This window comes from Erythrolamprus reginae, chromosome 3 (genome assembly GCF_031021105.1).
Source record: "Erythrolamprus reginae isolate rEryReg1 chromosome 3, rEryReg1.hap1, whole genome shotgun sequence".
Classification (NCBI taxonomy): Eukaryota; Metazoa; Chordata; class Lepidosauria; order Squamata; family Dipsadidae; genus Erythrolamprus; species Erythrolamprus reginae.
In genome coordinates, this window is record NC_091952.1 from 182,284,941 (window position 1) to 182,357,029 (window position 72,089).

Here is a 72,089-nt window from a genome sequence, read left to right on the forward strand (position 1 = left end):
ATTCTTTGTAATTCTCATCACTTTGTAACAGTGATGGCAAACCTTTTTATTTCCTATTGTCTAATTCACATTGAAATGACTCCAGGCAGATAACAGATCAAGATATCTTATTCTGGTGATCAGACTAGAGTCACATTTTGTACCAATTGCAGGCATCATCATCATCACAACAACAACAATAACGACAGATGGAAGGGACTTTGGAGGTCTTCTAGTCCAACCCCCTGCTTAGGCAGGAAACCCTACATTACTTCAGACAAATGGTTATCCAACATCTTAAAAACCTCCAGCGTTGGGACATTCACAACTTCTGGAGGCAAGTTGTTCCTCTGATTGATTAATTGATTAATTAATTTATTGTTAGAGTTGAAAGGGACCATGAAGGCCATCGAGTTCAACCCCCTGCCCAAGCAGGAACCCTATAGTACACCAGTCAAGTGGCAGTTCAATCTTCTCTTAAAAATGTCCAGAGTGTTGGAGTTCACAACGTCCGCTGGTAGGTTGTTCCATTGGTTGATTGCTCTGACCATCAGGAAGTTCCTCCTTATCTCCATGTTGAATCTCTCCTTGGTCAGCTTCCAGCCATTGTTCCTCGTCCGGCCCTCTGGTGCCCTGAAGAATAAAGTGATCCCCTCCTCTCTGTGACATCCCCTCGTATACTTGTAGACTGCTATCATGTCCACTCTGGCCCTCCTTTTCTCTAGGCTATCCATGCCCAGTTCCCTCAGTATCTCTTCGTAAGTCTTGGTTTCCAATCCCTTAATCATCTTGGTTGCTCTTTTTTGCACCTTCTCCAGAGTTTCAATGTCTATTTTGTGAAGTGTGGTGACCAGAACCGAATACAGTACTCCAGGTGTGGTTGGACCAGGGCGTAGTAGATTGCGTAATTGTTCTAAATGTCAGGAAATTTCTCCTTACTTCTAAGTTGCTTCTCTCCTTGATTAGTTTCCACCCATTGCTTCTTGTTGTACCTTCAGGTGCTTTGGAGAATAGTTTGACTCCCTCTTCTTTATGGAAGCCTCTAAGATATTGGAACACTGCTATCATGTCTCCCCTAGTCCTTCTTTTCATTCAACTAGATATATCCAGTTCCTGCAACTGTTCTTCATATGGCCTGGACTTAAAATAAATGGAGTCAACAGATAGAGAGACTTTTTGTCAAATGCTAGATTGCTTCCTGGTTCTGGTTGTCCATGAGGCATTTAGTGGTGTTGTGGTTAGCTCTGGCCCGGCTCCTGCCCCAAGGACTGTGGATGTGGGGGAGACATCCACATGCTGCAGGCCTGTTTTGCCCCTGGTGGAATCTGCTGATGAAGGCTCCTCTGATCAAGAAGACATGAGTGACAGGGAGGAGAAGAGTGTGGCAGACAACTCAGAAGGAGATCAATTATCTAGCTCCTCCTGTGGGTTTGGCCATTGAGGAGGATTATCTGATCGTTGTGTTTCGTGACTGCTTTACTGACTTTGATCTTTTGTGTGCTGATTTTTCCCCGCTTTGAAACTAAACCAGAGCAAAGTGTGTTTCACTTTGTGAAAGAAAAAGGACTGTGAATTGTCTCACAGCTGCAAGCTAAGTATCACAGAACTGATAAGGGACTTGTACAAATTACCAAGTGCTCTTTGCTATACCAAAAGAGGGCTTAGTTTAAGTGAATTTTCATTATAAAGAACATTGTGTGTGTCTGATATTTGTACCTGTGAATTTTTGGGAGAAGTCTACCAGAGAGCCCGACAGAACAAGTGGACTTCCTGCCAGTTACCTAGGAATCCATCAGACATGTGGATTGGACTATCTCTCCATCCATTTTGCCATGGTTATAGGCAGCCACAAGTCTCATCTCACATAGTTAGCCCTTTTCTATTTTATCACTTGTGTTCAGGAAAGAGAAATACAGATTGTAAAGGAAGAAAAGAAACTTACGACAAGTTCTTTATTTTCCTTTTGCTGACTAAAACTATAGGTCAGCTTTTAATTTATTTTTTCCTTTCCAATTTGATTGATTTTATAGCAAGATTACTCCCCCCCCCAAAAAAGTTAAGAATGCAAAGATATAGAAAAATAAATGAAGAAATAATGAAGTCAATGAATAAATCTCACATGCCAAAACAAATAAAAATAAAATAAAAGTTCTGCAAAAAAGTCAGGTGGAACAATGGCTGATAACCTCAGGGCAAAGGGCAGGAAAAGTGTTTGGTAGGTGATCTTGCTTAAGTCTTCAATTTTTAGAGTTTTATTTCCCTCCCCAAAATTCAGATGAACATCAGACACTAGAATATTATTTTTTGTAACCCACTTGTAAGTTATCTCAGAAAACCATAACATCTGGCTGCTTTCTCTCTCACACCCACCCACCCAATGAACCCATATACATAATACACAGTATATCTCTGTGACCAACATACTTTTTGCTTTCTGCAGATACATCAAGATGTTCTGAATGTGACATTCCTCCTCTCCAAGAGTTAAATCGTGACAGCAGATTAATGGGATTTAAATTCCAAATGACTACAAAAGCAGAGAGATGAGTCAGTAATCTTCCCTAATGGGATGGTTTATTAAGGAGGTTTCTCTGACTGATATATAGACCAGGGTTATACATATTTAGATTTAATTAATTGAGTGTTGCCCTTTCTCTGTAATGCTGCTCTGAAACATTAAGGTATTGATAAATAAAAGTAGAAAAAGGTAGGACAGAAGGAAAAGGGGGGACATGATCGAAACATTTAAATATGTTAAAGGGTTAAATAAGGTCCAGGAGGGAAGTATTTTTAATAGGAAAGTGAACACAAGAACAAGGGGACACAATCTGAAGTTAGTTGGGGGAAAGATCAAAAGCAACATGAGGAAATATTATTTTACTGAAAGAGTAGTAGATCCTTGGAACAAACTTCCAGCAGGCGTGGTTGGTAAATCCACAGTAACTGAATTTAAACATGCCTGGGATAAACATATATCCATCCTAAGATAAAATACAGAAAATAGTATAAGGGCAGACTAGATGGACCATGAGGTCTTTTTCTGCCGTCAAACTTCTATGTTTATCATTCATTAGATACAGGGTAACTTGGGCCATCCTAGAGACTGCACAAACTGCCCATAAAGCTGCATTCTGCACCAGCTGAACCTTCAAAATACTCAAGGATAGCCCCCAATAGGGCACATTGCAGTAGTCCAATCATGAGATGATCAGGGCTTAAGTGATTGAATTCAAGGATTCCTAATCCAAGAAAGTGTGCAATTGGCACACATGTGCAAAGGTTCTCATAGCCATGACCCTGCCACCTGTTCATTGAGCAGGAGTCACAAGTCCAGGAGGACACCCAGATTGTGACTATCTGGGGTAGTCTCTAGTCCAGAAGTGAATAGGCTAAAGTCCCAGAACCAGAAGCTCCATCTACTCAAAGCCACTCAATCTTCCCAGGATTCAGCTAAAGGTTGGTGACCACCACCCCCATTGATACCCCCACAGCCTCCAGGCACCATGAAAGAAAAGTGACAGTATCACTTAGATGGCTCGGGTTGAAGATGTAAACTTGAGTATCATCCGAATACTTACTTACTTTTTTAAATTTATTTATCCAATTAATTAATTAATTAATTAATTAATTAATTCAACTTTTATGCCGTCCAATCCTGAAAGACTCAGGGCGGCTTACAACAATATGAAAGATACAAATACAATAAAAAAGAAGTCAAATATGAAAATCTAAAACTAGTTAAAAACCCATAACTCAATCAATCCAGGCACACACATGCATACCATTCAATGTAATTTGGCCATGATAGATGTCAGTTTCATGGCCCCCAGGCCTGTCGGCAAAGCCAGGCCTTCGTAGCCTTTTGGAAGGCCAGGAGGGTGGGAGCATACAGACATTGAGGAGGGGGAGTTGGTTCCATAGAGCCGGGGCAGCCACATAGGTCCTCTCCCGCGGCCCCGCCAACCTGCATTAATGGTACCTCATTCCATGTTGATGAATGCAGCGGCTTCATGTAGGTCACGGGTGTCAAAGTTGCAACATCACATTGTCACTGCAAGACATATCGAGAACTTTTTCCCCCTTCACTATACGGGAGGTGGGCCTGGCCAGTGCGTGACCCATCTGGCCCCTGGGCCATTATTTTAACACTTGTCATGTGTTAAAAGAATTTTTGTGCCTACCGTTCCTGTCCTAATGTCCAAGCGGATGAGCTGTATTCGAGGATGGGTCTGGCAAAAGTTTTGTAAGCTCTGGTAAGTAGTGTGAGATTGCCAGAGCAGAAGCTACGTAGGATTAGGTTTACAACTCTTGAAGCCTTCTTGGCTATGTTGTTGCAGTGGGCTTTGGCACTTAAATCTTTTGTTGTTAGTATACCGAGGTCTTTAACCGAGTGGGGATTATCTGTGATAATTTGATTATTCAGTTCGTATTTGGAGTTCAGATTCTTTTTCCCAATGTGTAGGACAGAGCATTTGCTAGTTGAGATTTGGAGTTGCCATTTGTGTCTATTTATACTTATTCTACCACTTGAAAACTGAAACCAAAGTACCATGTTTGTAGTCACATTACACCAAGTGGTTTTCAGCAGGTTCTGACCAGTTCTGGAGAACCACTAGTGAAAAATTTAAGTAGCTCGGAGAACCAGTAGCAGAAATTTTGAATAGTTCAGAGAACTCATAAATACCACATCTGACTGGCCCCGCTCCTATTTATTTATTACTTTATTTATTTATTACTTAGATTTGTATGCCGCCCCTCTCCGAAGACTCGGGGCGGCTATCTGTTCTTTGCTTCCAGAATCTAAACTGATCGGGAGGAAATGTTGATTTTGCAGTAACCTTCCCCTGGAGTGGGGAGGGAATGGAAATTTTATAGTATCTTTCCCCTGCCATGCCCACCAATCCACACCAAACCCACAGAACCTGTAGCAAAATTTTTGAATCCCATCACTGCGATTACACCCTAAAAGCTTGGTTCTGAAATTATTATAGGAAAGAGAGAAAAAGAAAGAAAGATGACCAACTGTATACCAATGAACTCCTTTACAGGTTGTACTCATATGTTTTTGCACGATATGGCCATTTCTAGTACAAAGCTAAAATAAAAGAACAAGATGTGGCAAAAAAAAGGTTTAGGTTCCTCCATTGCTTTTCAAACTTTTTTTTTTAAAAAAACTGAACGGTTAATACAGTATATGTTTATGACCACTAGATGGCACGACTGCTATGTCTCATTTAAAAGCAGATACCTTTAAAAATACAGTGGTACCTCTACTTAAGAACTTAATTCATTCCGTGACCAGGTTCTTAAGTAGAAGTATTCTTTAGTAGAAGCAATTTTTCCCACAGAAATCAATGTAAAAGCAAATAATGCATGCAAACCCATTAGGAAAGAAATAAAAACTTGGAATTTGGGTGGGAGGAGGAGGAGGACAGTCGCTGCCGAAGGAAGAAGGTGAGATGAGGGGTATCAAAAAAATCCAAAACTTTAAGGCTTAAAAAAAAAAAGAGGGACTCTGAGGCGGCGAGGAGGAGCATGCACCTCCCATAACTGCGCCAGAGAGAAACCCAGGCAGGCGAGAGGGGGGAACCTCCCATTCCTTTGACCGAAAGGTGGCTGCTACTGCTGCTACCTGCTTCCTCTTCCTTCCCATGCTGAAGGGCTCCCCTCCCCTCTCGCTCATTTGTTCACTTTAAAGCCAGCGCCTTTCTTTCACTGTGGTGACTCCTCGGTTTGGCTGAAGCCGAGTTCATCTGGCTGGGACAAAGTGTCCCCTTTTGCTTTTCCACACCCAGACACTCCAGGAGGCAACCTCGCGCTGGGTGTATGAGAGGCAGCATGAGGGAGACACCACAGCGAAGTGGTTTATTCCCTCTCGAAGCGCCCAGAGAAAGGAAAATGCTCCAGTCGCTCTGGACTGCCAAAGCCTCCTTAAGTGCCACCGAAAGGTTCCTCTGGCAGCCTGAATAGCCAGAGATGGTCAGGATTAAAGGGGGAATGTCAGGAAACTGGCCGGGCCTTCGTGCCACTCTCAAATTTCCTGGGAAATTTTTCCGGGCTCGGGTTCTTAAATAGAAAATGGTTCTTAAGTAGAGGCAAAAAAATCTTGAATACCCGGTTCTTATCTAGAAAAGTTCTTAAGATAAAATACAGAAAATAGTATAAGGGCAGACTAGATGGATCATGAGGTCTTTTTCTGCCGTCAGTCTTTTGTTTCTTCTATGTTAAGTAGAGGTACCACTCTATTGTCAAAATAGTTCTAGCAGGAGTGGTGAAACTTTACCATTCCATAGATGTTATTGAGTTGCAACTCCCAGAAACCCTCACCGTGAACTCTCTGGCTGAGTCATGTCATTTTTCTGTTCATATTGGTCACTCAAGGCAGCTTATTCCAAAAAACAAAGTAAGCATTCAAAAGATTAGATTTTGTATTTAAAGGCCAAGTGAAGGAAACATATTATTTACTAAACTTTTAGAGGTGAAGGGCATGGGAGTCAAAACGACGCCCAGGGCAATTGCCTTGGACAGAGGTAAGGAAAATTTCCCTTTCCATGTGGTTGATAAACTGGTTTTCCAGGTGAAAAGAATATTAGAGATACTCCTTGAGTTGACTGGAGATTCCTTCCTTCTGATTCATTGTAACTTGTGTCAATATGAAAAGACTGAAAATTTGCAATGTATATTCTTTTAAAATAATTATGCTATGGGGAAACTTAAGATGGACTGAATAAAGATGAAACAACATTCATTTTTATTTAGGGACAGAGCATCTGAAGAAAGAAAAAAACAAGATTTATACTTTTTAAATGTTAATATTTTTGTTTTCTTGTGCTGTTGAATGAGTCCTTTTCAGATCCAGCTTATTTTCTGTTTCATACATTAAAGTCATATACAGATTTTAAAACAATTAATTCAAATTTCATAAAACTCAGGAACTTCTGGCAAACCTGAAATTATAAAGACTTATGCTGCTAGTTCTTAAATGATTTGCAGGTCTAAATTATGACAAATAGATTCTAGGATACTAAATAACAAGGGGTTCTGTGTTTCTTGTTTCTAATATGAGCCCACTGACACGTTAAAATTGGTAATCTTTTTAAAATTGCTTAATCAATTATATTTTTACCAATGATTTTATTACTGCATTTCAATATTTTTATTGACATTTCTTGCATTTTTAAATCTAACTAATTAAAAATTTGGAATATCACTCAGAGAAATTGTTTAGAATGTATAACAGAGATAATGGCACAGTTCATAAAAACTTAGTAATATACATTGATAACATTAATTCCCAATAAATTGTTCTGGGAAGTGCATTACATAGAAGTCATATTAACCAAGTTTACATTAATTGCTCATGCTGATTTTGAGCATATCAGCTCATTAATCTTTTTTTTTTAAGCTGCTGATTTTATAAAAGGAAATTTGAACTTATTTTATTCTCTGATGTTGGTTTCCACTCTTAATTTGAATTTTTCCCCAACAATGCAACTCTGCAACAAGCAGCCAACAAACACCCAGACAAGCTGAAAGTTATTCAATAACCTAGCTGCTTAATTCTTCTTCATTTATTGTGTTTCCTCAAAGCATTTCTTTCTTTTAAAAATTGCAAAAATACTTCCTAAATTCTACTGTTTAAAAGACATTTTTAAAATCCAACAATTTGAAAGATGCATATTCTATACAGTTCAAGTCAAATCACTAATATAAATTGTCCCTGAGATATTTCCAAGAAAACTTTGCTTCTGTGTAACAAATGCTATAATGGAATGATAGTTCCGTGATATCCTTCACTATTCAATAAAGACGAATCTGTACATAGTTCAGATCACACAGAATAGAGGTATCTAATTTATAAGGAAAACCAGAACCACAATATTTCACAGTTCTTTATCATTATTTTCCATTCAAACAGGTCAATCTAGGTGAATAAATCTTGAATGTGTTAAGTTCTGAATATTCCATTTTGCCAAAGATGAGAAAAACTAAGACCTTTTGATATGTTATGAGCAGCTGTTTATAAAATTTTACAGTCTATTCCCTGGGAACACCGCTGCCAGCATTTTTTAAAAAAAAAATATTTTACCCAATTTGATAGGTTAACAGGAGAAAGGAAAACCTTAGAAGTTAGGTGAAGCAACATGCCTGAACAATAGATAATGTATATTTTCAACAAATGAAACACAAGAATAAATATTTAAATGCAGTAGAAACCTTCATTAAAATAGCTTCTTTAATTTATAAAAATGTATAAATCTTGTCCTTGAAATATGTAAACATTACCAAGTAAGAGTTGTATTTGGATAAAAAGTCCAGTTCTGTTTACATCCTTTAAAAAGTGTTTTAAAGGAAGCCACGGCATGCCATCTCTGTAACTTTTATTCGATGTTCTTGCAGAGGATTTCCAGTCTCACTTTTCTTTCTTGATTTTATTATAGCTGTGTGCCTCTATTTCAATGGCCTGGTTCCCTCCGCTGAGTTTTTGAGAATTGTTTGGTAGCACCAGTAATACCAGTATACATATAATATGCATATGGAAATACAGTGATCTGTAAGTGATGAGAGACAATATAAACCAGTTACCAACTGCAATACAAAAAACGTGGCTTTATTAAACCACTTTAATCAGTTCCACTTCTCAGCCAAAGGCCATCATGACAACTGAAGTGATATTCTAATTTAAGGGGCTTTACACGGGACATTTCCTGTTCATCTGCTCACACACCTGTCCAGTCACTCTAATGCACAATCTGAAACTAATATAAATAACTTACTTGTATAATTTAATTGTCGGCTCAACAGCAAGAAGAACGAATGGCGCCACAGTGTAGCAAACCGACAGTTGAGTTGCCAACCAGGTAACCATGTCATAGCCCACCTTGAGCAGCTTGGATGAGATGAAGATGGGTCGACAATTGTTCCTAACCTTATTTTAAAAAAGCAAAATGTTTAAAAAGAATTTTCATAGTGCATCTCTCACAAATTTTTAGTCTATGCATATGCGGCCTGGTTTTGATAAAGTTTGGCTATAACGTATGAAAATATTTGCCTTTTTCTTCCTACTACTAATTTAAAAAAATGTTCAAAAGGAAACATTGAGGAATGTTTGTGAGGAAACATGAGGAAAAGTTAGTGAGGTCACCTAACATAAAAAACATCATCAAAAAAGCACAACAAAGAATGTTCTTTCTGCGCCAGCTCAGGAAGCTCAAACTGCCCAAGGAGCTGCTGATACAGTTCTACAGAGGAATCATTGAGTCTGTCATCTGCACCTCTATAACTGTCTGGTTTGGTGCTGCAACCCAACAGGACCAACACAGACTTCAGAGGATAATCAGAACTGCAGAAAAAACAATTGCTGCCAACCTGCCTTCCATTGAGGACCTGTATACTGCGCGAGTCAAAAAGAGGATGGGGAAAATATTTACTGACCCCTCACATCCTGGACACAAATTGTTTCAACTCCTACTCTCAAAACGTCGCTACAGAGCACTGCACACCAAGACAACTAGACACAAGAACAGTTTTTTTCCGAACGCCATCACTCTACTAAACAAATAATTCCCTCAACACTGTCAGACTTTCTACTAAATCTGCACTTCTATTCTACTAGTTTTTCTCATCATTCCTATCACCCATTTCCTCCCATGTTGACTGTATGACTGTAACTTGTTGCTTATATCCTAAGATTTTTATTAATATTGCTTCTTCATTGCTTATTTGACCCCTATGACAATCATTAAGTGTTGTACCACATGATTCTTGACAAATGTATATTTTATTTTATGTACGCTGAGAGCATATGCACCAAGACAAATTCCTTGTGTGTCCAATCACACTTGGCCAATAAAAATTCTATTCTATTCTATTCTATTCTTCTATAAGACCCTCCATTTCAGTTGAGTAAACATGTTACAAATTGAATCAGAATTTTTCTCCAAGCGCCCAATCTGGTATAATAATTAGTACGTAAAGACTTTTCTGAAATGGCACGTGTGCATCTACACAAATAATACTTATTTAAAAAGTTTTACCTCTAAATTTCATCAAACAACAATCTAACTTACAAAATCATCTTTAAACAGGTGACACAATTAACTAAGTACAGGAATGTAATATATATTCATAACTATGCTCATATATGGTCTGAATGAGCAGTGAATTGACCTGACCTGAATTGAATTGAGCTGAGCTGAACTTTATTTTGGCCAAGTGTGATTCAACACACAAGGAAATTCTCTTCACTACAGAAGTAATCAGTGTACATGCAAAGCAATAATAATAATAATACCAATAAAAGGGGAGGAGTAAAGAAGATAATAAGGATAAATAATAAAACTTCAGCGACACTCTATAGCGGTAATGGTGAACCTTTCTTTCCTCAGGTGCTGAAAGCATGGGTGTGTGTGCTATTGTGCATGTGTGCCCTCACCCATAATTCAATGCCTCCACATGCACCCCCCTGAGCACGCATGCATGACCCTCCCATGCTGCTCTGCCCTTCCCCACGGTCCCATTTCCGACTTTGGGTAGGCCCGTTTTTATTTTATTTTATTATTTTGTTGGTGTATTTATTTAATGTTTTTTGATGAATTTGAAAATTAAGGGAGACTAGGATAGATCTATTTCGGCCTTATTTTGGCCTCATCAGTTAGACATACCCTCTGGGATTTGAACCTGCAACCTTTGCCTTGCAAGGCAGAGAATTATCCTCTAGGCTACAGTATCCAATCCCTCCGCAGCTAACAACAATAGTGAAACAACATATAATAAATCTAATATTTAAAATGATTTTAAAAATCCTAATTTTTTTTTAAAACCAAACATACACACAAACATACCATGCATAAATTGTATAGGCCTAGGGGAAGGGCATATCTCAGTTCCCCCATGCCTGACGACAAAGGTGGGTTTTAAGGAGCTTGTGAAAGGCGAGGATGGTGGGGGCAATTCTGATCTCTGGGGGGAGTTGGTTCCAGGGGGTTGGGGCCGCCAGAGAGAAGGCTCTTCCCCTGGGTCCCGTCAAATGACATTGTTTAGTCGACGGGACCCGGAGAAGGCCAACTCTGTGGGACCTAACTGGTCACTGGGATTTGTGCGGCAGAAGGCGGTCCCGGACATATTCTGGTCCGATGCCATGAAAGGCTTTATAGGTCATAACCAACACTTTGAATTGTGACCGGAAACTGATCGACAACCAATGCAGACTGCGGAGTGTTGGTGTAACATGGGCATACTTAGGGAAGCCAATGATTGCTCTCGCAATTTTGGCCCTCCCGACTCCAGAGGCTCTCTTGGAGCCTAGGGAAGCTGAAAACGCCCTCCCAGAGCCTCTGTGGGAGAAGAAAATCAGCTGGGCGGTGCACACATGCGCACTGGAGCTGAGTTATGGCAACGGTTTGCATGCTGCAGATATGGATCTACGTGGCACCTGTGGCAAGTGTGCCATAGGTTCGCCATCACGGCTCTATAAGTTGATATATATACAAATTAGACAGAACTATGAGAATTAGATGTTCAGGAGAGGGATGGCACGGTGGGGAAATGTCTCTGTATCTAGTTGTTTTGGCATACAATGGCCTATAGCACTGTCCTGAGAGGAGGAATTGAAACCATTTACGTCCAGGAAGTGAGGGGTCTGTAGATATCTGCTCAGCCCTCTTTCTGACCCATGCAATATGTAGGTTTCCTATGAAAGACAGATTGCAATTGTTCTTTCTGCAGTATTAACTATCCATTGGAGTCTGTATCTGTGCTGTTTGGACAATTACAATTACAACAACAATAATAACACATATTCTTTTTATGTAACTATTTTCCAAGCTGCTCAAAAACCTTAAATTCTACAACCAAAAAAAATGAACAAAAGAGCACTAATTTCTAAATTTAAACTTTTTTTTTTTAAAAAAAAGAAAAACAAGGGCACATTAGAGTTTTCAAAGAGCTCAGGATGCACTGTCAAGGATTAGCTATACAGATACAAAATATCAGAGAGTTGGCCTTCTCCTGGTCCCGTCGACCAAACAATGTTGTTTGGCGGGCCCCAGGGGAAGAGCCTTCTCTGTGGTGGCCCCGGCCCTCTGGAATCAACTCCCCCCGGAGATTAGAACGGCCCCCACCCTCCTTGTCTTTCACAAGTTACTCAAGACCCACCTGTATCGCCAGGCATGGGGGAACTAAGACATCTCCCCCAGGCTTTTTATATGTCATGTTTGGTATGTATGTGTTGTATGGTTTTTAATTGTTGGGGTCTTTATATATTTTTATTATTAGATTTGTCCCATTGTTACACTGTTTCTTATTATTGTTGTGAGCCGCCCCGAGTCTTCGGAGAGGGGCGGCATACAAATCTAATAAATAATAATAATAATAATAATAATAATAATAATAATAATAATATGATCATTACATGACAGATAGACAAGAAAAATATTTCTTTCTCTGGCACAATGAGATTATCTGCTGAACAAAACTCTGCATTGGTGACAGGAAGGGCATCCGGCCAGAAAATACACAGTTCCATTCAGTTGCCCAGAATTCACCCCGCAAGAGATTATGGGGCCATTAAAAGAAGAAGATGAGGTAGACAAGAAAAACAAACAATTCTGACTTTTGTATATCTTTACAGAATTCAATAGCAGAGACCGTTCTATGCACTAATTATTATAATATGTGATGCTACTCCATGAAATATCTAGGAAACGTGTACTACTTTCAAACAAACACGATATTTAAGATAGATATAATTTAATACAATGAAGTGAAAATCTGTTCTTCTTTGGAAATCAGTAGCACTTGTGGAATTTATTATTGATTTTGCCTGGGTTTGTACCCACAGAAGGGGAAAAAAGGATTAACAGGGATACATACTCTTCTGGCTGCTAGTGTCATAAAGATGCCAGTGGTAAATGTAAAATAATATCCAGGATAAACACCGTGCCAAAGAGCTGAGAGAAGAAATGTTGCAGCTGTAGGATACCAAGAAGTCCGATCATAACATACACTGAGAAGAAAATTAGAAAAAGAAAACGTATAAAAATGCAGGTTACATGCAATTATATCTGAGTTTATTACTATACCATAGAATCAGAACTGTTCTTATAAGAGTTATTAAGGACTAGTATCTATAGTATCTGTTTACTGACAATTCCCCTATTTCATGGCACATAAATTCTGATTTTAAATACCATCATTAATTGAACTTGGATTTCATACCTACCGGTAAGAAAAATCTTAAATTTTAAAAGAATAAGTATCTAGAGCACACAGTATTTGTGTGGCTCTTACAATACACAACTTTGATTTTTTAAATTTAAATTTTATTGTTTTATCATAAAAAATAAAATACAAAACAGTAAAACCAACAAACAAAATGAAACAAAACAAAACATTCAACCCTAACAACAAAAAACGGGGGGGGGGGGGGGGGGGGGGATAGTGTACAAAAAAACAGAGGAAAAATTGATCAACTAAATTTAACATTTAATAGATAGGATCTACCCTAGCTGGAGGCCGAAATAAAAGAAAAAGCAATAAATTCTCCTCCCCTTTTACATGTATGTATGTATGTATGTATATATGTCGCACTACCGGTAATTTTCAAATCCTTCTGTTAACCAACTGTTATTATATTTAGCACATAGTAAGTCCACTACTTTTGATCAGAAACTTGTATAATTTCTATTCATATTTCATACTAACAGTTATGGTTACGATTGTGTGTAGAACTGCTGCTAAGGTGAGAAGTGCAAAGCATTTTATGTTTGAAGAAATTCTTTTATTGCATTTGTTAGTGTTTAGAAAGATCATTGTTGTAATTCCTAAATACAGTGGTACCTCATGATATGAACTTAATTGGTTCCAGGAGGAGGTTCATAAGGTGAAAAGTTCGTAAGACGAAACAATGTTTCCCATAGGAATCAATGTAAAAGCAAATAATGCCTGCAAATCCTTCAGGAAAATCCCAAACTTTAGAAGGGAGGCGAACAGAGGGCAGGGAGGAGCAGCTAAAGGGGGCGGGTGGAAGAAGCAAGGCTAGGCTAAAGGGTGAGTGGGAAGGAAGAAAGGCAAGGGGGGCACCCCTCCCTTTTCTTTCTTCAAAAGACACCCTTTCAGTGCCTCTGCAAGCACGCTGTTCTCTGCAAACTCTTTCCCCCTCCAAGCCGCCCCTCCCTTTTCTTTCTTCAAAAGATACCCTTTCAGTGCCTCTGCAAGCATGCTGTTCTCCTACTTTTGTTAATGCAAAGTCTTTCTCCCTCCAAGCTGCCCCTCCCTTTTCTTTCTTCAAAAGACACCCTTTCAGTACCTCTGCAAGCACGCTGTTCTCTGCAAACTCTTTCCCCCTCCAAGCCGCCCCTCCCTTCTCTTTCTTCAAAAGACACCCTTTCAGTGCCTCTGCAAGCACGCTGTTCTCCTACTTTTGTTAATGCAAAGTCTTTCCCCCTCCAAGCCGCCCCTCCCTTTTCTTTCTTCAAAAAAGGGGGAAAAAAGAAACCCCTTCATCCCAGCAGCAGCGGCTTGGGTTCGTAAGATGAAAATAGTTCAGAAGAAGAGGCAAAAAAATCTTAAACTCCGGGTTCGTATCTCGAAAAGTTCATTAGAAGAGGTGTTCGTAAGATGAGGTACCACTGTATGTCTGGCAATGATCTATGTAATAGCTAAATTATTGTTTTTTATGGAAAGGGATTCTCATCCTCGTCCATCAACACGTGAAGTTAAATCAATGGTGTAAATTAAAAAAGCATCACTGTTCTTTTGCACCAAATGAGGAAAAAGACTGTTTTTCACAAATAAAAGCTCAAGTCACAAACATTACCATAAAAAGAAATCTGTCTATTAGTGACAATAACAGAATACATGCACACACACATGCACACATTTAGGATACATAGCTGAATAATACAAAATTAAAAGGAAATTATTTTAGTCTAAGGTTGTGGCCCAACTTACAGAGATGGATACACAGAATGCCATTATTAGTAGGCAGTATCATTTGAAGTTTTATCTTAGGGTCAGGAGCGCACTGTGAAAATCTTTTTTTTCCCTTTATCATTATAAAATGATGAGAATTCCAGAGAAAAAAATATTTTTCATTTTCACTAAATGCAACACTGTAAATAGAGATTGAACCACTATTGAGGAAAACCACAAAACACTTAAGGTTTTTTTTTTTACCGTTTAAGCCAGGCAGTTGTTTGAATATTCCAGTTTTCTAAGTACATTTTAAAACTTGTTGCCATCTAAGAGTGAAACAAGCATGCATTATTAGGTTTCCTAATACTAAGAACGTCAGTTTCCACTCATATTTAAAGTTACATTACTTCTGTATGTTTCATTACAGCTATACTACACCATTTAATACACTTTTTAATTGGCAAAAGTCAAGTTTAAATATTGGGGGTTTTGCAATTAAAAAAACATTTCTGGGAAAAGTATCAGGAATATTTGGATATGAATAAGGATTCTCCTTTGGCAGGGGAGAGGGAAGGGAGGAAGAAAAGGAAAAATAAGAGGAAGGAAAAGATTTAAAAGCCAGAATAATGACTTTTGCCCTCGCCTGCATATTGTACCAGTGCAGCAAATGAATTATCTTCCTGCAAAAAGTTATTTGCATGAAATTTAGACTTTCTCCACTTTATTCAAACAAGTTCTAAATATAGGGTTTGGAACAATTTCCAGCACCAATGTTATCCCTAAAGAAGATTCTGACCATACTTCAACTTACCTCAATATTCTTGATATTCAAATTAGACAATAGATCCCAGCGATAATTGCCTTTCTCATCCACACCATTGAATCCAAAACCGGCTGCATTATTAATTGCATCAGCTACAAAAAAAAACCCAAAACAAAACCACACCTTAGGATGAAATATAAAAACTTACATGACAAATGTTTTACAATTCTTAGAATGTTACATCCTAATAGAACTGTTTTTCAATTCCCACTTTATAAAGGAATTTATTACTAGGGAAGATTATTATTATTATTATTATTATTATTATTATTATTATTATTATTATTATTATTATTAATTAGATTTGTATGCCGCCCCTCTCCGTAGACTCGGGACAGCTCACAACAGTGATGAAAACAATATATAATGACAAATCTAATAATTAGAATCTAAAATAACAATAGTACATTTAAAAAGTCTAAAAAGCAAGAAACCCCAGTATAAAAAACATACATAGTCATATCATGCATAAAACTACATAGGCAGGGGGAGATGTCTCAGTTCCCCCACGCTTGACAACAAAGGTGGGTTTTAAGGAGTTTACGAAAGGCAAGGAGGGTGGGGGCAGTTCTAATCTCTGGAGGGAGCTGATTTCAGAGGGTCGGAGCCACCACAGAGAAGGCTCTTCCCCTGGGTTCTGCCAGACGACATTGTTTAGTCGACGGGACCTGGAGAAGGCCAACTCCGTGGGACCTAACCGGCCGCTGGGATTCGTGTGGCAGAAGGCAGTCTCATAGATACCCTGGTCCGGTGCCATGAAGGGCTTTATAGGTGATGACCAACACTTTGAATTGTGACTGGAAACTGATCGGCAACCAATGCAGACTGCGGAGTGTTGGAGTAACATGGGCATATTTGGGAAAGCCCATGATTGCTCTCACAGCTGCATTCTGCACGATCTGAAGTTTCCAAACACTCTTCCCGTGTAGGATTTGGAAATTTCTGGCGACGTTTCGATGAGGTCCCACTCATCATCTTCAGGCTGGTGTTTCTTCAGGTCCTTGTTCTAAGGCGAACATTGCGAGACCTAAGCTGCCTTCCTGTTCGCCTTAGAACAAGGACAGAAACAGCAGCCTGAAGTGTTCGCCTTAGAACAGTGATGGGCAACCTTTTGAGCTTGGTGTGTCAAAATTCGCCAAAAAACTGAGCATAACTCGGGTGGTGTGTCACCTTGAGAAAAAAACTGGGCGGCATAGAAGTATATATATATATATATATATATAGGTAGGTAGGTAGGTAGATATATAGGTAGATAGGTAGGTAGGTAGGTAGATAGACAAATAAACAAACAAAAAATAAATATAAATATAAATAAATAATAAATCCCTTCTTTTTTATTAAAAGAAATTAATAATAAAACCAAACCAAACTCTATTACTATTAAAACTAAAACAACCAGCAAATTCAAAAACATAACTATTAATAAAAACAGGTGAGGGTTGGGGGTTTTCTTTCTCTGTTATTATTTAAGTGCTTTTACCATATGCTTTAAATCAGTGATTTTCAACCTTTTTTGAGCCGCGGCACATTTTTTACATTTACAAAATCCTGGGGCACACCACCAACCAAAATGACACAAATCTAATAAATAAATAAATAAATAAATAAATAAATACATACATACATACATACATACATACATAAATAACCCCCTCATATATACAATCCCATGTAACATCCCCTTATAAATACAGTGGTACCTCGAGATACGAGTTTAATTCGTTCCGGACCTGGGCTCTTAAGTCGAGCAGCTCTTATCTCGAACGACTTTTCCCCATAGGAATTAATGTAAATAATTTTAATTGGTTCCAGCCCTCAAAAAACTCACAAAGTTAGTCTAAATTATGCAGAAAGACATGTTTTTAATGAAGAAATGTACATGTACATATAAATGAATAATGAAGTTTCTTTCATTTAACTTGTAAACTTTCTTAAACTTTTAAATTTACATATGTTCAACTTCTCTGCCACCCAATCCTGTAGGAAAGAGGTCCCCAACCCTTTTTGCACCAGGGACCGGCTTTAAGCGATCAAGAGAGGAATGGGTGAATGAATGGACGGAGGGTGGGAAGGAAGGAAGGAAAGAGGGAAGGGACAGGAACAGAGGAAGGAAGCAAGGAAACTTATGAAAGGGGAGAGTAAGAGAGGAATGAGTGAAGGGAGGGAGGGAGGGAAGAAGGTGGGAAGGAGAAAGAAAAGAAGAAATAGAGGAAGGGAAGGTAAAAGAGAGAAAGAAAAAGAGCAAGAAAGAAAGCAAGAAAGAAAGAAAGAAAGAAAGAAAGAAAGAAAGGGGGAAGGGACAGGAACAGAGGAAGGAAGCAAGGAAACTTATGAAAGGGGAGAGTAAGAGAGGAATGAGTGAAGGGAGGGAGGGAGGGAAGAAGGTGGGAAGGAGAAAGAAAAGAAGAAATAGAGGAAGGGAAGGTAAAAGAGAGAAAGAAAAAGAGCAAGAAAGAAAGCTGCAAGCACCCCCCCGAGCCCCCCAGGCCGGCTGCAACCTTTTAAAACACGCGCGCCGCTTCGCAGCTGTCTCTTGAAGCCGAACGCGGAAGTTAGCGTTTGGCTTCAGGAGACAGCTCCTTGGCGCTTGTATCTCGAATTTGGGCTTGTAAGTAGAACAAAAATATCTCTCCCCTCCCAGCTCTTATCTCGAGTTGCTCTTAAGTAGAGCAGCTCTTATGTCGGGGTTCCACTGTACAGTCAATCATCAATCATCCCTCCTCAAATTTATACCACTGTCTCATTTCTGGGTATTTCTCCTGTCTTTCCCCCTTTTCTCTCATGTTTCTCATTTCTCTCTCTTCCTCCCTTTTCCCCTCATTCCTTCTCCCTCTCACTTCTCCTCTTTTTCCATCCCTGTCTCTTTCCCCCCCTTATGTGTGTGTGTGTATACACTCGAACCATTTCCAAAACCAGTTGAGGGCTGGGGTTTTTTTATCATTAAATTCTTTTCAAAAACAGGTGTGGGCTGGGGGTGGGTTCTTATTATTTGGATGCTTTTTACCATATGCTTCAAAAATCACCTCTCTCTCTCTTTTGTTTCTCTCTCCTCTCATTCTCTGCCTCAATCATTTTCTCATTTCTCCTTTTTTCTCCCCTTTTTGTTCTCATTTCTGTCGCTCTCCTTTCCTCTCCCTATCTGTCTTGCTTTCTCTTGCTATCTTTTTTCTCTCTTGCTTTCCTTCTCTCTCTCTCTTGTTCTCTTATTTTCTTTCTCTCTCTCTCTTGTTCTTTCTCTCTCATGCTTTCTCTTGTTCTTTTAAAATTTTTTAAAAAGTGTGGGCGCACGCTACTACGCATGCGTGAGTTCTGACATCCATAATTCGCTACCCCTCCTCTCTCTCTTTCTCTCTCCTCCTTCCTCTCTCATCTCTCTTCCCTTTCTCTCATTCCCTTTTTCTCTATCCTTTCTATCTCTCACTCTTTCCTTCTCTCCCTCCCTTTCTCTCTTTCTTTTCTCTCATTCCCTCTTTCTCTCTCTCCTTTCTATCTCTCACTCTTTCCTTCTCTCCCTCCCTTTCTCTCTCTTTCCTTTCCCTCATTCCCTCTTTCTCTCTATCCTTTCTATCTCTCTTTCCTTCTCTCCCTCCCTTTCTCTCTCTTTCCTTTCTCTCATTCCCTTTCTCTCTATCCTTTCTATCTCTCACTCTTTCCTTCTCTCCCTCCCTTTCTCTCTTTCCTTTCTCTCATTCCCTCATTCTCTCTATCCTTTCTATCTCTTTCCTTCTCTCCCTCCCTTTCTCTCTCTTTCCTTTCTCTCATTCCCTTTCTCTCTATCCTTTCTATCTCTCATTCTTTCCTTCTCTCCCCCCCTTTCTCTCTTTCCTTTCTCTCATTCCCTCTGTCTCCTGGGGCTGACTGCGCCTGCCCTGCACCCCCAACCGCGGAGGGAAAGCATTTGCCTTTCGGCACCGCCAACCCCCCCCTCCACCAGCAGCAAAAGCCTTTCGGCTCCGTCGTTCAGGCTTTTGCTGCTGGTGGAGGGGAAGGCGCCAAAGGCAAACGGTGCATCCGTCCAGAAGCAGCAAAAGCCTAAGCGGCGGGGCGCGCCGTTTGCCTTTGGTGCCTTCCCCACCACCAGCAGCAAAAGCCTGAACGACGGAGCGCCCCGCCGCTTAGGCTTTTGCTGCTTCTGGGGGGGTGCACCGTTTGCCTTTCGACTCCGTCGTTCAGGCTTTTGCTGCTGGTGGAGGGGAAGGCGCCAAAGGCAAACGGTGCACCCCCCCCCCAGAAGCAGCAAAAGCCTAAGCGGCGGGGCACGCCGTTTACCTTTGGCGCCTTCCCCTCCACCAGCAGCAAAAGCCTGAACGACGGAGCTGAAAGGCACCAGAAGCAGCAAAAGCCTAAGCGGCGGGGCGCGCCGTTTGCCTTTGGCGCCTTCCCCTCCACCAGCAGCAAAAGCCTGAACTACGGAGCGCCCCGCCGCTTAGGCTGTTGCTGCTTCTGGGGAGGTGCACCGTTTGCCTTTCGGCTCCGTCGTTCAGGCTTTTGCTGCTGGTGGAGGGGGGGGGTTGGCGGTGCCGATGCCAAATGCTTTCCCTCCGCGGTGGGGGGTGCAAATGGCGCGACGTCTACGCAGGTTTTTTTTTTCAGACTCTTTTTTGCGAGCCCGGCATGATTTTTTTTAAATTACAGATTAATAATAACCCCTCATCCTTCCCCTCTTCCCCTCCCTCTCTCCCTTTATATTTAACCCTTCCTTCCTCTCTCCCTCTCTCCCTCTTTTCTCTTTGGTGAACCCCCCAAACTGTTCAGACTCAAGAAAAAGCTTATCAAGGGGGGGGGGGGTTTGTGAAAATCTAGTTATGAGCCGCCAAAGACGTCCACGCAGGGTTTTTTTTTTCCCACTCTTTTTTGCGAGCCCGGCATGATTATTTTTAATTACAAATGAATAACCCGGTAAGGGTTTACCTGTAACAGCTATAAGAGAAACGGCAATTAAATTATTCAGCCCTCCCCGATGCGATCGACCCAAGGTGAGGAGACACCATGCGCTGCTCGTGGAGGGAAAGAAGTGAAGGAGGGGAGGGGAGGTTGGAGTAGATTTCCTGGTGGAGCGATATGGGATGAGCAGTTTAATGTGTAAGCAAAGTAGGACCCCGGGTAAATAGCCCTGGGAGTAAAATTAAAATTGCAACCGGCGCAATTTTTTAAAAAATTGGTGCAAAACAAAATTAAGGGGAGAGGAAAAATAATAATAATAATTGCAGTTGCTGTACTTGCAGTCGGTGGGAAATTGGAAAGCGGGGAGATTTGCATCTTCACCACTCTAAGCTCCCTGTTTCTCCGGCGTGTCACCTAAAATGGCTCCGCGTGTCAGTGCTGACACGCGTGTCATAGGTTCGCCATCACTGCCTTAGAACAAGGACAGAAACACCAGCCTGAAGATGGTGAGTGGGACCTCATCGAAACGTCGCCAGAAATTTCCAAATCCTACAGGGGAAGAAACCTGAATATACCAAGACCGTCATACCTGTACCCGTGAAAATCTACGAAAACAAATATATATATTTGTTTCCCTTAATTTTCAAATTCAGCAAAAAAACATGCGACACATATAGATAGAATTGTCGGCTATCAATAAAATTAACTGCCTTGGAAATGGCCCTGGGTTGGGCCGAGAGGCAAATAAGGAGCTGTGATGTTCCTTCGATACACCAGGGTGATTTGACACAAAATATGTAACCCTTCCCTGGTGCAGAGCTGAAGGGATTGGATACTGTAGCCTAGAGGATAATTCTCTGGTTGTAGGAGAGCTGGTTGTGAAGGGAGCTCGAGGCTCCTGCCCACCTGCCCCGATGCCACCATTTGGGGTTTTTTACTCTCTGCAATGCTCAAGGGCTTCTGTGCATGCGCATAGGGTAAAACAGTGTTTTTCAACCAGCGTGCCGGCTAGTGTGCCGCGAGACATGGTCAGGTGTGCCGCAAAGAAGGAAGCTCAGGTTCCGGTCTTGCAACTTTTTGCTGAGAGAGTGAGAGTGAGAAAGAGAGAGAGAAAGAGTGAGAGAGAGAAAGAGTGAGAGAGAGAAAGAAAGCAAGAGAGAAAGAAAAGAGAGAAAGAGAAAGAAAGAATGAGAAAGAAGGCAAGAGGAGAGAGAAAGAAAGCAAGAGAGAGAAAAGGAGAGGAAGGGAGAGAGAGAGAAATGAGCAAAAAGGGGAGGAAAAAAGAGAAATGAGAAAATGATTGAGACAGAGAATGAGAGGAAAGAGAGAGAAACAAAAGAGAGAGAGAAGTGACTCTTGATTTAAAGCATATGATAAAAAGCACCCAAAGAATAAGAGAGAAAAAAACCCAGCCCTCACCTGTTTTTGGAAATGGTTCAAGAGTGTGTATGCACACACACACACACACACAAGGGTGGGGAGGAGACAGGGATGGAAAAAGAGAGGAGTCTTAGGGTGTCATTTTGTGTCATTTTGGTTGGTGGTGTGCCCCAGGATTTTGTAAAAGTAAAAAATGTGCCGCGGCTCAAAAAAGGTTGAAAATCACTGGGGTAAAAGAACCCAAATGGTGGCATCTGGGCGGAGCCTCGCGCTCCCTTTGTGACTGGCTCTCCTACAACCGACTGGCATTAGAGAACCGGGAGCATTTCACCCCTGGAAGGAGTCCTGATTTAGAAAACAAATTCAAAGAAGCAGAAGTCCAATGTATATAAATATACTGCATAAATTAACAGAACAACTGCTTCTGAACGAATGTAATAGCATTTTATTTAGAATTCCAATTAACTTTATGTTCAGAATTATCAAATCAAATTAAATCAATCAATTTTAAAGTAAAAATTTGGAATATGTAACTGTGGACCAAAGCTAACAGTCCTAAAACAATATTTTAACTTTAAAAAAAAACTTTAGAATTTTAAACATTCTGATTTTTTATTAGACTTCCAAATATTTTTTCAGGTAAAATTAGAACAGAATAATCTTTCATTGTTCTGTAACTTTCTCCAATAGCAAATCTACACTGTTTTCCACATAAAAAAGATGTGTCCTATTTATAAGCACCAATAACGGCGTTTTTATTTGATCGACAAAATATTACATTCTGTAGCTAAATTGTGTAGAAAAAAAGGGGGGGGGATTAATGCTACTCAATGTTAAGAAAAATGATAAACTCTGGGATTAACTACTATAGAAAAACACTGCTTGTCTCCATTCCCAATACAGAAAGCTACCGGTATTTATTATCTCAATTATTCCACAAACTCAATTCTACATTTTGTTTCGAATTCTACATTTTGTTTCCAACAGCAGAGGAACAATGTTCAAACTATCTAATGCATTCTAGAGTTGTTAACCTGATCCTACGCAGCTTCTGCTCAGGCAATCTCACTCTACTCACAAGAGCCTACAAAACTTTTGCCAGACCCATTCTTGCCTACTGCTCATCAGTCTGGAACCCATATCACATCTCAGACATCAACACCCTTGAAAATGTCCAAAGATATTTCACCAGAAGAGCCCTTCACTCCTCCACTCGAAACAGAATATCCTACGAAAATAGACTAACAATCCTGGGCCTTGAAAGCCTAGAACTACGGCGCCTAAAACACGATTTGAGTATTACCCACAAGATCATATGCTGCAATGTCCTACCAGTCAATGACTACTTCAGCTTCAACCGCAATAACACAAGAGCACGCAACAGATTCAAACTTAATACGAACCACGCCAAACTTGACTGTAAAAAATATGATTTCAACAATCGAGTTATCGATGCGTGGAACTCATTACCGGACTCAATTGTGTCAACCCCTAACCCCCAACACTTCTCCCTTAGACTCTCCACGATTGACCTCTCCAAGTTCCTAAGAGGCCAGTAAGGGGCGTAAATAAGTGCACTGGAGTGCCTTTCGTCCCCTGTCCAATTATCTTTCCTTTCCTTCACCTATCTTATATATTCTCTTCCTTTGATATATCCTCTCCTCTAAGTTCACTTTCACCCTCTTTTATATTATCACATGTCTATTTTTCTTCCTATGTATTTGTACATTGGACAAATGAATAAATAAAATAAATAAATAAATAAATTCTTTTGCATTCTCCTACTTATGCATTTTAATTTATATATGCATTACCATTTTGGTGCTTAATGGGAAAACAAAATCCTTTGCTATGGAGGTTGCTGTGTGAAGGACATTCACAATATGATTGCTACTGCCTTCAAAGAATATTACAAAGTGAAAAAACAAGCTTAATTCTTTCAGCTTTGTTTATCCTCCGAAGTTAAAAAAGAAGTCAGTTCTAGCTTTTATTTGGGAACATCATGAGTCTGGACATTTTAGAACTTGAATAGTATGTGACTCATCTTTGCCTCAAATTGCCTGTCTACATACTGTATAATTGCATAAGTCACAATTTATTGGCTTTGCTCAACGCTCTACACCAAAACTAAACAAACCATAATATGATTTAGATTGTTTGGACCCTTCACAGGGCATGACTTGATCTAGTAGGCCTGTTCCATCCTGTTTCTGTCTGGATTGTTTTTAAGTCTTAAAATATCCACTCAACTTTAAGCCAGCTGAGCTTGAAGGCAAGAGCAAAGTACAATGGCTGCTTAACTTTGGGACTTGCACAAATGCAAACGCTTCTTAATACTACAGCCATATTTTAAGCAGCAGTAATTTGTGATATGGTGATAGGACAGGAATCTTTTCCCTCCTTGAGACTATCTATCTGATCTTCTCAGAAACACTATTTTGGGAAAGGGGAGGAGGGGAGAAGTAGGCAGAAGTCACCTCCCTTTCTTTGAAGAAGTTATCCAGGAAACGGAAGTAAACCATATCATTAAAATTCTTAGAGCTGCAAGCATTCTCTAAAAGATGTTTCACTTTCTTCTCAGCCCATCTCATACATAGAAACATAGAAACATAGAAACATAGAAACATAGAAGAATGACGGCAGAAAAAGACCTCATGGTCCATCTAGTCATACTATTTCCTGTATTTTATCTTACAATGGATATATGTTTATCCCAGGCATGTTTATATTCAGTTACTGTGGATTTACCAACCACATCTGCTGGAAGTTTGTTCCAAGGATCTACTACTCTTTCAGTGAAATAATATTTTCTCACGTTGCTTTTGATCTTTCCCCCAACTAACTTCATATTGTGTCCCCTTGTTCTTGTGTTCACTTTCCTATTAAAAAGACTTCCCTCCTGAACCTTATTTAACCCTTTAACGTATTTAAATGTTTCGATCATGTCCCCCCTTTCCCTTCTGTCCTCCAGACTATACAGATTGAGTCCCTTAAGTCTTTCCTGATACGATTTATGCTTAAGACCTTCCACCATTCTTGTAGCCCGTCTTTGGACCCGTTCAATTTTGTCAATATCTTTTTGTAGGTGAGGTCTCCAGAACTGAACACAGTATTCCAAATGTGGTCTCACCAGCGCTCTATATAAGGGGATCACAATCTCCCTCTTCCTGCTTGTTATACCTCTAGCTATGCAGCCAAGCATCCTACTTGCTTTTCCTACTGCCCAACCACACTGCTCACCCATTTTGAGACTGTCAGAAATCACTACCCCTAAATTCTTCTCTTCTGAAGTATTTGCTAACACAGAACTGCCAATGCAATACTCAGATTGAGGATTCCTTTTCCCCAAGTGCATTATTTTACATTTGCAAACATTAAACTGCAGTTTCCATTGCTTTGACCATTTATCTAGTAAAGCTAAATCATTTACCATATTACAGACCCCTCCAGGAATATCAACCCCATTGCACACTTTAGAGTCATTGGCAAATAGGCCACTTGCTAACATGCAGCTAAGCATGCCCTGAAATCAGGTATTTTCATTACTAAAATGAGGCTTTCTGGATAGCTTCTATCCTGAGCGAGAATCGGTTAGCATTAGAATCAGCGTATATTGCATAATTTGTGGCAGGATCTGGGGGTCTACCATGGCTAAACTGTCCTGGTCCTGGAAAGTGTGGACCAGCCTTTGCTAACCTGATGAACTTGAGCATTTAGATTTTAATTCCTATAACAAGTACAACCATTATAAGATTGTGGGATTTGATTCAACATATTGGGAAGATACTAATCTTAATGTTAGTATCACTAACACTAATTAATTAACTTATCCAGGCTTCATGCTCTGGGGAATCCAGAGCATGATACCATGGTCTTTTGAGACTGAAGGATGCCAATGCAATGCTATATTTATGGATGTTGATAAATTTAATAATTAATTTAATAGAGGGACATGGTGGCTCAGTGGCTAAGACGCTGAGCTTGTTGATCGAAAAGTCGGCAGTTCAGCGGTTTGAATCCCTAGTGCTTGTCCCAGCTTCTGCCAATCTAGCAGTTTGAAAGCACGTAAAAAAAAGCAAGTAGAAAAATAGGGACCTATGGGTTCTAATTAACCATGATGCCAGTCCACTTCCTTCCACACGTGGCAAAAAAACAAAGCCGAAAAACAGATGGTGAACACATGCACAGTGCCAAAACTCAGCTTTTGCACATGCTCAGATAGGGGAAAAAAAATTAATTTTTTTTTTAAGTCCATGTCACCGACCAATCCGGTTTGGTGATGTTATTGTGACGTCACCAGTGGGTCGCTACTGGTTCGCGCAAACCGGTCCAAACCAGGAAGAACCCACCCCTGGTGGGAAGGTAACAGAGTTCTGTGCGCCTTTGCTGTTTAGTCATGCTGGCCATATGAACATGAAGACGTCTTTTGACAGCACTGGCTTTTTGGCTTTGAAAAAGAGATAAACACCAACCCCTAGAGTCAGAAACGACTAGCATATATCCAGCACAAAATAAATAATTCTAAATAAAAATATTACCAGATGTTTAACGCATATATATATATATATATGAGTTTTAGCTTATCTGATATCTCTGATACTTATTCGGACTGGGAAATAGATGTGCATTTATAATTAGAAAAGTCATAATTTTTCTTCAGAAATAATGTGCTTAATGTCAAGTGTATAATACAGCAATATTCCCTGGTTTTGAGTCACGTTTATGCCTTAATGGATAAAATGAATACATTCACATTAAGTACAGGTGGTCCTCAAATTACAACAGTTCATTTAATGATCGTTCAAAGTTACAACGGCACTAAAAGATACCCATTTTCACACCTATGACCGTTGTAACATCCGACATGGTCAGATGATCAAAATTTAGATGCTTGGCAACTGACTCGTATTTATGATGGCCGCCATGTCCCGGGGTCATGTGATCCCCTTTTGTAACCTCCTGCCGAGCAAAGTCAATGGGGAAGCCAGATTACTAACTTAACCTGCAAGGATTCACTCAACAAATGTGGCAACAGAAGGCAAAAAAAATGGGACAGAATTCGCTTAGCAACTGTCTCACTTAGCAACAGAAAGTTTGGGGCTCAATTGTGGTCATAAGTTGAGGACTACCTGTGTAAGAATGCCCTGAAAAACAATCCTAAACAAGCATTACCAAGTGACCAGGCAAAGTAGTATTTGGGCTTTGAGGCTTGCATGACCACATAGAGAAAGCCAAGCCTTGTCAAGAATGAAGATTGGTTCATAAATTGATCGTCAACAATGTAAGTGGCTGGGAAGGTCTTGGTAAGCGTCAAGAACACCACCATAGATAGGAGCGTGATACCAAGTTTCTGCAGGATAGCTCCCTACAAAGGAAAGAGATTAAAATATCAGTAAGATTACATCTGAGAGAATAAAGCCTTTAAAACAAAAACTAAGTGTTTTAAGAAATGAACTACTGAAAGTATGACTTATTGTCCGCACTTTCTAATATTGAAAAAAAAAAAGGTATTTTCTTCTGGATTATTAGTCTTAAAAATGATACGGTCTCCGGCTGTATTGCCTCTTAACAGTCACATTGTCAAAACAATTTCAGTATTTCAGAATTAGAATTTTGTGGCTTACCACTGGAGAAGGATCAGGGAATGTATCACAACTCCTCGATTTCCAGCTGACCTTTATTAACTTCACCTGCACGTGTCTCCCTTCAATGAAATCTATATAATCCTTAAAATTGCTGCATGGGCCAGCCATAATGCTCATGAAGTTGAGATGATAGCTCAGATACTCCAATAAGGAAGGCCTTGTCCTGTCAAAACAAACATTTTGGGAGGGAAAAGCAATTATTAAATTTTCAATAAATGGCAGGTTTTTTTAAACAGAGTTTAAAGTCTGAGGAAGAAAAACTAGTGAAACATATAATAAATTTACAAGACACAATTCTTTGGAGGACATTGTCAAGTGAAAATTATCCTTTAGCCGTAATGGCGAACTTATGGTACGTATGCCACAGGTGGCACGTGGAGCCATATTGGAGGGCACACGAGACTTTGCCATGTTTCAGCTCCAGCACGTGCAGCTGATTTTCAGCCTTGGGAAAGGCTGTTTTGTCCTCTGGATGCTTCAGACAAGCTTCCCTGACGCCCCAGAGGCCAAAAAACCCCTCCCCCAATGGGCAAACCAGAGGTTCGGAAAAATGCATCTCCAGTTTGCCATTGTGCTGTTTTTTGCACTCCGAAGGATTCAGAGAAGCTTCTTGAAGCCCCGGAGTGCAAAAAACAGCACAATGGGCAAACTGGAAGTGTTTTTTTTCCAAACTTCCGGTTTGCCGTTGTGCTGTTTTTTACACTCCGGAGGGTTCAGGGAAGCTTCTTGAAGCCCTGGAGTGCAAAAAAAGCACAATGGGCAAACCGGAAGTGCGTTATCCAAACTTCCAGCTTGCCCGTTGTTTTTTTGCACTCCAGACCTTCGGGAAGCTTCCCTGAACCCTTTGGAGTGCAAAAAAAAAGCACAATGGCAAACCGGAAGTGCGTTTTTCCAAACATCCAGTTTGCCCATTTGGCCATTTTTTTCCCACCTACCAGGTTTCAAAAAGGCCTATGTGCATGCGCGGGGGGCAGTGCAGGGAGGGGTGTGCATGCATGGGGGGGAGGGAAGGATGTGGGCAAGTGCATGCATGCTAGCACACTCACACACACACATACACACCTTTTTGCACGTGAACCAAAAAAGTTTGCCATCACTGTTCTATGGTGACATTTGGAGATTGAATATTTCATGAATAAAACAATTTGTGCAGTCAAGAGACCACATCCACGAGGTTATCTGATTAGGCAATTACATAGATATCTGTATAATACCTATATTCAAATATTTTCAATTGCATGTGCAATTTCTATTATCTCTGTCTACCATTTCACTTTTGCTAGAATGCATCTGGAATATTGCAAAAAATCAAGAAACAAGGTAATTCAAATGAGTGCAAGTTTAATCCATGCACTCTCTACAAGAATCTGAACTACTAGCGACCGAGGCAAATTGTAGATAAGAATCAATGGAATTCAAGGTGGGCTGGACTTAGATCTCTTGTGGATACGAAGGGACTCCAAACTTATGACAGGCTTGACCCTTCCTTTGGGCTCAACCTGGTCATCTCCTACAATTTGTTTAAATAAGATGCATGATGCATATATAGAAAAATACATCTAGAAATCTTATAATACATGATACTTGGTTTAGATATTTGTCTGTGGATCATAATAGTAATGGGGAAAAAAATCAAGTCAAAATCAATCCTATTCTTTATATATTTAGATCATGGAAAAGAGTCATAATACAGAGAAATATTTACAGATAATAGGTCTCAAGAATATAATATAATTATTCCAGAATTTAAAAGTGCAAGGATAATTATTTACATTACATTAATAGAAAGAGTGTAAAAGCATCTAAGATAAGCCATGTATTAGATTTTTTTAAATTGTTCACTGCCACTGTGTTTTCTTACTTTATAGCAAGCTGCTTCTGTTCAGAAGTTAAATCTTCAGCTTTTTTACCTATTCCTATCAAAAAGACATAACAATTAAACTTTGCAAAAGAGAGACAATTATAGACAATAAAATACAATTCAATAGATGCTGCATCTAACTTTTATTGTCTGAGTGCTTCAAAAAGGGGATCTGGGTTGTAGAAACTATTTTAGAGATTCCTAGAAATTACATTGTCTTATACATTAAGAAATACTTGACATATACATTTATTATAAATTTATATTAAATGAACTTATAGTTCCTCAGATTAGGAACTGTAGCCAGCATGGACTCCAGTTATCCCAACAATCTTCTTATCAGACTCTAATCTGGTAAAGAAATACAGCTCTTAGTAGCATGTGTGTTTTTCTACCAAAGGTGCTAGGCACGGCCAGGGATCTTTGTTTAGAAGAATAAATCCAGTAGGTGAACGTTAGCTAGAAACTTACCAACAGTAAAGCTAGACAATATTACACATTAATGTAATAAAATAATAAAAAGCAATTTTACTGTTCCTATAAAATGAGATGAGATTAACTCCAGAATTTTATATGAACATACAGTGGTACCTCATCTTACGAACGCCTCTTCTAACGAACTTTTCGAGATACGAACCTGGTGTTTAAGATTTTTTTGCCTCTTCTTCCGAACTATTTTCACCTTACAAACCCAAGCCGCTGCTGCTGGGATGAAGGGGTTTCTTTCCCCCCCCCTTTTTTGAAGAAAGAAAAGGGAGGGGCGGCTTGGAGGAGGAAAGAGTTTGCATTTTAAAAAGTAGGAGAACAGCGTGCTTGCACAGGCACTGAAAGGGTGTCTTTTGAAGAAAGAAAAGGGAGGGGCGCCCCCCTTGCCTTTCTTCTTTCCCACTCACCCTTTAGCCTAGCCTTGCTTCTTCCACCCTCCCCCTTTAGCTGCTCCTCCCTGCCCTCTGTTCGCCTCCCTTCTAAAGTTTGGGATTTTCCTGAAGGATTTGCACCCATTATTTGCTTTTACATTGATTCCTATGGGAAACATTGTTTCGTCTTACAAACTTTTCACCTTACGAACCTCCTCCTGGAACCAATTAAGTTCGTATCATGAGGTACCACTGTATTTAAAAAAAGTCTCATTGCATTGACTTCTAAGCAAAAATAGGAGCATGGGAAAAAATGTGTGATGTAAACAGAATATTTGATTCTTATTTGGATTCTTATTTGTCTGGTCCATCAATGTCCTCAGGCATTCAGAAGTTAGAATTGGTTTCCCCCCAAAAAAATACGTTAAGCAGAAAACCAAGTCTATCAGGAAATCAAGAAATTGAGAAGTCCAAGACCCTCCATATAATTATCAACAAAACTGTATCAATGTGATAATGTTGTCTCCCAGGAGCCAGTCTTGATCTGAGAGAAATTTTTAATTTTTAGTCTTTTTTTTTTTAAGTTAGACTCAATCTAATTATATTAAGTAATTTTGGATGAGCCAAAAAGTTTACATTGTATACCACTAATATGACACTGAAGAGAAAACATGATTTAAATCCTCCTCCCAGGCCCCCTCCAAGAAGGTTGACTCAATCTTCCAGCCTTCCAAGGTCGTTAAATGAGAACCCAGATTGTTGGGGGCCACATGCTGACTCTGTAAACTGCTTAGAGAGGACTGTAAAGCACTCTGAAGCGGTATATAAGTCTAAGTGCTATTTGTATCTAAATGTTCTCATTTATTCCAGTCTCTTTCCTTGTAACAAAGATAAGGCAGAACACAATGTTTCAAAATACTGTTAAGAGAATGTTAAGCTTACAAATTTTCATTTGTATAAAACAAATATTGGTACTTCTGCTGTCAAGGGGAAAATGAAATTGATAACTATTTATGTAGAAAGGGTCTATGCAGCTTTTAAAAACTTCCATAACTAATAAAATCATATACCATATTTTTTGGAGTATAAGATACACCTTTTTATCCCCCAAAAGAGGGTGAAAACCTAGGTGCGTTTTATACAATGAATGCCGTCCCACCCACCCAAACCCTTTGGCCTCTGCCTCCCAGCAATTTACCTCCTTGTAGCAAACAGCAGAGCCTATTAAGCCAAGGAACTCATTATCAGCTTCCTGACTCTCAGTTGATTGAGGCTGCAAGGCAAACTAGGAGCTAAAACGAAAGTGAAACTAAAATGCAGCTTTAGCTGGAAGGAGAGGCAGACGCAGAATTTTGTTTTCTTGTGCTAATCAGCTGCTTAATCTGGATGCAAGGAGATTAAGTTTTTTAAAGACTGATTTATTATTGTTCTAGACCAGTGTTTCCCAACCTTGGCAACTTGAAGATATATGGACTTCAACGAATGCTAGACAACTTAACAAAATGATGGGTTTTTAAAAAATAATTGCTTGATCAGAAGAGACACAGTGTTATTCTATCTTCTTTTAAATAATAGAGAATAATGTATGCTTCCAGAAAGCCACATCAGTTTTAAAGATCTGTAAAATTATAATCTGAAATGTAAGTGTCCTGTTTTAGTATTAAGATAAGGCAGCTGAGTTAAACCCTAGTCTTGTTTGGAGTAGATCTATGTAAATAATTGGGAGGAGTTAGTGTGATTACACTTTCTGCCATTAATATACAGTGATCCCTCGATTATCGCGAGGGTTCCGTTCCAAGACCCCTCGCGATAATCGATTTTTTGCTATGTAGGGTTGCGGAAGTAAAAACACCATCTGCGCATGCATGCCCTTTTTTTCATGGCCGCGCATGCGCAGATGGTGGAGTTTGCGTGGGCGGCGGGGAAGACCCAGGGAAGGTTCCTTCGGCCGCCCAGCAGCTGATCTGCTCGGTAGCGCAGCAGCAGCGAGCAGACGAAGATCGGGGTTTCCCCTTTGCGTGGGCGGCGGGGAAACCCCGATCTTCGTCTGCTCGCTGCTGCTGCGACCGCCCAGCAGCTGATCTGCTCGGTAGCGCAGCAGCAGCGAGCAGACGAAGATCGGGGTTTCCCCGCCGCCCACGTAAAGGGGAAACCCCGATTCGGCTCCTCGCTGCTGCTGCGCTACCGAGCAGATCAGCTGCTGGGCGGCCGAAGGAACCTTCCCTGGGTCTTCCTCGCTGATGCCCCCACTCGCCCGCCCGCCCGCCAGCAAGAGGGGGAGAGATAGAGAAAGAGAGAGAAGGAAAGAAAGAGATGAGAGAGGGAGGAAGAGAGTGTGAGAGAGGAAGAAGCAAGATAGAGAAAGAGAGAGAGAAAGAAAGATGAGAAAGGAAGGAAGAGAGTGACGTCATCGGGTGGGAAAAATCGCGATATAGCGTTTCGTGAAGAACGAGATTGCAAAAATCGAGGGATCACTGTACTCCCATAATGTACATTTCTCCTTCTCTTTCCTTCTCTTATACTCCGATGCGCCTTATGCTCTAAAAACTGCAGTAATTGATTATTGAATCTACTGTTTGTTTGACAATTATATCTTTTCCTCCAGGAGTTATATGGGGTACGCCAAAGTCATTCAGATAGTTTCCATGGTTGAGGTTTGACTAGGAATTTGAGCTCCTGAGTCCTTGTGAGTCATTAGCTACCACACTTTTTTAAAAAAAATATTGCCATAAATATGACTCAGTCCATCAAAACAATTGAGGATGCAATTTCTGACATCTTTCTTATGATTTATATAGATTATTTGTAATGTTTTTTAAAAAAACAGAACAAATAAGGGTTAAATAAGCAAAACTGTCCATAGACTTCCGGGTTTTTAAAATTATTATTACCAAACCCTAATTGTAACAAGATGATTTCAAGATCTTGGCAGAGACAACACTTCACTGACTACTTTTTCCCCAAAGGCTGCCAATGTCTATTTACAGAATTTTACACAGAAGATGGAAAATGGGAAAATAATCTTCCTTCCTTACCATCATGAACCTGGAATGCAAGAGTTGTGATCTTTTGAGTGACAATCATCAATGGGCTGTAATAAAAGGCAGAAAGATAGCATTTTGCGTGCTTAAATATGTTTGCATTTTTTACCTTAATATATTCTTACAATTTAAACAATCTGCAGATCAAATATTTTTGGACCAATTCTCATCAGACACAGATAACATGGCAAAGACCATGCATTATAAGAATTATTAAAGTCCAGAGTAGCCAGAAATGATCACAATGCCTCCTGTGATCACCACTTAATATATATACAGATTGTGTTCACACAGCACAAGAAGATATAATTTGTTTAAGCCTGGGTTATTGACTAAGCTACAATGATTTGTATTCATATAACCAGAATAAATCATAGTTAACAAAATACAAGAGATGGATTCACCCAATGTAGTAAAGCAAAACTGAACCAGCTCAACTATGTTTAACAGCTTGTGTGAGCACAGCTATACAGAATCATTTATATCACGACAATCATCACATACTAGGCTTCATATTTGTCTGAAAAAGTGAAACTTGCATCTTCCCTGTTCAGAACTGATATTTGATATGGGTTTGAAATGCACAAGCTGCAATATTAATTGGGAATCTATCATTTTATGCACAAAGACTTTCCTTCCATAACAAACTGTTCTGCCGGCGTGTTTCAACCGCCCGTAATTACAGGGTAATTAGTCCACAAAGACACACACCACACGATAGAAGGAAAACCCAAAAGTCTTTATCAACAGAAAAACAGAAACAGTTCCCTTTTTAAATGTCAAAGGGATTTTCTGGTACACACAAGGCACAGGTTAAATGCAACCCAAATGCTCACCCACTAACTGGGAATTTGAGTCCAATTCTAAAGTCCAGAAAGTCCACACACAATCTTGAACAGCAAAAACCACGATCTTGACGAAACTATGAATCAAATAAACTGCCATGAGGCTAAAACAGCAGACTGCTCTTTTATCTGTAGCATTAATTACAGCAGCCCCATCCAACCACAGGTGGTCTCATTTTCTCTTGTAACAATCCTTCAGTTGTTGTCTCCTATGCATCACTCTACACATGCATGGATGTGTCATACATTCTTGTTCCGAATCCAGGGATGATAAGATCATTGATCTCCTCCTGGGCTGTCTGCCAAACTCCCCTCTTCCAAGTCACCCCCACCTTCTTCTTCTTCCGAAGAAACTTCACTCCCTGACTCTCTCGGCAATAAAACAGGCCTATGACATGTTGATGTTTCCCCTGCATCCACCTCCATATTCCTTGGGGCAGGAGCTGGGCCAGAGCCAACCACAACAACAAACATACATACAACTGCAATGATAGTTCAACGGTAGCAAAAGACCTTTATACTGTACATCAGGATTCACCCATTGAAATGGGAAACTTACAAGGCTACCGTGAAGACTGTTTAGAAGTTACAAGCTGCATACAATGTGTGTATTTGCTATATGGCAAGGAGGGCAAACGACTAAATAATATCTTGTTGTTTGGTTGATAACGTTAATTGCATAACTTAATATAAAGGTATACTTTATATAATTTTAAAGGGTTATATTTTAATGCATGCTCTTTCTTGCTTTAGGAAATTTGTTCTGAACAATAACATTGCACAATGGTGGCAAAACTACAAGACTGTCTATCTGAAACAGCTGTTCAGCAATAGGTTGATTACATTCCCTTGTCAGCACATTCATTTGATCAATTACTTCTGTGTTTAAATGCACAGTTTACAAGTCAAGCCAATTTTGTAGCAAATTCATTACAAGTTGATCTCCAGGTACACATAGTTCAAATGACATTATACCTTCCCAAATGTGTATGTGTGTAGTATATAATTAACAAGCACTGTAGTTTGCTTTGCAGAGAAACATTGTAATGAACTTAATCTGTGCACTTTCAGCTAAACACCAGAATTTAAATGACAGCCAAGATATTAGTTTAACTTAGAGGTTTAATTCTCTATGTCAGTGATTCCTAACTTTATTTTCTCACCTGTGAGAACAATATTTTGTGAAGAAAGACGTCACCCTAACAGAACCTAACACTGAGTAGGGTGATCACTTACCATTTCCTGTACTTTTTCTACTACTAGAAACAGTGAGTTTCAAAAATTAGTAGCAGAATAATAAATGCCAAATAATTCTAACTCAAACTCAGCAGCTAAGAGAATCAGCCAATTCTCCATGCATATACACACACATGCTCTTTAAGATGAATTACAATTAGAGTATTGTTAGTTTTTAGTCCTTGACTCATTTCAGTGATTGTCTGTGGGTCTTATTGTGGTAATCTGTGTTCAGCAGTGATGACACAAGGGGGGAAAAACTCTCCCTGTGACTAATATCTTGACATGCATATGCAGTAATACCTTGCCATCCTGAGGGAAGGAATTGAAACAATCTGTGTCCAGGATGTCAAGGCTGAGAAGATACTTGCAAACCCCTCACATCTTGAAGGCAATCTGTTTCAACTTCTCCTTCAGGATGGCGCTATAGGGCATTGCATGCCAAGAGAACCAAACACCCGGACACTTGACTGCAAAAAATACGACTTCAGCAACAGAGTAATCAACGCCTGGAATGCACTACCTGATTCTGTGGTTTCTACTCCTAACCCCAAAACCTTTAAGAGTTGTTAACCTAATCCTTCGCAGCTTCTTCTCTGGTAATTTTGAACTGCTAGCAAGAGCTTACAAAACATTTGTCGGACCAATCCTAGAATACAGCTCGCCTGTATGGAACCCACATTGCATATCTGACATCAACACAATTGAGAGAGTCCAGAAATATTTCACAAGAAGAGTCCTTCGTTCCTCTTCTCACAACAAAATACCTTACTCCACCAGACTTGAAATTCTTGGTTTAGACAACTTACAATTCCATCATCTCCGTTCCGACTTAATTATAGTTCATAAAATCATATACCAAAATGTCCTACCTGTTAACGACTACTTCACCTTCAACCGCAACAACACACGAGCACGAAATCGATTTAAACTAAATGTCAACCGCTCCAAACTTGACTGCAAAAACTACGAGTTCAGCAACAGAGTAATCAACGCCTGGAATGCACTACCTGATTCTGTGGTTTCTACTCCTAACCCCAAAACCTTTAACCTTAGACTATCTACAATTGATCTCTCCTCCTTTCTAAGAGGTCTGAAAGGGGCGTGCATAAGCACACCACTGTGCCTACCGTCCCTGTCCTATTGTCTACTTTTTATCATTACTTATCTAACGTTTTATATGTACAAATTATCACCCTATAATTGTTTGACAAATAAATAAATAAAATAAAATAAATAAAAATAAATGTCATCATGCTACTGAACATCTAATTCTCACAATTCTATCTAATACGTGTACGTATATCAACCCATATAGTATGTCTGTATTACTATTATTTATTCATTTATTATCTTATTATTTTCTCTGTTGCCTTGCAAATACACCCAATGTTTCTTCACCAAAGACAAATTCCTTGTGTGTCTAATCACACTTGGCCAAATCAAGGATTCAAGGCCTTGTGGCTGGCTGGTGTGGCTAAGGGATATGGGGCTGTAGGATGCTTGTGATGGCACTTCAGACAGCACTAGCCCATAAGTAGACACCCTGGAACAATGGCAATGGGTTGAAATTGCTGAAGGGTAGCACCACCCACAAGTGCTGCCTCAGGACTTACACCAAAGCAAGCCCCTCACTCCTTAATGTCTGCCACAGCGGACCGAATGTCTCTCCTTGTGGCCTACCTGGGACTTCTAACTTTTCCTACATTGTGGTCATGCAAGGTCCTCACTTAGCAACATGCACAGTTCTAGGATTACCACAGCAACGGGAATTGCCACACTTTCAGTTGCTAAGCAATGTGGTCACATGAGATTGCAGTTTATGGCCCCATCACTTAACAATGGAAATCCTGGTCCTTATTGCGGTTGTACCCCAAGGACTACCTGTAAATGAAGCTTGGATGAGAATACAGGCAGTCCGTGAGTGACGATCATTCATCCGGTGACTGGAGTTATAGCAGTGCTGAACAAATACTAACTATGAAGTGCTACCCACAGTCACATGATCAATATTTGGGTGCTTTACAGCCCAGCATTTATGACTGCAAGGACTCTTCTAGTCCACCAACTTGCTCTTCTATCCTTCATCTTTGCCCTGTATAGTGGCAATACTCAGTGGCGGCACAGGGGCTGGAATAGAGGTGTAGGGCCTTTAATAGGTCTCAATGACTACCACTGACCCTGGACATCAACTTTAGCCCCAGGGTTGCCAGCACCACCGAGAAGTGCATCTCAAGTCTTTGATAGCCATGGAATTATTCTAACTGAAATACAGTGTTCCCTCGATTTTCGCGGGGGATGCGTTTCGAGACTGCCCATGAAAGTCGAATTTCCGCGAAGTAGAGATGCGGAAGTAAATACACCATTTTTGGCTATGAACAGTATCACAAGCCATCCCTTAACACTTTAAACCCCTAAATTACCATTTCCCATTCCCTTAACAACCATTTCCTCATCATTATTACTGGTACTCACCATTGAATAAGACCCTTAGTGATCCTGATATTTATAAACATAATTATTTATTAACAATAATTATTTTTTTTTGCGATAACAACGCTGATTGGTCGAGATTACGGCCAATCAGCAATGGCAGACAAATGTTTGGCGATGACGTATGACATCATTGGGTGGGAAAAACCGTGGTATAACCCCCCCCCCCGCAAAGTATTTTTTAATTAATTTTTTTTGAAAAACCGTGGTATAGGATATTCGCGAAGTTCGAACCCGCGAAAAGCGAGGGAACACTGTATTTGTAGTTTCAGTTCAAATTTTGTCCTTATTCATTCATGAAAGTTTTGAGGCCCTTTCTTCTAATAGGCCTTTTTGAGATTCCTTTTGTGAGATCACCACATGATATGATTTGTTAGTCTTAGGTCTTTGTCAGTTTAGGGGCAACGTTCTTGAAATATATCCACCTATGCTGCTATGGAATTAAATGTTTTGTGACCCAGAATATCTAAAGGAAATGTTCCCATCGCTGGCAACAGCATTTCCAAAACTCCTATCTGAAATGTACTAGGCTTATTGTACAAGAGCGTATTTCCCACAAACCCTGAATAAGTATGTTTACCATAAATTTGCAACTGAAGCCACTGGAATGTCTAGAATCAAAAGATAAAGGGCCAGGAATCGTTTTGACAGGTCTGATGAAGATGCATACTGAAATGCCATTTTTACTATATAACCATTAAACTTGTAGGATTTTGCTGATTAATCATATCTTTGTATGTCTGGAACAATGGAAAAGATGAAGTGTTCCAAAAGGTCAAATATTTAAACAAAGAGTTCTTGTTAAACCTTTCCCCTCTGTCTGAATTATAAACAGTTTTTAAAACTGGGGGAAAAGAAAGGAACTTACCAAAATCGTCTTCTTGTATTAAAAAAGTAAGACATTAAAAATTATTTAAAATGTAAAACTATAGTTATAAACGTATAAAATCATTTTAAAAAAGCAAAAAGAACCAGGACAGCTAATGAAATGCAAGATTATCTAAACATTTTAATTTTTAAGCAGGTAGAAAAAATATCGAATGAAAATTTATTTTAATTAAGATGTTTGAATAGATTCCGACTGGCCATGGTTAGTTACTCTATATAAGTAATCCTGCAATGTTTCAAATTTGAAAAGTGTTCGGAAACTTCAGATCGTGCAGAATGCAGCTGCGAGAGCAATCATGGGCTTTCCCAAAAATGCCCATGTAACACCAACACTCCGCAGTCTGCACTGGTTGCCGATCAGTTTCCGGTCACAATTCAAAGTGTTGGTCATCACCTATAAAGCCCTTCATGGCACCGGACCAGGGTGTCTACGAGACCGCCTTCTGCCGCACGAATCCCAGCGACCGGTTAGGTCCCACAGAGTGGGCCTTCTCCGGGTCCCGTCAACAAAACAATGTCATTTGGCAGGGCCCAGGGGAAAAGCCTTCTCTGTGGCGGCCCCGGCCCTCTGGAACCAACTCCCCCCGGAGATTAGAATTGCCCCCACCCTCCTCGCCTTTCGTAAGCTCCTTAAAACCCACCTCTGCGATATTCTTTCCCCCTAGGCCTTTACAATTTATGCATGGTATGTTTGTTTGTATGGATGTTTGGTTTTACAATAAGGGTTTTTTAGTTGTATTAGTATTGGATTTACATGCTGTTTTTTATTACTGTTGTTAGCTGCCCCGAGTCTACGGAAAGGGGCGGTATACAAATCCAATAACTGACTGACTAACTAACTAACTAACTAACTAACTAACTAACTAACTAACTAACTAACTAACTAACCAACTAAATAAATAAATACTATTTTCAATAGAAGGTTACTAATTCTACCTATGCCAGGTGAGCCGATTAAATTGCATACTTAAAAATGGACTAAATATACTTCAAGAAAAGAGCTGCAGCAAAATAACAATAATAAAACAGCACAGTATTTATTCCTGCAAAAGACATGTTGCATAAAATACATTTCTAATTTTTGAAACTGTGGTGGCACAGTGGCTAGAATGCACTACTGCAGGTTACTTCTGCTGACTGCCAGATGCCTACAATTTGGCAGCTTGAATCTCACCAGACTCAAGATTGATTCAGCCTTCCATCCTTCCAAGGTTGGTAAAATGAGGGCCCAGGTTGTTGGGAGCAATATGCTGACTCTGTAAATCACTTAGGGAGGAATGTAAAAGCACTGTGTAAATAGCACTGTCCAAGTGCTATTGAGACACAGAGTTCTAATATTCAACATCTCACTTTTGGCCCTATCAGTAGGCCTAATTCATTTGAAATATAAATATTTACTAAAAGGCTGGAAGATTATATCCCTCACCAACAGTTTAAAATTCATCTAGTTCCATCATCTACATGCACATTTTGACATATTATTAATTAAAACAAATCATATGATACTGAATTCCTCTGATTTCTATTTATTATAGTATAAAAATATGTATTAGTACTACTTACCCTGAGAAATCTGTAGTGAGAATACCATACTGGAATATATATATTCGGCTAATATGGCACAGGGTAAGGTATCCCATAGCTACCAAAAAAGAATACCTAGAATCATATGCATTGATAGTATCAAACACTTTAGACAAACACACTATAATCAAAAGAACTGTTAAGTACACTAAAGTAGAACCTGGTTCCCAATCCAGCTATTTATTTTGCTTCGCTGTATTTTAGACAGCAAATTTTCGTAATTTTTTATGGCTTTCTTATAGTCTGTGGATCTATCAACAATAACTACAATATATAACCGATCTCAATAAAAACAGTTTTAGCCATCCTGTGGAATTGATGCCTGAATTTTGTCTATTTGGTGGAACTGACATCAATGTTGTGAATCTGATTGGGCTATGTCTCCTCTCCCTAGAGTTTAGTGAATTAGAAAGTGTCTATCTGAGCCATTTCAGAATATTTTCTGTCTGTTATAGAGGGAGCGGAGGGAACGGAGAGGGGTGGCATACAAATCTAATAAATAATAATAATAATAATAATAATAATAATAATAATAATAACAACAACAACAACAACAATAATAAAGAGTCACGTTATTGGGGAGATGTGTGACACATGTAGATTTAATAAATAAGGAAAAATATACAGCATTTCAACCATCATTCTGGCATTGGATTTTGTACATTTTCATCGAGATAATCTTCCTTGCTCTTTGTAATTAGTGTGCATTTAATCAATGCCTTAAAATGGCTGAAATAAGAGGTGCCACAAGACAAGAACACAAGGTCGCAAGCACCCATGAATCATATCAGTAAAGGAACATAAAGAAACAACATATTGTTTTTAACACTTAAGATAGACACATGAACTTACCTATGAATGTTGGCAATACTGGCCAAGTTCATGATGAAATAACTTGTCATCACTAAAGTAAAAATATGGATGGAGTACCTTGGAAGAGAAGAAGAAAAAGAAATTCCATTTCCCAAAGTCTATAATAACTAATAGACAACAAAGCTTTACTGAGTGAACTAAAAGTGAAGGAGTCCCTGAGGATTTTTACTCCATTAATCATTGCTGTCTGAGAGTTGTGCTCATGTCTAGTTCAAGACCACTGTCCGAAGAGATTTACATAGTCATGTGGCCAGAATGATATCATGGAGCACTTTTACCTTCCCACCAAGGTGATGCCTATCTATCTACCCACATTTGCATGCAATCAACTTGTAGATGTTCTGCCCCCAATTACGAATGTAATGGACACACTATTTGAACGAACTTAATCAATGAACCACTGCTAGCTTAGCAGTGGAGGCACACACACAAATGCAAAAGCAATCCTTTCTTGCAAAAAGTCAGCTACCATTTAAACTTCATTAGCAGCTGGAGCACATTCAATCAGTCTTAACTCAAAGCAATGCAATTAATTCTTGCTATCTCAAGTAGTTTCCAAAGGCTTGGCAAAAGGCCCAGGAGTTTTCCACTATAAGAAATCTGAAGCAGAGAAACAGGGATTCCCAAGACACTCAAGACAGATACACGAGTTGAAACTATTGTTTCCTGAAGCCTTTCAGATGCTTCTACTGTTCTTAAGTAGAGTAGGGGAGTGGCCAATTAGCCCCAAATCTGAGACCTCCTCTTACTTATGGGACGGCCTCCTGCAGCACGAATCCCAGCAGCCGGTTAGGTCCCACAGAGTTGGCCTTCTACAAGTCCTGCCAACTAGAAAATATCACTTGGCAGGACCTAGGTGAAGAGCCTTCTCTGTGAGGGCCCCGGCCCTCTGGAATCAGCTCCCCCCAAAGATTCGTACTGCCCCCAACCCTCCTCGCCTTTCGTAAGAGTCTAAAGACTCACCTATGCTGTCAAGCTTGGGGTCATTAGTAGTGATGGGCAAACCCAACGGTGTTTGGGTTCGGCAAGTTCGGACGAACTTTACGCAAAATTCGGCCGAACCCGAACTGAACCCGAACCCGAACGGGGAATCCCTCCCATGAAGAGATTCCAGGGGCGGAGTTTTGATGTCACTGGCAGGTTGCTAAGGACGCCAAGATGATCACTTCCTGGATTCCATGGAATCCAGGAAGTGATCACCTTGGCGTCCTTAGCAACCTGCCGGGTGCCTTCAAAGCTCCAAACGCTGAACACGACCTCGAACTTGGCCCAAAGTTTGAAAAAATTTCGGGTTCGGGTTCGGCATACCGAACACCGCAAAATTCAGTACAGACCCAAATTGTGCAGGTTCAGTTCACCCATCACTAGTCATTAGATTCTACCACCTGGACGATTCATGTATAGTGGATTTGTTGATTGAATGGATATGTGTGTATTTTAATCGTTTTTTTTAGTTTTTAGATTTAACTTTTAATCTTAATTAATTAGATTTCAATGTACATTGTCCTTTTTATATGTTGTAAGCTGCCCTGAGTCTTCGGAGAGGATCAGCATATAAATACAATAAAACTAAACTAAACTAAACTAAACTAAACTCTGGAGTAACCATTTCTGTCTCTTGGCAGCTCTGTGGGCTCTTGCATCAAGAAGAGGAGAAACCTCTTCTTCCTCATTGCTGCTATAAGGGGCTGGAGGTTCTGAAGGTCCTGGCTGAACCTCTGCCTCGGGTACTCTGTCCTTGCGATCCTCCCCTCTCTCCAACTTGTGTGCCAACTCCACAAGCCGCTGGCGCATGAACAAGTTGGTCTCTCTTCAACGGGATCCGCTATCAGCTTCACAAAACGTGGTGGGCCACAACAGCTAGATGGGAAGGAACACAAGTTCACCCCATCATGTGATCCTCGGGCCTCGAAACTGAGCTGCCAGCTTTCCAGCCAAGAAGCTCAGGATATTAACCACTAAGCCACACACCACCCTAAAATTAACTAAAAGTTATGTAGAAAGAATCCAGTCATGAAAATTTATCTGAATCAGTGTTGTTGTTTTTAAGTAAACGCCTTTGCTCTTGCTCTCTTGCTCTTAAATCACAGACTGAATGCATGCTTCTTTCTCGGAATATGTACCTGCTGATCAAAGAGCTTTGACATTTTGTTTTCATAATGTTACAGTTGCCCAACAGAACGTTTTACAATTCCCAGCATACAAGCTACTCAATTCATAGTCGCACTGAGTAGAAAGCTAGGCAGGAATGACTCACCAACCAAAGCAGAAGAGGGCAAAATATATGCCCAAAATTGTGGCAAATGCATGACGAACACCGGAGTTGGCTTGACTAGGCCTCAAGTACAAGCGAAACCAAAATGCAGCCAAGAGTGCACAAAGCTGACAAGCAACGAAATTGACCTAAAGGAATAAAAAAATAGTTTGGAATGTCTCAGAATCATTAGCAAGAGAAAATTTTTTGACATAAAATACTGAAGATGTGGTAGGAAATTTCTCATCACAATTATCATTCTCCTTTTAAAAAGTGGGGAGAAAGGAAGTACAGTGATACCTCGTCTTACAAACGTCTCGTCATACAAACTTTTCGAGATACAAACCTGGGATTTAAGATTTTTTTTGCCTCTTCTTACAAACTATTTTCACCTTACAAACCCACCGCCGTCGCTGGGATGCCCCGCCTCCGGACTTCCGTTGCCAGCGAAGCACCCATTTTTGCGCTGCTGGGATTCCTCTGAGGCTCCCCTCCATGCGAAACACCACCTCCGAACTTCTGTGTTTTTGTGATGCTGCAGGGGAATCCCAGCAGCGCCAAAACAGACGCTTCGCTGGCAACGGAAGTCCAGTGAAATCGCAGCATCACAAAAACACAGAGGTCTGGAGGTGGAGTTTCGAGGACTTCAGTGTTTTTGCGATGCTGTGATTTCACTGATGCTCTCTTCGCTGGGAAACCCCACCTCGGGACTTCCGTTGCCAGCGAAATGCTCATTTTTGCGATGCTGGGATTCCCCTGCTGGGATTCCCCTGAAGCATCACAAAAACACAGAAGTCCGGAGGTGGGGTTTCCCATGGAGGGGAGCCTCAGGGGAATCCCAGCAGCGCAAAAACGGGTGCTTCGGCTGGCAAAAGGTGTGAATTTTGGGCTTGCACGCATTAATCGCTTTTCCATTGATTCCTATAGGAAACATTGTTTCGTCTTACAAACCTTTCCCCTTAAGAACCTCGTCCCGGAACCAATTAAGTTTGTAAGACACTGTATTATGTTTACACGTACAGTTGTACCCCTACTTAAGAATGCCTCTACTTAAGAACTTTTCTAGATAAGAACCAGTAAACTATTTGGTGCACTTGATGATTTTAAAAAAAGGGTGCAGTAACGTATATTAAAGAATGGTTGAAACCACAGGAAATATATCAAGATGAAGAGGGAAGGATTTTAGGGGTTGAAATACAAATAGACCAAGAGAAGATATTACTTGTAAATATATTTGCCCCAAATACTGAACAAAAGAAATATTATAAAAAAACAAATTTCCCAGGAAATTTGAGAGCAGCACGAAGGCCTGGCTGGTTTCCTGCCATTTCTCTCTCTGGCACAGTGTATGGGAGGCAGCGGTGGGTGTATGGGAGGTGCGTGCTCCTCCTCAGAGTCCCTCTTTTTGTTTTAAGCCTTAAAGTTTTGGATTTTTTTGATTCCCCACACCTCCCCTTCTTCCTTCGGCAACGACTGTCCTCCTTCCCTTCGTCCTCCTCCTCCTCCCACCCAAATTCTGAGCTTTTATTTCTTTCCTAATGGCTTTGCAAACATTATTTGCTTTTACATTCATTTCTATGGGAAAAATAATTAAGAATTATTCTACTTAAGAACCTGGTCAGGGAATGAATTAAGTTCTTAGGTAGAGGTAGCACTGTATATATAAAACCTAGCAACACTGCAACACAGCAAATGAGTAAATTGACTTTGATGTTTACTTCAAGCAAAAGAAGCCTTGGCCTTCAATCCAGTTTGGTTTTAAAAATCCAGACTTTTAGGTTAAGACTCACACATAGGATCCACTGAGATCATGAAGTTTGCAAGCTTTTTAAAAGGAAGGAAAGTTGTTGTTTTTTAAAAAAAACATTTCTTTTAATTCAAAGGCAAGCAAGAAAATTTGCCAAATTAATTCCAAAGATAACTCAAAGAAAATTAATAGAAGCATCATGTAGCTTGCTATTACAGAATCAAATTTGCAGAATTAAAGACTGGCATACAAACATTCATATTCCACTTGGGCAATTTCCCATGAGGTTTTCATGTGCTAAAATAGTCATCACTAACAAACACACACACAAGCTTTTCTGTTCTCCAGAACTCTTCCCTGAGAAAATATGCAAGACGTTGTCACTTTTTTCTTACTTCATTACTTCTTCCTTTTGCCCTTTTTGCAATAACTTGCTTAATGAAAAGTTCTGAGAATTCAAAAGGCTATATATACGTCAGTTGGCTTTGTTTTAATGACATAGGCGTTTCAAGTCATATCTAGAATAAAAACTGCTAAAATCAGAAATTTTAGTTATGGTACACATAAAGTAACAACTTATTTTAGAAAATGTCAAGTAGTTTGCCTGCTGAAGCAAAAGAACTAGAAGAATAAGTTCTTTTGTAGAAAGTTGGTTATTCTGAAATAGAAAATCATAATCTTCTCACAAGAATACCAAAACATTTATTAATACATAACTTATTTGAATTAAATTGAAATTCAACACTTTATTTGCCCAAGTGTGATTAAACCCACAACAACAACAATAAGAACAACAACAATAATATGTCGCCATACCAGGTTACAGCCGAATTGATGAAAAACAACAAGAAAAATTTAGTGGATATCAGGATCTTGGACCAGAATACCTCCGGAACTGCCTACTACCGCACGAATCCCAGCGGCCGATAAGGTCCCACAGAGTTGGCCTTCTCTGGGTCCCGTCGACTAAACAATGTCGTCTGGCGGGCCCCAGGGGAAGAGCCTGCTCTGTGGCGGCCCTGGCCCTCTGGAATCAACTCCCCCCGGAGATTAGAACTGCTCCCACCCTCGTCTTCCGTAAACTACTTAAGACCCATCTATACCGCCAGGCATGGGGGATTTGAGACACCTTTCCCCCAGGCTTATTATAATTTATGTTTGGTATGTATGTGCTGTTTGGTTTTTTAAATTGATAGGGTTTTTAGTTTTTTTTTCTTAATATTAGATTTGTGCCTGTACAATATTGTTTTATCGCTTGTTGTGAGCCGCCCCGAGTCTTCGGAGAGGGGCGGCATACAAATCTAATAAATTATTATTATTATTATTATCTTAAAATTGAACTACAATGACTCTGGCATAAATCAGTACAAGTGGTCCCAGTGGTAATCAGCACACTGGGTGCTGTACTAAAAGACCTCAGCCGGCATTTGAAAACAATAAACATTGACAAAATCACGATCTGTCAGTTGCAAAAGGCCACCGTACTTGGATCTTCATGCATCATACGAAAATACATCACACAGTCCTAGACACTTGGGATATGAAATCCAGCATATAAATCTTGTTTGCTATGTATTACTGTTTTTTGTGAATAAAATACTACTACTACTAGTAATAATAGTAGTAGTAGTAATTGGAAGCATTATTTCATCTTGGATATATTGTCTGTGTTTTGTACAACATTAGTGATTTTATCAATCAATATGTTCTACTTTTTTCCTTCTTTAAATACCCTAAGAAGCTACTGAGATTCCAAGTTGAACACTGGAACACTCTCCTCTTAGACCACCTACTGTGAAGCAGATAAAGGAGTAATTATTACCTGCCAGGAGAAGGGAAACCTGATGATGAAATCTGCAAGTCATCTCAACATGCAATGGAAAAGTATTTCAGTTAACTTCTTTCAAATTAAGGATAGATTTGAAGATTCTTTTACATAAGTCAGATATTGTTATATCTGTCAGATATGACAGTTGAAGAAAATGGCAGCTTTGATATAGACATTTTTTTCCTCTGTTAATATTAATATTAACAGAGGAAATTAATATTACTTAATATTACTAAGATATTTCTGATTATTTTGTTATAAACTAGGAAACTTTACAGACCTTTGGATCAATCTCTTGGGGCACAAACATATGGGAAGTGTTCCTTGGAGATAACTATCTTATGGTCTTTGATTGTCATAAATTATAACAGCTTACATGGTCCAGACTTCTTGGAATATGTAGATATGCAATTTTTCTCACCACACCATTCCCACACAATAAAACTATTTGTACCGTGACAAACTGAGATATTTTGGATCCTAGAAAAGAAATAAAGAAGCCATATTCTGGACATAGTGCAGAGAAGAACAAGAAATATGATTAGAGCTAAACATATGCAGAATGATTGCAGGAATTGGGTATGTCTAATCCAGTGGTTCCCAACGTGACCTCCAGGTCCCACAGGGGAGCAATCTGATTTTTAGTGAGGGCAATTGGAACCTTGATTAAATCAAGTTAATGACCTTTTAGGCCTCCTGCGCCTGAGTAGGAGTTCACTTTTTGAATAGTAGGAATAGTATGAATAGTAAGAATTATATGTCACAGGGAGATGGGCACTGTTCCCCGTAGGCTGCGTGCCCGCGCGCCCCAAAATACCCCCCCGCGCGCCCTTTTTCATGGGCGCGCAGTCCCCATCCCCCTGCCAGCCCGCGGGGGGGCGGGGGCGTGGATGCGCCGGCAGTAGAAGGTGCTGCCCCCGCCCGCCCCGCTCCCTCTCCTCTTCCGCTGAAAGAAACGCGCGGAAGCTGCCTGATTGAGCCCCGCGTTGCTCCACCCCGCTTCATCCTGCTTGTCATCCTCCGTTGTGTTTTCGGGGGGGAGCGGCGGGAAAGCCCTGTGCCGGCCAGGAAAGCCGGGTTTGCTTTCCATGAAAGCAGCGTGCCTTTTAAACACGCTGCTTTCCTGCACCTCTTTCCTGGGGGGGGGGAGTGGCATCAGCGCCACCCCTCTACGAGCAGCAAAAGCCTCAGCGACTGGGCACGCCGTTTGCCTTTCGGCTCCGTCATTGAGGCTTTTGCTGCTCGTGGAGGGGAAGGCACCGATGCCGAAAGGCAAACGGCGCGCCCCGCCGCTTAGGCTTTTGCTGCTTCTGGAGGGGTGGGCACCGATGCCGAAAGCCTCAGCGCCGTTTGGCTGCCAGGGGCTGCCGATTGGCTGCGCGGGTGAAAAAGCAGGCAGAACGCGCGGTGTTTCCTCTCGGAGAAAAAAAGCCGAGCAGTGGGATAGAGAGAGATCGAAGCGATAGATAGAGAGATAGAAAGGATAGAGAGAAAGGGAATGAGAGAAAGGAAAGAGAGAGAAAGGGACGGAGAGAAAGAAAAAGTGAGAGATAGAAAGGATAGAGAGAAAGGGAATGAGAGAAAGGAAAGAGAGAGAAAGGGAGGGAGAGAAGGAAAGAGTGAGAGATAGAAAGGATAGAGAGAAAGAGGGAATGAGAGAAAGGAAAGAGACAGAAAGGGAGGGAGAGAAGGAAAGAGTGAGAGATAGAAAGGATAGAGAGAAAGAGGGAATGAGAGAAAGGAAAGAGAGAGAGAGAGAGAAAATAAGAGAGAGAACGAGAGAGAGAGCAACAGAGAGAAAGAACGAGAGAAAGCATGAGAGAGAGAAAGAACAAGAGAGAGAGAGAAAGAAAATAAGAGAACGAGAGAGAGAGAAGGAAAGCAAGAGAGAGAAAAAGATAGCAAGAGAGAGAGAAAGCAAGACAGATAGGGAGAGGAAAGGAGAGCGAGAGAAATGAGAACAAAAAGGGGAGAAAAAAGGAGAAATGAGAAAATTATTGAGGCAGAGAATGAGAGGAGAGAGAAACAAAAGAGAGAGAGAGGTGATTCTTGAAGCATATGGTAAAAAGCATCCAAATAATAAGAAAACCCCCCCAGCCCACACCTGTTTTTGAAAAGAATAAAAGAGGAAAAAAACCCAGTCCTCAACTGGTTTTGGAAATGGTTACACACACACACACATAAGGGGGGGGGAGAGAGAGACAGGGATGGAAAAAGAGGAGAAGTGAGAGGGAGAAGGAATGAGGGAAAAAGGGAGGAAGAGAGAGAAATGAGAAACATGAGAGAGAAAAGGGGGAAAGACAGGAGAAGTACCCAGAAATAAGACAGTGGTATAAATTTCAGGAGGGATGATTGATGATTGATGATTGACTGTATTTATAAGGGGATGTTACATGGGATTGTATATATGAGGAGGTTATTTATGTATGTATGTATGTATGTATGGACGTACGTACGTACTTACTTACTTACTTATTTATACCTCTATGCCACCCAGTCCCAAAGGGACTGTCGCTCAGACACTATACTTTTCCGCCCACACCGAAAAAAAATTAGAGGGAACATTGGAGGTGGGCATCAGTATTTTAGAGATGCTTAGATGGGGCATGGCCCAAAAAAAGTTTGTTAACCACTGGTGTAATCTAATAAAGGGAAGGACTAGGGGTGACATCACAGCCGCTCCGAGTCTTCGGAGAGGGGCGGCATACAAATCTAATAAATAATAATAACAATCTGTGCTCCAATATCTAAGAGGCTGTCACAAAGAAGAGGGTGTCAATCTATTCTCTAAAGCATCTGAAGATGGGACAAGATGGAAACAAAACCAAGGAAAGAACCAACCTAAAACTAAGGAGACATTTCCTGACAATGAGAACAATTAATCAATGGAATGGCTTCCCCTCAGAAGCTGTGGGTGTTCCATTATTGGATGTTTTAAGCAAGGGGTTGGACTCAGAAGTGGTTCCTACCGGCGTGGTCTGGTGCGCCGCTCTGGTAGTGGCCTGCCAATTGTGCAATTTTGACGCGATGGCTGTATTTGCCGATCTCTGCACGCCGCCATCTTTTTTTTCTAATTTTTGTTGATTTTTTTGGCTCTGAGCATGCACAGGAGGAAAATTGTACCTCTGCACATGCGCGGAAGTAAACTTGCACTAGGGGATGGTTTGCACATGCAGTGCACCGGTAGGATAAGGTAAGAGGAACCCGCCCTGATTGGACTAGGAAAGGTCCACAGTCCTTCCGTTATTTTGTTACTTGGCATGCTCGCTCCCTTGTTTATAATTCAAGTAAACTGCTGCTTTGTCAATGCTGTTCAGGCAACTTATACTTTACACCCTACAATCATGGCTTATTTCTCAAAATGACCTAGTCTTATATAATGCCATTAAGTCTAGAATTCAATCCATGATTTGGTATGCAATTATATGAAATAATCTGAGGGGACATGTGATCACCTTTTGCGACCTTCTTATAAAGTCAATGAGGAAACTAAGTTCATTTAACATCTGTGTTACTACTGCAGTGATCCATTTGACCAGTGTTTCCCAACCTTGGCAACTTGAAGATATTTGGATTTCAACTCCCAGAATTCCCCAGCCAGCGCATGCTGTCTGGGGAATTCTGGGAGTTGAAGTCCAGATATCTTCAAGTTGCCAAGGTTGGGAAACACCGCACTTGACAACTATGCCAAGAAATGTCATAAATTGGATCAAAGCTCACTTAACAACTATTTTGCTTAGCAACAGAATTTTGGGGTTTAGTTGTGGTCCTAAATCGAGGACTACCTGTACCATTTGTTCAGCACTGCCATAACTTTGAATGTTCACTGAATAAATGATTGTTAAGCAACTACTATTTATATAGTTAGCTTCTACTTAACAAAGAAATGACTTCTACTTAAAACAACAAAATGTGTGATACTATATTCTGCTCATGGATTAAAAATCCCATCTTCTCACTATGGGCCATACTGTCTAAGGCAGATGGAAATTAAGATTCAGAAAACTCTGTAATCTTGCTCTGTCTAAATTTTTAAAAAATCAGAGCAAGAGAAGAAAAAAGAAATATTGCCAAGATAATATTTAGTGGCTATTTCTGCCACAGTGAACTAATTGAACCTGATAAAAATAGATAAGCATTGTCTGATAAACTGTCAAGTCCACAAATGCTTGTTAAAACATAAATGTAAAAAGTTAAAATAATGATCAATATCCTTAATAAATGCAGTGAATTATCTAAAAGACTAACATTAACTACCATGAAATTGTATGTAAAAATACACTTTTATCAACAGCTGGGAGTCAGAAAAGGAACAAAGGATACTATACAAGATTGAAATTCCCGAAATTCAGTACATGTATATGGATGTGATCTACACCAGTGTTTCCCAACCTTGGCAACTTGGAGATATCTGGACATCAACTCCCAGAATTCCCCAATTCTGGGAGTTGAAGTCCAAATATCTTCAAGTTGCCAAGGTTGGGCAACACTGATCCACACAAAGACCATATATACCATAATAAAAAGATTTAGAGAAGTATAATGAGTGGGATTCGTACAAAATAGATTTAGTTAGCTGTCCTAGCTTTTTATTTCTTATCTTTATTTTAATTAACTACTACTTCTCTTCCATGCTACGCATACTACTGTTTATTTTGAAAATAACATCGTGGATGTGTATTAAATTCTACTCATTAAAAAAAAGATCCAAGTGTTTAAGACTAAAATCAGTCTTGCCTGAACTAGTTCGCCCTTGTTTATGTTTCTTTTTAAAACTCCTATAGCAATCTACACTTCTGTTTGGTTTATCAGTCAGTACAATCTAGTGAGCCAATTGCTGTTAATATAGCACATACTTCCTCATTGCTGAATGAATACACATTTCCTTGTTGTGCAAAGAAAGCTAAAAAGCCAACAGGTGCCGAAATAAAACGAAAATCTAACGTCAGATGGCCAGTCTCCTTTGAGGTCACTAGGATAAGTTCAGCTTTTTAACAAGAAAAACGTTTTAAACAAAATTCCAACACAGCTACAACTATCTCACTCCTCTCAAATTTATCAGTCCATACAAGACAACTACAATGGTGCACACAAGCACATACACTGCTCCAAATAAGTTTATTTTCTGCAAATTCACTTCTGTCATAGGAGTCAAGTTTGCAAGGAGTTGCAAATAGCCAAAAACAATTGCTCCAACTAAGAATCTGCATTTATAACAGAACAACACATAAAACACCATCAATGCTGCTGTCATACCAAGGAGTTGCTTTGATCTAATAGCTCAAGAATGAGCATCATTCCAAGAATCCATGAAAAATTAGCATAGTAATCTGAGACAATCTGTTCATTAAAATAAACAAGATGTGGGCAGGTTTAAATATACTGTACTAATTTTTAAAAATTAAAACTTCTAAGGATATGGTAAATTTGTTAAAGTATTCGTTAAATATTTGTAACTGAATTAAAAGCTTCTTAAGATTTTACAAACTGTTGCAATGTAATTGTCACATATCTCATTGCACAATAAGTCTGGTAACTGTCACAAGCCAAGACCAAACCATGCTATGGTGTATCATCAGTGTGAATTAGACAAACTTATACTTGTATTTTGAAACAAGCTCCTAGTAGAACTATAACCATGGTCAGAACTGCTCTACTGTAGGAAGTGGCCACACTGTTATTTACTCAAAATCATCATTGGATTTTCTGCAGGGATTGAGGCCTAGTGTCTTTTCTGCACCTTAGATTCCTGCTATATTGGCTTTATAAAAACAAAGCTTCATAGCCTTCTAAAGCCTGATTACAAAGTCCGGTTTATCAAAAAGAAAAACAATGCTATTTCAGACTTGGGTGTGGACATTAAGATAGCAATGGAGGCATGCAGAAGCTGTTGCCAGGCAAAGGAGGCAGAAACATTTTGTAACTCCACAACAGTGAGATAACATTTGGAGGTAATTCAGCTCCTCAATTCACGTAACTATAAGAAAGAGAAGGAAGAGGCACATCAAAATTAGACTTGCAAGGTTCTGTAATTACAGCCAATACCAATAAACGAAGTTTCAACCTTCTGGTGGAGTTGATTTCCTGGTGTTGGCTAGCTAGTATGGCTGACATTGAAGACACAAAAAGTGACAAAGCTTGGCTAAAGTTTACCATATAATAAGAAGTAAAAGGCAGGCAGTGTATTAATCAAGACATAGAAGACTGACGGCAGAAAAAGACCTCATGATCCATCTAGTCTGCCCTTATACTATTTCCTGTATTTTATCTTACAATGGATATATATTTATCCCAGGCATGTTTAAATTCAGTTACTGTAAATTTATCAACCACGTCTGCTGGAAGTTTGTTCCAAGGATCTACTACTCTTTCGGTAAAATAATATTTTCTCATGTTGCTTTTGATCTTTCCCCCAACTAACTTCAGATTGTGTCCCCTTGTTCTTGTGTTCACTTTCCTATTAAAAACACTTCTCTCCTGAACCTTATTTAACCCTTTGACATATTTAAATGTTTCAATCATGTCCCCCCTTTTCCTTCTGTCCTCCAGACTATACAGATTGAGTTCATTAAGTCTTTCCTGATACGTTTTTTTTCTTCAATTTTTTATTAATTTTCATAAAACAAACAAGTACATACAAACAATAAACATAAAGTGGGGGTGTATTTCCCCCGCTTCTTTTGAAAGTATACATTCAAATATAGAAAAAGAATACATAATTAAATATATGTTAACTATTGTAAAAAAAAGTTAGTAAGTTTGAGTTGAAGTTTTACAAATCTTGAATACGATGTAAATGTTAGATAGGATTAGTATAACATAATCGTCAAAAGATACCTTTAATATAATCCTAATTACTATGATAAAATAATGTCAAACCATCAAACCAGACATTTAAGCTAATTTCAACTATTATACATCAAAAATCTTAATATGTTACTTATACTTATGCATACACTACTATATCATAATCGTCAAAAAATACTTTTGAACTAGTATTAATATTGTTATCACCTAGGTAAAAACAAATACAGAAAATTAACTAAAAATCAATCTATATGTCTTATTTTTTCTTATCTATCCATTTATAAACATTGTTCCATGTTTCATAAAATTTAGTATCTTCTTGATCGTTTAATCTTCTTGTCATCATGTCCATTTCAGCGCAATCTAATATTTTGGCTATAACCTCTTCTTCCTTGGGGATTTCCTCCCCTTTCCAATTTTGCGCATATATTATTCTAGCCGCGTCTAATATGTGTATAATTAAATAAAGAATTTCTTTCTTGTAGGTCTGATTTGTAACACCTAGTAAGTAAAATTCCGGGGTATTATCTATATCTTGCTTTATTATTTCTTTTAATATTTTCTCAATCATCTTCCAATATATTTTAGCTTTACCACATGTCCACCATTGATGGTAATAGGTTCCTATATCCTTCTTACATTTCCAGCATACTGGAGATGTTTTGGGAAACATTTTTGCTATCCTATTTGGTGGGAGGTGCCATCTATAGAACATTTTGATTTGATTTTCTTTTAATGAAACTGATTTAGTCATTTTCCAGTTATTAATCCACACTTTCTCCCATGTATCTATGTCTATTTCCTTGCCAATATTTCTACACCATCTTATCATAGTATCTTTTAAAGTCAACTCTATATTTTTATGAGCGATGAGTAGTTTATATATTTTCCCTATCATTTTTATTGAATTGGTGGTAATTAAAGTAGTTAAAGGATTCTTACTTTTATTAAAAATATAAAGAGTTTTATCCTTCTGATATCTAGATCGGATCTGGGCGTAGTGCCACCAGTCTATTATTATCCCTTCTTCTTGTAGTTCAATTCTAGATTTAAGCTTCATCTGATCATTTTTTTTTTTTTTTTAAATATCCCAGAATGGCTAGCTCCTTTAGAAGCAATAACGCATCCAAAGTCTATAAAGGACAAGAAAATAACTCATAGATATAAAGTCTTTCCTGATACGTTTTATGCTTAAGACCTTCCACCATTCTTGTAGCCCGTCTTTGGACCCATTCAATTTTGTCAATATCTTTTTGTAGGTGAGGTCTCCAGAACTGAACACAGTATTCCAAATATGGTCTCACCAGTGCTCTATATAGCGGAATCACAATCTTCCTCTTCCTGCTTGTTATACCTCTAGCTATGCAGCCAAGCATCCTACTTGCTTTTACTACCGCCCGAGCACACTGCTCACCCATTTTGAGACTGTCAGAAATCACTACCCCTAAATCCTTCTCTTCTGAAGTTTTTGCTAAAACAGAACTGCCAATACAATACTCAGATTGAGGATTCATTTTCCCCAAGTGCATTATTTTACATTTGGAAACATTAAACTGCAGTTTCCATTGCTTTGACCATTTATCTAGTAAAGCTAAATCATTTACCATATTACAGACGCCTCCAGGAATATCAACCCTATTGCACACTTTAGAGTCATCGGCAAATAGGCAAACCTTCCCTACCAAACCTCCCCCTATGTTACTCACAAACATATTAAAAAGAATAGGACCCAGAACAGACCCTTGTGGCACACCGCTTGTAACCTGTCTCTGCTCAGAATACTCGCCATTAACAATAACTCTCTGATGTCTACGCTGAAGCATGAATAGAGCCTAAGGATATCAAATATTCCCTCTACTGCTGGTCATATAATACTCAACAAGGTGACATTACAAACCATGACTTTAGGACAGAATCAAAAGGAGGAGTTTTAGAAAGCATATTTGACACTTGAATATTTGGCAATTGAAGCATTTGTTTCATTATGTGCACTTTATAATCAAGTCAAATGCAGTCCCATGCACATATATTTTAATAATAATAATAATAATAATAATAATAATAATAATAATAATGATAATAATAATTTATTAGATTTGTATTTTGATGGAAGTCTCATCATATTCAGTAGAATTGATAAGCTTCCTACCTGCCAAAGTATTATAAATATATATTTGCATACATTCTTCTGTCTGGGCTGAAAAAAAGGCTTTAAAATATTTTAAATGAATAAACCTGGGACAAGTAATGACAGTTTTAATGAAGTTCCTCCTTTCCAGATGTTTTATCTCTCTTCACCTCAGTTTATGGGATGGTTTTGCCATGAAAAGGAGAAAAAAAATATATTTACAGCACTGCCATTGTTTGTTTTTTTTTAAAAAAACAACCGTTGCTATTCTTTTACAAAGCAAAATAAAGGCAGATTGTGGATAAGGAAGTTGCATATGCAATTAATAATAATAATAATAAATATCTTCAGCAGTGCCTTGCGCCGCCACACTCCCTCCCTCCTCCTTTGTGTTACTATTTCCTGCACTTGATTTGGATGTCTTTCACTTTTCTAGAGGGATTAGAGCTATACTGTACCATCTAACTCCGGCTAAAGATATGAATGATTTATTTCTGGGATTTTAAATTGTTATTATATTGTTTTAAACTGTTGTACACCGCCCAGAGTCCGGAAGAAGTTGGGCAGCTTATAAATCGATTAAAATAAAATTAAAATTTCCGCCTTCTGTTCTCCTTGCGGTTCTTAGAACCAAACTAAATGACATCCTGGCCTATCCTATCCACCTTTGCAGGTGGAAGCCCATCTTTAAACCCCCCCCCCAACTGCAGGCATAAGATTGGAACTCAGGACTCATTTTTGAAGTAAACATCTGAGGATTTGTTGCTTGAATGTTTATTTTATTTGTAGAATCGATTCCATTCAAGCACCCATCTCAACGTCCTGTCAGGCACAGGTGCCCCCTCTGAAGCGTTGAGAAAGAAATGTAGCCTCGCCCTAAAACCTCTAACCACTCAATGCCAGCTCCCTCATTTTCTAGCAAAGGGCAGAGCAAAGCACACTCAACCATCCTTATTCCCTGGCGCCAGCTTTGCAGTTACCTCTCGCACGCTCTTGACCATTCATTGCAAATCCCAAAGGTACTTTCCCCACCCATCAACCCACCCAATGGGACTTCCTTGATTTTTCTTTCTAGAGAAATGAAGCTGCTCTGATGAGAAGCGAAAAGAGAAGAAAGAAAGAAGAGACAGAGACAGAGAGGAAGGAAGGAAGGAAGAAGAGACTGAAAGAAAGAAAGAAAGAAAGAGACAGAGAGGAAGGAAGGAAGGAATAGACCAAAAGAAAGAAAGAAGAGACAGAAAGAGAGAGAGACAGAGAGGAAGGAAGGAAGAAGAGACAGAAAGAAAAAAAGAAAGAAAGGACAGAAAGAGAGAGACAGAGAGGAAGGAAGGAAGAAGAGACAGAAAGAAGGAAAGATAGAAAGAAAGAGACAGAGACAGAGAGAGAGGAAGGAAGAAGAGACAGAAAGAAAGAAAAAAAGAAAGAAAGAAAGAAAAGACAGAAAGAGAGAGACAGAGAGAGAGAGGAAGGAAGGAAGTCCAGTTGCCTTTTGGAAAAAAGCCCTTTGGGGAGGGGGAAAGAACGGTGACCTCGATGACTGAGAATCTCCGTCGACGTCCATTGCCAAGGGAAGCCGCGATCAGTTCAACTCACCTGCTCGAGGGGGATGCCGAAAAGGTCGCTAACCGGGTGCAAGAACGTGGAACCCGTCGTTCTACGGGGAATTCTGCCTGCTCCGTTCATCCTGCATCCCGGCCGGCCACAAAACCGCCTCCTTCGCTTCCTCCAGAGTCCCAACCCAGAGTCCCAACCCAATCTCACACAGAAACACACACACAACCCAGCACCAACGCAACCGCGCGCTTCTCGACGCCTTTCTGATTGGCTTGCCGCGGCTCCCGCCTTGCCCCCCCCCCCCCAGCTCCGCGCACAGCTAAAAAGGCCGATCAGAGGGAGAGGAGTCTCGAGGAACTTTCGGCCAAAAGGGGAAGCCAGTTCGTCACAAACGGGCGAGGCCCGGGCCGCCGTCCAGATTTTGCGAGCGAGCAAACGCCCCGGGAAGGAGGAATGCGCTCGGAAGCGGCGGGGCTGCGGTCGATCTGCGCGCCTGTGGCTTCCAACCGCCCGAGCAAGGCCACCTTTCCGGCTTTGGCTTGGAGCGACAAGCTTCACTTTTCTTGCAGCCGTTCGGTGCCAGGAAGGCTGCACGTTGGGGCGCTAGAGTTTGGGGTCCCCCCCCCCCTCGGAGAGTTCAAAAACAGGTTGTGGGGAGGTTTGCGCGTACACACAGCCCTGGTCTGAGGGGCTGTGTGTCTAGCCGAATCTTAGGTGTTTCCACGCTCACGCGTAGTGTTCGTGGAGAGCCTGAGGCGTTCCTCTTGTGGCCCAGGCCAAACAGCCGCCGGTCTTTTCCCCAGCTGAGGGGGTGGCATTTAGAGAAGCGGGGATTCCAATGCCTGCGTGGGTGTAGGCCAAGGTTCAAAAAATTTAGCAATTTTTAAGACTTGTGGATTTCCAACTTCCAGAATTCCCTAGCCAGCTAGGTAATTCTGGGAGTTCCCTTGCTGGCTGGCGAACTTCAATTCTGAGTTGTTGAAGTCCACAGGGCTTAACGTTGACCAGTTTGGAGGCCTCTGGTTTTAGGTGCTTAATTTCTGACTTCTGAGGAGAGGCTGCTTGTAAGGATACCATATGTGGCCTGCCAAGAGCCAGTTGTAGGGCTAACAGTAGCAGGTTCCTACCCGGTAAGGGTAACACTGCGCACTGATAGTAAAAGGGGAGCTGCGCGCGCAGCTTTGTGTGTCTGGCGTGCACATACGCAGGAAGCAAAATCTCATGAGGGAACATGAGAGATTTCAACAATTTTTTGCTTCTGCGCATGCGCGGAAGCAAAAAAACCTACCAAAATCTCACACGTGTGTCCCCTTGCAAGATTTTGCTTCCTACGCATGAGCAGAAGCAAAATCTTGCTGGGCCGCACACACACCCGCCGGACACCTAAAGCTGCACGCACAGTGCACTGGTAGTGGCAGGAGCAGCAAACCCCCACCTGAGGGCTACCATATCTGGGCTGCCCAGATCCGGAAGGCCACTGGAACTAGGCTCAATTCTGATGTTGAAGCCTCGTGCTTTATTTCATCTCTTCAACGCCTCACTAAGTTTTTTTTTGAGAACCTGAAGAGTGCACTGGTTAAAGCATCAGGCTAGAAAGACGGGCTGCTTTTAAGGCAAAAAAGTAGCTGGATGACCTTGAGCCTATCATTCTCTCTTAAACCTTAGGAAGAAGGCAATGGCAATCCATTTCTGATAAATCTTGACAGGAGACCTGCGAGGAATAGTCTAGGGCAGTGATGGTGAACCTTTTCGGCATTGAGTGCTGAAAAGCCAGCATGCACGGGGTGCCAAGCGCCAAAAAGGGAGCCCTTTTGTGTGAACTCATCTAGGCTATGACCAGGAAGAGGAGCTGCCCAGGGGGCATGCTTGCCCCGGAAAGTGAACCTCTGGTTTCCAGCATACACATGTGCACTGGCCTGTAAGTCTTCCACTTAGTGCTGCACATGCGCAAGCACTGATCAACTGGCCAGCACGCATGCTCATGCCGGAAAACAGAAAATTTGCCGCCTGCACAAAGGCCAGCTAATCGTCACGTGCGCAAGCTCACCAAAGACCCAGAAGAGAAACGAGCAATGCCGCATGTGCCAGGCAACATGGCTCCACATGCTACAGGTTCGCCATCACGAGTCTAGGGACTCACCAGGAGTCAGAAACTGGCTTGAAAGTGCCTCCACACACAGACACTTTCTCTCATGAGCAGAAATGCTGCCCAAAGCCAGTTCTCTAGAAGTATCCTTTGACTGCTGCTGCATTTATCTATAGATCATTTTTCACAGGTCAGGCAGTTGAAACACAGGTTTTGGTGACTCTAGCGTGCAAATGACAGCAGTACATGCCAAATTACAAGATTGCTAAGCAGGTGAAAGGCAAATAGGTTCAGATAGCAGCTTTTTTATTCATGGGATTGAAGCAGCTTTCATGGGCCCATCTAGCTCAAGTTATTAGTTACTCAGCATTTCAGGAACCTTAAAGTTGCTAGGGTCAAATGTAGAATTATCTTCATAAAGAGGATATGATGAAATTTTCTGAGCCTAAAAATGAGAATGAGCCTTTTTGCTCAATCAGCCACAAAAAAGTTCAGAGTAATAGAAAAATATTGCCTTAATAAACTCATTGAGAAGTGAGGGCAAACTAACACATAGAGTTTCAAAGCATTTTTTTTTCCTTTCAAGGAACCTTCATCTCTATAAATTGGGAGTCTTGCTTTCTTGGTTGTAAATCAGTGTGGCTTAACAAAGTATCATTGAGTACACCATTATTGTTTTTTGAGGTATAAGTTTGATAAGCTCCCTAGTCGCACCACTTGCTCACTCAGTACCTCCTTATCAGACTTTTCTCTTGCTTCAGTAATACTAGCTTCCTGAACTCCTTAGCTATACTGTAGTACTGTAATAATCTTTTGTGTGATTAGTGGGCTGTTAATTGCCATATAACTGCCTTTGTGGGTAAAGGATTTTTAAAAACTGCAAAGAAATTTTAGTCTACAGCAACAAGGAAATTACTGTATATATATCTAATATTTCCCAGTATTAGTACTGATTGTGTAATTTTATAATTAATTTTATAATTAATGAACTAAACTTGAATTATAATTATATAATACAAAAAAAATGAAGGGAACACTCAAAGAGCACATCCTAGGTGTGAATGAATGAAGTTAATTGCCACATAACTGCCTTTGTGGGTAAAGGATTTTTAAAAACTGCAAAGAAATTTTAATCTACAGCAACAAGGAAAGACGATCAGATTTACACTGTATATTTCAGGGGTCTTTCCCACTTTGGCACCCCCTAAAATTGCTTACATTGCCCTAGGAAACTGCTTACATTGCCCAGGCTTACAATCAGCTCTGAGTAAGCACATATTAATACATGGTAAGAGCAGGGGTGGGCAGCAGGTAGGACGGGGTGGAACACAGTTCCACTGGCGGAAATGAAGATGCATGTGCAGCTCCAGCTGATCGGCGGCTGTCACTTCCTAGATTACGGGTCCCGGCTCGGCTCTCCTTTTTTTCTCTGCTGCTGCTATGCCTGCACTTCTTGCTTTTTTCCTCTTTCCTCCAGTCTCACACGGCCACCTCCCACCTGAGGTGCAAGCAAAAGGCGTCGGTGGAAGCGGCATTAGCAGCATTTATGTTTCTGGCAGCACCCGTTCGCCTGGCTACCCAGCCTGAGGCAGGGAGGTGTGACCCAGGAAGGAAAGCGTGGGAATCGCGAAGCAAATTGTCACCCCAGCGAGCAACACTGGGAAGGTTGTAAGTCGAGGACTTAACAGTTCACTTGAACGATGATGATCGTTCAAGCCACTCATACCCAATCACATGACCATTAAGCCACACCCACAAGTAAGCTACAATTTTGGCTGCCCATTGCTGGGTAAGAGTAATATGAATGATGCACATTCTTCATCCCCTAAATATTCTGTACTGTAGAAAAACTTGATTTTTTTCTACTTTGCAGAAGACCACTGTGTGGTTTGATTTGATTTGTGGAATGGTTGTTTCATTGCATGAGGGTTTTAGCAGGAAAACATTGTCCCTTCATGGTAATGGGGAGCATTTGTAGATTTCACTGGGGAGTGGGCAAAGGAATCCATGCTATGACCACTTTCATGAATAGCCAGACGCATTCATCATACTGCAATCTCACCATCAGTATGGTAGTGTTGTCAGAATTCATAACTTCTCTTACGTTTCAGTTTTTAGCACATAACCCAGGAGACTGCATGCCTTTGCTGTACCTGAGCTAGGAAGAGAAAAGGGAGTGCACTATCTCACCTAAATGATAAATGACCCAATTGGGTGGCTAACCCAAGTGGTTGAGATAGTAGGATTTGAGATACGTCAAAAAACAAGCAAAATGACGTGGGGCGTAGAGACTGCAGAAGGATAATCTCCATGCTCCGAGGCTTTTTCTCAGTGGCGCAGTAGTTAGGGTGCAGTACTACAAGCTACTTCTCCTGATCACCGGCTGCCAGCAGTTTGGCAGATCGAATCTCAGCAGGCTCAAGGTTGACTCAGCCTTCCAACCTTCCTAGGTTGATAAAATGAGGACCCAGATTGTTGGGGGCAATATGTTTACTCAGCAGCTTAGAGAGAGCTGTAAAGCACTGTGAAGCGGTATATACAGTAAATGCAAATGCTATTGCTATTCTTTTGTTTCCAGAGACAAAAGTTTGAAGAACTGTGTGGACGAAGAGGGGTACACTGGGCAACAGCAAAGTGAAGGCGTTCACCCTCTCTATCTGAGACAAAAGTGTCTGTATTTTGCTCTTTGAAGTATGGCAGGGCTGAAGCTACAGCCCACCACATAAAAACAAGGAAGCGAGGATTGTAATGGATTGCACTTGAATATCAAAATTGGACTTTCACAGGACTGGGGACATCGGCAAGAAGGAGACCTGACCATAAGGACAAGGAAACCAAGGAGCTCAGTGAGAGGATCAGTGGTGAAGAGAAGGGGAGAACGGGGAGACATGGTGGAAACTTTGCAGATACTGTACATACAAACGAGGAGAGCCAAACTGAGTCCCTATGGTATCTTCCTTTTGCCTGAATATTGTCTATCAAAAGTCAGTGGATTACGACATATTGCAGATCGAGTACCGGATAAGAGACCAGACACTAGAGCAAGTATTAGTGTATGGTGTACGATGGATTCTATTTTCCTTTTTATAAGCTTATATCTTCTCTCCTTCAAGACTTCTGTTTTAGACAAACATTTTCCCTTCTTCCTTTTTCCTTATATACTTACTAAGGAATAACAACCTTAATTACTGTATATATATATCTAATATTTCCCAGTATTAGTACTGATTGTGTAATTTTATAATTAATTTTATAATTAATGAACTAAACTTAAATTATAATTATATAATACAAAAAAAAATAAAGGGAACACTCAAAGAGCACATCCTAGGTCTGAATGAATGAAGTATTCTCATTGAACACTTTGTTCTGTTCAAAGTTGAATGTGCTGACAACATGTGAAATTTATTGTCAATCAGTGTTGCTTCCTAAGTGGACAGTTTGATTTCACAGAAGTTTGATTTACTTAGAGTTATATTGTGTTGTTTAAGTGTTTCTTTTATTTTTTTGAGCAGTGTATGTAGTTATATATTTATATATATTATAAAAGCAACTATATATGTGTTTATATATGTGTGTGTGTGTAACATATTTTCCTGATAATGAAAAGGAAGGGAGACTACTATAGATCTAATTCGGGCTTATTTGCCTTCATCAGGTAGCCACACCCTTACTGGGATTTGAACCTTGAGTCTCTTCCTTGTAAGGCAGAGGCCTTAGACCTCAGACTACAGGCTCATCTCTTGTACCAGGGAAGTGTTACGTATGATTTTTTTTTTGTCAAGTCACCCTGGTATATTGAAAGAGCATCACAGCTTCCTTTTTGCCTCTCTTTTGCCTGGTGGGGCCGAGAGGCAAAAAGGCAGCTGTGATGCTCTTTCAATATACCAGGGTGACTCAAAAAAAAAAAAAATCACACACACACACACACATATACACATAAAATATATAATTGCTTTTATTTAACATAACCTAGAGAATTGTATTAAGAATTAAGAATTGGTTGAACCGCTTGAATGGATTTAGTGTTAACATTACAAGGTATTAAGGAACTACATGGTAATTTGGAATAGGATCTATAGAATCTTAGAGCAACAAAATTTAATATTAAAAGAGATGATAAGTAATATGTCTACAAGTGGGGTGGGGGAGAGAAACCAGTACCAGCCGCAGCTATAGGTGTAGCTTCACCAGTCCCTCAAAGACAAATAGATGAAATGCTAACAACAGAGAAGGGGGGAACATCCGGAATACAGAGCATGTACAGCACATTAAATATTGTTCAAGAAACAATGCTCAAACCACAAGAAATGATTACACAAAACCACACAGAGTTAAAATCAGACATACTTAAAATAGATACAAAAATACATACAGGCCGCTATCCAAAAAAACGAGCAACGAATTAACATAGTATGAAATCAAAAAGAAAAACTACACGGACATTTCTAAGTGGCTCTTGACTATGGAAGCCATGATCTATCCAAAATCTAATAAACACAACCAAAACGATTAAGTATAGCAATATATTAGACCCATCAGGAAAACTAAAAAGTAAAGAAAAATTAGCTGAACAAAATATAACAATTGATTTATGGCCCTATTTACAATTGAAATCAAGATATGAAAAGGATATTGAAGGAACGGGAATAGATACATATACAGTATACAACAATTCTGACGTGATCAGACCAAAAAAATAATATTGAAATTATACAGATACTTATTGGACTCAGATAAAATGGAAGAAATTATTAAAGATTCTTTGATAGCATGAGCCAAAAATATAGGTCATAATGCACACTTGGCTGACTGGGAGAGGACTTGGAATGCAAACTGTAAAATAACAAAATCTGTAGCTTATAACGAGAACTATTACAAAATGTTTTACAGATGGCATTTAACTTCAACAAGATTGCCCAAAATATATTCAAATGCAAATCTGGCTTGTTAAAAATGTAAAAAAAAGGTAGGCACCTTCTTTCAAATGTGGTGGACATGTCCTGAAGAGAGGAACTATTGGGAAAAGTATACAAATGGCTTCAATATTTTTTTTTAAATTGGGAATAATGAGGAAGCAGTATCCCCAAAACATACAATACTTAACATTACATATTATAACCACGGTGAGAATAGCATATGCACAATACTACAAGAATCATCAAATCCCACCGGAAAACGTATTAATGGACAAAATATATAGGTGTGCTGAAATGAAAGGCTGACCATTGAACTCAAAGGACAAAATAACTCAGAATATTATGAAATATGAACTAAATGGTACAACTGGACTAAGAAAAAAAAGGAAAGATTGAGACAACGTGAGACGAACGACAAGATATGAGACCTAGTAAATATATGAAATATTGTATATTATCAAATCAACAATGTATGAAAACATGTGGATCTGTGTTAAAATATTGTAATGTTTAAAAATGGGGGGGGGGGAAGACAAGCAAAATACTTTAAGCAAAAACCATGTCAAAATTTATTTTGCTTTATACTTAACTTTTCTAAATACAGTACTTCACTGCAAGCTCAGTAAATATGTTTTATGGCAGCCTTGAATATATCAGGCATGTTTCAGGTGACCTCTTTGTTTTCCACTTTAATATCTTATAGTCAATCAGTGCCATCTTATGGTCTATGCAGAATATTACATTGACAACTAAAATTCTTTTTTCTTTTAACCAAGCAATGGCTACCTCATGTGACATGTAAGATTTGCATTTTAAATATTTATGTTAAAAATAGTTTTATGATTTTACAGAGCCAATTTGATGTAGTGCTGGTCTAGGAACCAGGAGAGAATGAGTTCTAGTCCTGACTTATGCATGAAACCCAGCTGAGTGAATTTGTGCCGGTCACTCTCTCATTTAAAAAGCCTTTATAGGAGATTGCAAATGGCGATCTCCTGCTTGTGAGGCGCTTTGCAACTGGTTCTACAACCAATCTATTTTCCAACCTCTCTAAACTAAAGCAATCAGAAAAAAATTTGACCGGAGTAAACAAATGAATATATATGGAGAAGGCAATCTTTGATCTATCCTGGTTTATTTAGGGCTTGCTAGACAGCACAAACAGCAGCAACAGGGCATTTTTTTGCAAAAGTGGCTCTAATCGCAAATCTTAGAAAGAAGGAGAAATAAATAGTGCCTTAACTGCAGCCGATAGAACTAAGGAAATGATGGGGACTTGCTGTACTTACCTTTATACCATCCTTATCAAATTTCCTGGAATTACTAATCTTGGAGTGATTACTAGAGGAGAATAAGGAATCCTTGAATTGTTGGTCCAATCCTTGAAATGTTGGTCCAAGCAATCCTTGAATTGTTGGTCCAAGCTGAGTGTGTGCTTGTGAAGTTAAACTGGCATTTATAATCACAGAGACAGATTTATTCATTGTGACTGGTAGCAACCCACTACCGATCACAATGTATAAATCTGTCTCTGTGATTACAGTAAAGTAAAGGCCGGCACACCAGTAACTATCGCTGCGCATGCAGCTTCAGTTATCTTGTGTCTTAGTGTTTTTGCCTCTGCGCATGCACAGGAAGCACAATCTCACCAGGAAGCAAAAAATCAGCCAAAATCTCAGGCATGTGTGTGTTCCCTGGTGAGATTTTGCTTCCTGCGCATGTGCAGAAGAAAAAATATGCTGGGACTAACGCGCACACGTGCAGGATAACCAAAGCTGCACGTGCAGTGCACTGGTAGCAGCGGTAATAGGAATCTGCCCTGATTGTGACGTGCATATCTAAAGAACATTAGCCACAGTCTTTTTTGCAAATATAGACAATGATAGTGGGTAGGTAGATAATATACAATAGAGTAATGATGGTAGTCGAAATTAGGGAAAGCATGAACCATGAGCCGGTTTTTTGTTGTTGTTGTTGTTGTTGTTGTTGTTATTATTATTATTATTATTATTATTATTATTATTATTATTATTATTATTATTATATAGAGCCGAGGTGACGCAGCAGGTACAGTGCAGTACTGCAGGCCACTGAAGCTGACTGTAGATCTGTAGGTCAGCGGTTCAAATCTCATCACTGGCTCAAGGTTGACTCAGCCTTCCATCCTTCTGAGGTGGGTAAAATGAACACCCGGATTGTGGGGGCAATGTGCTGGCTCTGTTAAGAAGTGCTATTGCTAACATGTTGTAAGCTGTACTAAGGAGAAGGGTGGCATAAAAATCAAATCAAATAAATAAATAAATAAATTGTTACTTAGTCTAAATATAATTACTATTAACTAGCTCTATTGAGAAGTATATAATGTCAAAAGTGAAAGGGAATAATTATATAATAAGCCATCCATTTTTAAAAGTTTGTTTTAAAGGCTCATTAACCTGAAGCACCTTTTTATTTTAAAAAGACCCTTCTATTTGTCAGGGAATCATTATAAACAAACCCCTATAAATATAGCTTCGTATTATAAAAATCAGGTAATCGATTAGGAGCCATTTCCTTATTATTCTTCAGGACTACCTTCTACCGTACGAATCCCAGCAACCAGTTAGATCCCACAGAGTTGGCCTTCTCCGGGTCCCGTCGACGAAACAATGTTGTCTGGCAGGACCCAGGGGAGAGCCTTCTCTGTGGCGGCCCTGACCCTCTGGAATTTATTTATTTATTGTTTGTTTATTGATTGATTGATTGATTGATTGGATTTGTATGCCGCCCCTCTCCGCAGACTCGGGGTGGCTAACAACAATGATAAAAAACAATCCAATTTAATAAAACAACTAAAAACCCTTATTATAAAAACCAAACATACACACAAACATGCCATACATAGCTTGTAATGGCCTAGGGGAAGGAATATCCTAATTCCCCTATGCCTGGCGACAAAGGTGGGTCTTGAGTAATTTGCGAAAGACAAGGAGGGTGGGGGCCGTTCTAATCTCTGGGGGGAGTTGAATCAATTCCCCATGGAGATTAGGATTGCCCCCACCCACCTTGCCTTTCATAAACTCCTTAAAACCCACCTCTGCCGTCAGGCATGGGGAAATTGATTTCCCTGGGCCGTTTCCGTTTTATGTATGGTTTGTATGAGATGTATGATTGTTTTTTGTATTAAGGGTTTTAAACTGTTTTAATTATTGGATTTGTACTGTTTTTTGTTGTTGTGAGCTGCCCCGAGTCTTCAGAGAAAGGCGGCATACAAATCTAATTAATAATAGTAATAATAATAATAATAATAATAATAATAATAATAATAATAATAAAAAAAATGGGTTGAAGTGAAAGCACATTCCAACTTTTAGTTGTGCTTCAAAATTCCAGAGAACTGGGAATTTAACATTGAACATTCATGTGAGATACCTTGTAAAATGTCCTCATATTTCACGACTATTGTGGATTTATATCCAATCCCTGCATTTACAATTTGCATTGTACTTCCAAATATAATCTGGTATTTCTTGAAACACACTGAAATAATTGAAATAGAACCCAAGGAGCAACAGTATACCAACTATGGACACTACTGTTCCTATTTGGCGAGATATGAAATTACAGTATATATTAATATCCATTGACACCCATTCCCAGGGTGGATAAAAATCATTTTTTTAAAATTGGATTTAAAAAACCCAGATCTTTTTATTTTTATCACATTTATTTTAATAAAATGTTTTTGGAGTAAAAATCTATCTAATGATAGTTTTCTATTTAAGATACACTAATAATTTAGTTTATTCAGCATGAAATGGGGATTAGCTATATACCATGAGGCTGAATATTCTGCACTATTTACATTTTGGTAAACTCATTCAATGAATCCAAGCTCTGCAAGCTGATATAACATGCACTGCATTGATGCATTCACATAATTTCACAGTAACCATGAAATCAATCATAAAACAAAGTTCAGGATTATTCCTTTATCTCATTGTTTTGCAAATCTGTGTACACTACAAACTGTATGATTGCTTGAAGAGAAATGCATCTGTGCCACCAGGCTCTAAATGTGAGGAAGAAAGACAAGCAGTAAAATGGAAGTGAAACTTAAGCAGCTTATAAATATAATATTAAAGAGCACCTGTCATTTCAGATCCATCATGGCAGCGCCTGTTAGTGGGCATCCACTCCCTTGCTGCCTGCCACCTTCCTCACCTTGTGTCACTGCCGCATCACCAGCCATCCCATTGAAGTGAATGAGACTGTCGGTGAGTCAACAGCCGCTATGGGACAGAGATGACAGTTGCTCTTTTAAAAATATTATTTAAATTGAGTTAATTTAAAGCAAGCCTTTTTACTAGTCCACTCAGCCCACTTCTTCCCCATTTTTGTGCTAAAAGTAAATTCATTAGTGCACATTATCAATGGCTTCTTCATTTTCTAGTAATTGTGCAAAATGTAGGTAATATACTATGTATGCCTTTTGGATACCATCAAGTTTGAGCTACTATGACAAATTTCCTTGATTTCAAGAAACATGATGTGATGTACAGTGGTACCTCAAGATACGAACCCCTCGTCTTACGAACAACTCGTGATACGAACCCGGGGTTCAGAAAAAATTTGCCTCTTCTTACGAACTTTTTTCGAGTTATGAACCGGCGTTTGGAGACAGCTGGGAAGCCGCGCGGCTGTTTTAAAAGGTGACAGCCGGGCGACGGGGCTTCCCAGCAGCCTCCCGAACGCCGGTTCGTAACTCGAAAAAAGTTCGTAAGAAGAGACAAAATTTTTCTGAACCCCGGGTTCAGTTCGGGAGGTTGCTGGGAAGCCCCCCAGCCCGGCTGTGACCTTTTAAAACAGCCGCGCAGCTTCCCAGCTCTCTCCGAACGCTGAACGCGGAAGTTCGGCTTTGGCGTTCGGCTTCGGGAGACAGCTGGGAAGCCGCGCGGCTGTTTTAAAAGGTCACAGCCGCGCTGAGGGGCTTCCCACCACCACCCTGAACCTGGAAGTTCGGCAAAAGTTCGGGGTTTGAGGGGGGGAAGCCCCCCAGCCCAGCTGTGACCTTTTAAAACAGCCGCGCGGCTTCCCAGCTCTCTCCGAACGCCGAACCCGGAAGTTCGGCTTTGGCGTTCGGCTTCGGGAGACAGCTGGGAAGCCGCACGGCTGTTTTAAAAGGTCACAGCCGTGCTGGGGGGCTTCCCACCTGAACCCCGAACTTTTGCCGAACTTCTGGGTTCAGGGTTGGGGGGGTGCTGGGAAGCCCCCCAGCGCGGCTGTGACCTTTAAAAACAGTCGCGCGGCTTCCCAGCTGTCTCCCGAAGCCGAACGCCAAAGCCGAACTTCCGCGTTCGGCGTTCGGAGACAGCTGGGAAGCCGCGCGGCTGTTTTAAAAGGTCACAGCCGTGCTGGGGGGCTTCCCACCCCCCCGAACCCCGAACTTTTGCTGAACTTCCGGGTTCAGGGTTGGGGGGGTTGCTGGAAAGCCCCCCAGCCCGGCTGTGACATTTTAAAACAGCCGCGCGGCCTCCCAGCCGTCTCCCGAAGCTGAACGCCAAACCCAAACTTCCGCGTTTGGCGTTCAGAGGCTGCTGGAAAGCCGCGCGGCTGTTTTAAAAGGTCACAGCCGGGCTGGGGGGGTTGCCGGGAAGCCCCCCAGCACGGCTGGGAAGCCGCACGGCTGTTTTAAAAGGTCACAGCCGGGCGGCAGCGGTTTTTTTGCGGGTTTTTTTTTGGTTGCACGGATTAATTGACTTTACATTGTTTCCTATGGGAAACAATGTTTCGTCTTACGAACCTTTCGTGTTACGAACCTCCCCCTGGAACCAATTAGGTTCGTATCTTGAGGTTCCACTGTATAGGTTCTTTCCATAGTTGTTGAAAAGGAATGCTACACTTATACCAGACCTGTTGTTGTTGTTTTCTGTTGACTAATACATTAAATTAAGTTAATTATAAATAACTCAGGAATAAAAGTTGCAGGTAGAATTTTCTTTCTCCTTTCTCCTTTTCATTTAGGAAATTGTAGGCCTTTTTTTCCCCAACAGAAACTGGTATTTATTTTTGCAAAGATAAAACATATGAAGTGCTGTAAAATAAGCTATGAATCATTCTCACTAATAACAAACAAACTTGGTGGCTATGTACAAACCACTGTGCCAGAGAAAGAGTTAGCTGTTAATCAGGGAATAGCAGCAAGGGAGGAGCCCAGGCCACAGAGTCATCTGCACAGGCAGCCCACCTCCCCTCCCCTGCCCTCATTGGCTGCTTGTCCACCAGTTCTCCGGACCACCTGTGGCCATGAAAGAAGCTGGCTTGGTCAGGGAAGAAGGGAAGTCTTGGCTTACCTCCAGGCAGGGGTTCCTCTTTGCTGGTGCTACTGGAACTCCTGGTGCTCCTGGCGACCGGCACAGGTGTGCGTGCATCCGGCGTACATGCATGCATGTATCAGCACGAGATTTGTCTTCTGCGCATGTGCTGGAAGCCAAACCTTGTGAGAATGCACAAGAAGCAAAAAATACCAACAACAGGCAAAATCTCATGCATGAGAGCATTCACACGTGAGATTTCACTTGTGGCGCATGCACAGGAGCCAAATCTCACATAGGTGCACACGCGCCCACAGTGGGGGTGCAGAGATGCGTGTTCATCTCCACTTCCACTAAGGAATTGCCGATCCCAACCATACTGGGTGCAACTCGCTACTGCTTAGCTTGCTCTGCTCCCTGAGGAAGCGACCACCGGGATCCTCAAACCAGACCAACTGGCCCATGTGTATGCACACTCTGGAAACAAGAAGATCATCTTCCTGGAGTGCAGATGCTCAATGGTCAGCTGCTCTTTCAGTTTCTGGCACACCTGTGTGCATAAAAACCAGCTGGTTGGTTCAATGGAACCCGGAAGAGCAATGGGCAAGGATTCAGTGTGCCAGGAGAGATTTATTTTTTTTGTTACTTCCGGCACATGTGCCATATGTTCACTATCACTGATATTTAAGAGACAACTTTAAACCATATAAAATGAAACCACTTAGCTTTCTGTAGAAGATCTAGTCCAGCAATGGTGAACCTTTTTATCCTCTGGTGCCGAAACAGCGTAAGCATGCGCGAATGCCCACACCAATAGTTCAATGCCTGGGGAGGGCAAAAACAGCTTCCCCCCCCCCCGGAGGCCCTCTGGAGGCTGGAAACGGCCTGTTTCCCAACTTCTGGTAGGCCCAGTAGCCTTGTGTTTTGTCGTCCTCAGGCTCCAAAGGCTTCCCTGGAGCCGGGGGAGGGTAAAAATGCCCTCCCCATCCCCCCCGGAGGCTCTCTGGAAGCCAAAAATGCCCTCCCAGAGCCTCTGTGCAAGCCAAAAACCAGTTTGCCAGCACACACATGCACATTGGAGCTGAGCTAGGGCAACAGCTTGCGTGCCAGCAGATTTGGCTCTGCGTGCGACCTGTGGCACCCATGCCATAGGTTTGCCATCACTGAT

The 72,089-nt window shown here is 40.3% G+C and overlaps 1 protein-coding gene across 1 annotated transcript; it reads right to left on the reverse strand.

Moving 5' to 3' along the window:
* Window positions 1-6,707: 6,707 nt before the first annotated feature.
* Window positions 6,708-58,006, reverse strand: MBOAT1 (membrane bound O-acyltransferase domain containing 1). The gene is made up of 13 exons (XM_070747378.1): window positions 57,663-58,006; window positions 43,563-43,708; window positions 41,285-41,362; window positions 40,412-40,507; window positions 33,381-33,436; window positions 29,489-29,543; window positions 27,607-27,790; window positions 27,155-27,347; window positions 15,707-15,810; window positions 15,157-15,221; window positions 12,853-12,985; window positions 8,757-8,908; window positions 6,708-8,531 (listed from the first exon to the last, which is right to left on the reverse strand). The coding sequence occupies exons 1-13, from the start codon at window positions 57,750-57,752 to the stop codon at window positions 8,393-8,395; spliced, it is 1,491 nt and encodes a 496-aa protein (XP_070603479.1). The 5' UTR covers window positions 57,753-58,006; the 3' UTR covers window positions 6,708-8,392.
* Window positions 58,007-72,089: the final 14,083 nt, after the last annotated feature.

Bases quoted from the DNA above. Each gene is read 5' to 3' on its own strand.
- MBOAT1 (XM_070747378.1), bottom strand. From the start codon at position 57,752: ATGAACGGAGCAGGCAGAATTCCCCGTAGAACGACGGGTTCCACGTTC. The intron at 8,909-12,852 runs GTATGTATCCCT...TTTTAAAATAAG, and splicing joins TGACACTAGCAGCCAGAAGA to GTTAGGAACAATTGTCGACC. The intron at 8,532-8,756 runs GTAAGTTATTTA...CATCACTTACAG, and splicing joins CCGACAATTAAATTATACAA to ATCACTGTATTTCCATATGC.